General features: G+C 43.3%; 2 long non-coding RNA genes across 2 annotated transcripts; both read left to right on the top strand.

The window, feature by feature from the left end:
- The first annotated feature begins 14,395 nt into the window (after positions 1-14,395).
- On the top strand, positions 14,396-28,442 carry LOC137451275 (uncharacterized). The gene is made up of 3 exons (XR_010989755.1): positions 14,396-14,483; positions 16,133-16,195; positions 28,279-28,442. It is a non-coding gene; the product is annotated as an uncharacterized lncRNA (long non-coding RNA).
- A 13,912-nt stretch (positions 28,443-42,354) lies between these two features.
- Positions 42,355-59,590, top strand: LOC137451274 (uncharacterized). The gene is made up of 3 exons (XR_010989754.1): positions 42,355-42,606; positions 48,684-48,784; positions 59,512-59,590. It is a non-coding gene; the product is annotated as an uncharacterized lncRNA (long non-coding RNA).
- The last annotated feature ends 12,499 nt before the right edge of the window (positions 59,591-72,089 follow it).

Raw genomic sequence — 72,089 nt, 5'->3', positions numbered from 1 at the left:
CCCTAACCCTTAGAGAATTATGAAACTGTTTTCATCATGTTCACACACAGCAAAATAATTATGAGATGCCATATGGAAAAGCCATCATGTGGTATATGTATTTCTGAATGTATACTTCTTCTTTTTTTTCTCCTTGAAATGGTTCCCACAGATAAATCATATAGCTAATTTACAAAGAGGAGGTGGGTAGTAGTTCTTAAGTATGCAGTTTAAGTTTAAAATGGTTTCAGGCTGGGTGAATTTACAGTGGTGATGACATGCAGTAATTGCACTGATCACAGCACGTATATCACAGAAAATGTCGATCGCCCCATTAAGATGTGCTGCACAAAATGGAGCAGGGAGATTCTGCTGGTGGCTTTCCACCTCTCCACTGTTGCAATGTGTCACCCCCCCCCCCCAGGCCTCTGCAGATCCTGCATGATCCTGAGTTCCTTTTGTAAGCTGGAGTATACCTGAATGCTCTGCTGGAGATGCCCTTCTATCATCAGTCTCAGTTTCTGGTTCGCACCTGAAAACCTCTAGGATGACACCTAAAAGAAGGGCATACTCTCCCCCTATACATTTATTTTGAGTAAAACCCACAAAAGAACATTTCTGGCATTGCTCTCCCTCACTGCCCATCTCCTGAAGGTTTTCCAGAAGGCTTTATTCCTAATCTCATCTGTCGTCACCAGCGTTTGTGATGCATCTGTGCGATATATCTCTGCGTTTTGATGCATGTAGAATTTTGCCGGGCACTCCTTGGTCTTTTGCCAGGAGTAATTGTGGTAGATGGTGAGGCATCTGAGGTTCTCTTCCTGATAGCTAAGAAGTTTTGAAGGTGCACTTTGAATAAGGAACTCTTATTAACATTTCTAGAAATCTGGCTGGAGATCAGGCTTTCTTGACAGACTTCTGCTAGTTCTCGTTTCCAGATGGATGGAAGAAAAATAGGAGAATAGCTTATTACACCCTTTCTGTTTCATGTCCGATTTGAAACCTGCAAGTGGGGGAAACAGAAAGAAATCTTACTCTATCCACTCCATTCCCTTCTCTTATTTCTAAGCTTGCTTCAAAACAAGGGTTTGCCGAGTTGGTAGTCAGAAATAGAACTCACTCCATCCGGTCCATTCCCGTTATTTCTAAAGACCCTTGGAAACAAGGGTTAGTTCTGATCTGAGCAGTTGGGATTAGCCTCTGGTTTTGTCTGAATTAGTCCCCTTTTGCAATCATTTCTGTGATGATGGCTGAAACATTGTAATGATCTGGGATAGACAAAGGAACGCAGCCCCAGCCCTCTGTTTTGCAAGAGCTATCGACGCACGGTGCAGCTGCATTGTTTACCGCCCCCCACATCCCCCCAGTAATGACATCATTACCCTGCATTACCACTCTAGGTAATGTATTTGTCACCAGCCAGGAACTGATGAGCAGAAGGGAAATATTTACCCAACTTCTGGGCTGTGGCATTACCCCAGCAAGGCCATTTCAGGAAGACCACTCTGCATTTGAGATGTGTGCTACAGAAACTGAGAAAGCCTTGGCATTTCTGTACGTGTAACACCAGTCCTCAAATAGCCACCTTTTACAGACAGTAATTACAGTAATCCTGCCTTGCAAGGGAAGCCAAAAAAGAATAATAAAAGGTGGCCAAAAGTGCTGTTCCCTGCAAATATCTGAAGGTGGGAGCCTTCAGATACTCTCACTGCATGCGGAGCACCAGGGACATCCATATTTGATGACTCCCTAATCTTCCCAGGAGTAACCACATGTGCTAATATTTACTCACTCTATACAGATACAGTATCTGAGCTCTGCTGGTGCATAAACCTGCAAGCATTTAAACTCAGCTTTCCTGCTGCGTGGCATCCCTGGGAAGCACCAGCACTGGAGAGAGGTAGCTTTGGTGTTTTCCTCCTCTCTCTGTCACCCCTGCTTTTGGATGAGAAATGTGATGATTTCTCTGCCTTTCTAATGTTGCGCAGACATTTCCCCTTTTAGCAACTTCCAGTCATTTGTTTTTATGCTCACTGAAGGTGTATCACATTTTGGTGCTATTAAAGCGCCCGAAACCAAAAGTCACATTTCTTTTCCCTGCGAGCTACAGTAGATTATTATTTCACTACAGTATCTGAAAGCATGAAATAGAGATTTATGATACTCTGGTGTTTTCCACTTCAGTTCATGTAATGTAGGGAAGGTAAAGTGTCTCTGGCTGCACAGTATCCCTTTTCCCTTTTTTTTTCCCCCTCTTTGGAGCAGTGTGTGCTGCGTGATTAGAGGATAGTGAGAAGGTCACTGACCAAACTTTATCTTCCACACAGTTTCCCACAGCCTGTATTCCTCCTAGGGAACATTTTCTCAGCTCAGGTTATTTCCAGACATGTTCTCAAACCATAAGAACAGTCCTTGCAGTAAAACATTTCATTCCCACTTTTTATCCTTTATCTAGCAGCTCAGCGTTGACAGCATTTATGTTTCTTCTATCGACTGGGCCAAGAACAACAGATTAATGAGGTTGTCTCTTCATGAGTGCATTATATTTTTATTTTTTTTTCCCCCTCTGACCTTTCAAACATGGGAATCTTCTATTTGCAATATTTCTTAAGGAAGGAAAGCCCTATCTTGCTGAAGCTCATTTGGACGGGTGTCGTCTGGGTGGGATTCCAGGCTCCTGGTGTGAGGAGCTGCAGAGTGTGGGCATCCTCCAGGCCGCTCACTGATGTGCAGGCTGAAAGGAAAGTGTGAAAGAGCAAAGGAAGGAATAGCTTTGTTTCCTCCTTTTATTTTTGTTTTAAAAAGGTTTGGCTAGGGGATGTGGGGTATTTTAAGGACTTTCTCAAGCTCTGAAACTCTGATTATAAATCTTTACATAGTTTTATAGTTTCATTCAGGGTTGGAAGGGACCACAAGGATCATCTAGTTCCAACCCCCCTGCCATGGGCAGGGACACCCTACACTAGATCAGGCTGACCAGAGCCTCATCCAGCCTGCTCTTAAACACCCCAGGGACGGGGCCTCGACCACCTCCCTGGACACCACATTCCAGGGTTTCACCACTCTCATGGTGAAGAACCTCCTCCTCACATCTAGCCTGAATCTCCCCACCTCCAGCTTCATTCCATTCCCCCTAGTCCTATCACTACCTGATATCCTGAGAAGTCCTTCCCCAGCCTTCCTGTAGGCCCCCTTCAGATACTGGAAGGCCACAATTAGGTCACCTCGGAGCCTTCTCTTCTGCAGACTGAACAGCCCCAACTCCTTCAGTCTGTCCTCCCAGGAGAGGTGCTCCAGCCCTCTGATCATCCCTGTGGCCCTTCTCTAGACACGTTCCAGCACCTCCATATCCCTCTTGTAATAGGGGCTCCAGAACTGGACACAGTACTGCAGGTGGGGTCTCACCAGGGCTGAGTAGAGGGGGAGGATCACCTCCCTCGACCTGCTAGCCACACTTCTCCTGACAGCTGCCTATGGAACAGTGTAGGAACTGCTCAGGGCAGGAGCGGACACTACTCTGCCTTTTATTTTTTTCTCCCTCAATTATTTCATTTTTTTTTGGTGAAGGATTGCATATGTTTAGGCTGGACAAGCAGAGAAAGGAGGAGCTTCTGGAATTACAGCCATCCACAGAACACTCTTTGCACTTTATCTTTCCTATTCCTGATTATTTTTGACACTGGGTAACTGGAACGCAATCAAGATAGGATCATTTCTAAGTGCAGCAGGACGGAGAACGTGAAGAATTTTCCCAAGGATGGGAGCACAAATATCTTTAAACACAACAAATAGCTTTGCACATATGACATCTTTTAACCAACCTCTTCAAAATACATCAATTAGATAAGCTGAAAGTAATTAAAGTTTTGCATAAGATCACTAAGGGTAACTTATTCCCATTTTTCATCTGGGGAAACAGAGGGACAGAAACCTGGAAACACTCCTAGTAACCCAAAAGTTGTCTACACAAGCAGGTCTCTAAGCCTATTAAATTCCCTACTAAGATATTTGTTTCTCCTCTTGGTGGAGAAAGAAGCACCAGGAACTTGTGCATCCACATCTTGTATCTTATGGGGCAGTAAACCCTTTTATAGTGGAAAAGATACTTTAGTGTCAGTCCTTTGACCTGCTCCTTGAACCCACAGTAAGCAGTGGAGAAATCTGCCTGATGTTTTAGGGGAGCGGGGAGTAGAAGATGTACTACATCTAAGTACATAAAGGGGTGTGTGTGTGTGTGTATAGAGAGAGACAAATTTCATCTAAAAATAACTCGAAAGAAGTGCAAACATAAAGGATTGCCACACTTGCAGATTATCACAGTATCACTAAGGTTGGAAAGGACCTCGAGGATCATCGAGTCCAACCTATCAACACAAACCCCATGACTAGACCATGGCACCAAGTGCCACATCCAATCCCCTCTTGAACGCCTCCAGAGATGGTGACTCAACCACCTCCCTGGGCAGCCCGTTTCAATGACGAATGACTCGCTCGGTGAAGAACTTCCTCCTCACCTCGAGTCTAAACCTCCCCTGGTGCAGCTTGAGACTGTGTCCCCTTGTTCTGGTGCTGGTTGCCTGGGAGCAGAGACCAACCCCTTCCCGGCTACAACCACCTTTTGGGTAGTTGTAGAGGGCAATGAGGTCTCCTCTGAGCCTCCTCTTCTCCAGGCTAAACAATCCCAGCTCCCTCAGCCTCTCCCCATAGGGCTTGTGTTCAAGGCCTCCCCCCAGCCTTGTTGCCCTTCTCTGGACATGTTCAAGTGTTTTGATGTCCTTCTTAAACTGAGGGGCTTTCCATAGGTGTGTACTTCAGGTGCGGGGAAGAAATTCCTTTGCCATGTAGGAAAAAGAGCTCTTACCTGATGACTTGAGGGGAAAATACAGCATCCAGGGGACTGCCTTGCTGAGTATTCCAGTGTTGGCTTCACTTCATGTCCATGGAGGCCAGGATGCTGGGTTGAGCTCTGGGCAGGGATCCAGGAGGGCCAGAGCTCAAGCACCATGCTTAGACTTTAAACAAGCTCGAGACCTCTGTGTGTGGATTCAAGTCACTCTGGGACTTTGAGAGTGAGCTGAACTAGATGTGTGGACATAGCCAAATTCATCCGTGTCAGCCCTAGGAAGAGAACAGAAACAAATATTCCTGGCTCCTTGCTTTAACGATTTAAATAATCCCATGTATTAGCTCTGGAAACAGGACTTGTACAGTGCTTTAGGTTGAAGGGGGGAATTGTCAGAGAAGATAATTTTGAACAAGTATTCAGAGTAATATTTCATGAGATTCTAAAATATCCACCCCCCCTCCCCAACATATTAATACTTATATGTAAAGAAGATCATTCTGCTGTGTACTGTCCACAGGTCATGGCAATGGTCACTACTTGCACGTACCAAGATGCAGTTACTAAGTGTTAAGCATGAATATATTCTCACTTAAATTTGAGTTTCTTTGGTTTCAGAGCCCTGGAGTTTGTTGCTTGAACTCTTATTTCTTCCTTGTAGGGTATTTTTTAATTGTAGCTGAACTTAAATAGATGTAGCAGGCACTGAATGAGTCTTTATTTGTCAGCATTTGAGGCAGCCCAACATAATTATGATAGACAAAGTCTTTTTCTTTTTACTTTTCTCTTCCAAGAATGCATGGGGGGACACACACACCTAAATCTGCTGTTTTACTGTTGTGTAGCAGGAATGACTTGGATCAACCTAAAGAACCTGCAGTTTGTTTGCTGTTCCTTTAAGCAACTGAGCTCCCTGTCGCACACTACTAAGATATTCTTATAAAACCCCATGTGGAAAATCGTTTTTGGGTTGTAACCCTCCAGACTTTTAAGATTTCAAAACCCTGACACTTCAAGATTATACAAAGCACACCCCCTCCGCCCTGCATCTATCACTGAAGGTTTGTGCAGTTTGCCTTATTTGCATTTGTTGGTAATTAATTAAAAAACATGAGTTTAATTAAACTCGGAGTTAGGGGATTCATTAAAATAAAAACAAAAAGCATTTCGGTTAAAAATGTAAAGTAACTCGTTCAGTTGAGTTTCCTGGTGCAGCTTTAAGGATTTGCAGAGAAATGTTGACAGCAGTAAAACTTCAGGGACTATCACACTCCACACAGGGAGAGAAGTTACTGAACAAGGGGAGTGGGTGTAATGTCTTTGTCAGCAGATAAATTCTGCTTTGTAGATACTCCTATTGAAATAGCAACATTTGTCCTCGGATTCTTTCTGTGTCTAGGAAACAATGAAATCCACAGAAGTGCAGAGGAAAGGATCAGAGTATAACTGGAGGTAAGGTTTCTAAAATAAGCAAAAAGAGAGGATGAAAACAAAAACTAAAAGCTTAAAGGCAAGAGATAGCACTCATGTAAAACTTGAGAGTAAATTACACTCACCTGTTCATAGTGTCATGGTAAATTCTCTTTTTGATCTCTTTTACTTACAACTTAGTCACAGTCAGTAGCAATTTCTGTAATCTGTTGTTTGGTTTTGTTTTGTTTCTCCTTTGAGAAGAAAGGGTTTGCTGTTTAGGAAAAGTTATATTGATGTTGATTGGTTTGTTGTTTTTTTCCTATTATTCCTTTCAACAGCTCACTAACATAAGAGAGATGTGGAGGTGCTGGAGCCAGGGCAGAGGAGGGCAAGGAAGCTGTGAAGGGCCTGGAGAATAAATCTTATGAAGAGCAACTGAAGGAGGTGGGGATGGTTGGTTTAGAAAAGAGGAGGCTGAGGGAAGACCTCATTGCTCTCTACAACTACCTGAAAAAACACTGTACAGAGGCTGGTGCTGGCCTTTTCTCACAGGTAATTAGTGATAGAACAAGGGGGAATGGCCTCAAGCTGTGACTGGGTAGGTTTACACTGGACATTAGGAAAATCTTTTTCCCAGCAAGAGTGGTCAGGCATTGGAATGTGCTGCCCAGGCTGGTGGTGGAGTCACCAAACCTTGGATGTTTTTGAAGGTGGTTTGGATGTGGTGCTTAGCGATCTGGTTTAGGGGTGACTTTTGTAGAGTAAGATTCTGGGTTGAACTTGGTGAACCTCAGAGTCTTTTCCAACCTGAATGTTTCTGTGATTCTGTGAACCAACCAAACAGAAAATAAAACCAACAGAACAAAAACCAATTACTAATTAGGCTTGATGTTTAATAAATATTTTTCTGCAGCCAGCTCTCTTTCATTCTGCTGGCGGTATTTTGTTTGGTTGGTTGGTTCTGTTTTGTTCCATTTGTTTGGGGTTTTTTGGGGATTGGTTGTTGTTGTTTTTTGGGGGCTTTTTTTTTTTTTCAGGGTCAAATTTTTCCCACCAGCAGAAGAGAACCAACAGCAGAAATCTCAATAGTATCTATTTGGCCCTACCTGTGCTGCTGCTCACCAGGTACAGCAGCTTGGGAGAGGCATGGGAGCTAATGTCACTGCCACTTCTGTAAGGTGTTGTGCTCTTAGGGTTGGAAGGCTACCGAGAAAACCATTGACTTTCACCAAGCTGTCTCAAAATTAAGACTTTCTGCCTTATTATTGCCCAAAAATATTTAATCTGGGGAGGAAACAATTACAGCTACGAAATGTAAAACCTCAGAGTTGTATTCATCAGACTTATTTTCCTATGAAGTTAGTGTAATGTATAGAATCATAGAATGTTTTAGGTTGGAAGGGACTTTGAGGTCATATAGTGATCAGGGACACCTCCAGCTAGAGCAGGTTACTCAGAGCTCCATCGGATCTGACCTGGAATGATTCCAGGGATGGGGCATCTGCCATCTACCACTTTTCTGGGCAACCTATGGCAGTGTTTCATCACCCTCACTAGAAAAAAGTTTCCTCCTTCTATGTAGTCTGAATCTCTTGTCCTAATTTAAACCTATCAGCCCTTGTCCTCTCATAACAGGTTCTGCTAGAAAATCTGTCTATAGCCTCCTTGAAGTACTGAAAGGCCACAGTAAGGTCTTCTCTTCTCCTGCCTGACCAACCTCAGCTCTCTCAGTCTGTCCTCACAGCAGAGGGATTCCAGCCCTCTGATCTCTTTTGCAATGCTCTTCTGGTCCTGCTTCAACATATTCATGTCTTTCCTGGCTGAGGACTCCAGCTTCCCAGTCATGAATGTGAAACGGATGCAAGCACTGCTACATTAATTGTCCTAGAGGTGTATTTAGAGGTTGGCTTAACACCTGTGTAGAGCATTGGTGGGCAACTTGGGTATATGCAAAGGACTAGATCAAAAAATACAAGGACAGAAAAGTATTTTGCATCTTTGGAATGAGAAACAATTTGTGGGTGTCCTTTTTTTATGATGGTGTTCCCATCATAGAAAGGACACTGCTGTTGGAGTGAGTCTGGAGGAGGGTCACAAAGATGATCCAAGGTCTGAAGCACCTCTGCTATGAGGATAGCTTGAGGGAGCTGTGGTTGTTGAGGTTAGAGAAGAAAAGACTCTGGGGCACATTAGAGCTGCCTCCCAGTATCTGAAGGAATCCTACAGCAAGGCAAGGAGGACTTTCCATAAGGGTGTCTAGAGATAGGACAAGGGGAAATAGTTTTAAGCTGAGGAAGAGTAGGTTTAGACTGGATCTTAGGACAAAGTTCTTCAGTAGGAGGGTGATGAGACTCTGCAGCAGGTTGCCTCCTCCCTGGGAGTGTTCAAGGCCTTGTGTTTAGTTGAGAGGTATCCCTGTCCATGGTGGGGAGGTTGGAGGAGATGATCTCTAGGGTCCCTTCCAACCTAAGCCATTCTATATCCTGCACTGCTGGACAGAAGGACCCCACATGAGCCCAAGACCTGCATCAACCTCAGGACCAGGGAAAGTGATCCTGAAGCCTTTCAAAGGAGACAACTTTAGAGTTCCCAGCCTTGTGGGATAACTGAGCAGCACATAAATAATCTTTAAATGGAGCATTGTCTACTTGAGAAAAAAAAGGAAAGGAAAGGAAAATGAAGTGGGGTTTTGTGTGTGAGTAAAGTAAATAGAGTTAGAAATACATGACTTGTTAAGAGCTTTGTGAGGACCCCACACTCCCAAAACCTTTTAGGTCATGTGTTTGCTTTCTGAAACATTTGGTAAGTAACAAGTGCCAAGGGACTGCATGCACTCCATCTGGGATTCGCAGATTCCTCTTTGTTCGATTGTTCCTAAATTTGGAACCAGCCAACTTGCTTAAAAGTATTTTGCTTTCCTTTTAAATAAATATGGGAAACAAACACAGCCCAGGACCTTCAGAGGTACATTATTAGTCTCCTCCCTGGCTCCAGGAGCCATGCAAGTCTTAAAGGAGCATGTGCTAGTTTTGCTGCTTGCTGGTGGTTTATGGTAACGATTTGGTGGGGGTGGCCCATGGCTTTTGTTTCCTCTTAATAAATAGTATCAAAGAAATCAGAGATGGAAAAAAGAGCTGTTAGGTCATTGAATCCACTCCACTGCCAGTGCAGTCTCGTTCCCTGCAGTGTATTTTTTCCACTCCTCTGTCCAGGTTGCAGTTGGAATTTCGTTTAAGAGCCTGTAGGTCTGATGAGAGGTACAAGAGCAAGTGGAAGTCTCACACTTTCCTTCTCTTCTTACCCCACAAGTATCTCATTTTCATTCCCACCTTCCCTACAAAAGGAAACAGCCTGTCAAAAGATCAAGTATATGTTTCCTCTTTGCAGGTGTTGTAGATTACTACCTCATCTTTGTAAAAATTTAATTTTTGCTTGGGGAAAGCAAAAAACAACCAAGAGGAAAGCAATACTGATCTTCCCTGATGTCCTATAACACCAAAGTGTGAGTCTGAGACCAAAACACCTGCTTGTCCAGTAGGTTTGTGAAAAGAGACTGCTTTTTTCCTTGAAGACCTTTAAAAAACTTCTTTAGAGAAAGGTTATTTGAAAATAATAGAATAGAATTAGCCAAGTTGGAAAAGACCTTTGAGATCATCGAGTCCAACCTATCATCCAACACCATCTAATCAACTCAACCATAGCACCAAGTGCCTCATCTAGTTTCCTCTTAAACACCTCCAGTAATGGTGACTCCACCACCTCCCTGGGCAGCACATTCCAATGGCAAATCTCTCTTGCTGGAAAGAATTTCTTCCTAACATCCAGCCTAAACCTCCCCTGGCACAGCCTGAGACTGTGTCCTCTTGTTCTATTGCTGGTTACCTGGGAGAAGAGACCAACCCCCAGCTGGCTACAGCCTCCCTTCAGGTAGTTGTAGAGAGCAAGAAGGTCTCCCCTGAGCCTCCTCTTCTCCAGGCTAAGCAACCCCAGCTCCCTCAGCCTCTCCTCACAGGGCTGAGCTCTAGACCCCTCCCCAGCTTTGTTGCCCTTCTCTGGACACCTTCCAGCATCTCAACATCTTTCTTAAACTGAGAGGCCCAGAACTGGACACAGGACTCAAGGTGTGGCTTAACCAGTGCTGAGTACAGGGCAGAATGACTTCCCTGCTCCTGCTGGCCACACTATTCCTGCTGCAGGCCAGGATGCCATTGGCCTTCTTGGCCACCTGGGCACACTGCTGGCTCATGTTCAGCCTACTATCAACCAGTACCCCCAGGTCCCTCTCTGACAGACTGCTGCCCAGCCTCTCTGACCCCAGCCTGTAGCACTGCATGGGGTTGTTGTGGCCAGTGTGTAGAACTTGGTGCTTAGATGTGTTAAAGCTTATGCCCTTGGACTGTGTCCATTTGTCCAGCCTGTCCAGAAACACAAAAGTGGATGATCACATTTGTGCAAACACTTGAAAGAATTGAAAAAACACCTTGGGATCACCCAAGATTGCAAGAAATTCATGTTATGGAATTCAGCTGGAGGATCATTTGATCATGATTTCAACAGCAAATCAAAGCTCAGAAAGCTTGTCCAATGTCATTGCATTTGGCATACGAAGACTTATTCAAAGGTGCAGATGTGTAGATTTGGGATCACAGCCTCAGGCTGTGATCCTGAGGTGTTCAGTCCTGCTGATTTTTGGTCTGCTTCCATGGATTTGTGTGGAAAGATGCCTGCTTACAGTGGCTGGGGATGGATGATCCCAATCTTCACTGACTGCAGAGAAAGCTTAGGGAAACTCACTTTCCTAAGCCAGAGCTGGCCTTCCTGAGCTCTGCCTTACCATGCATTACAGAGCAGGATCAAGGTCTTTATCTAGTTCACGGTAGCTCAGAATTTTGTTTCATCCAACATTTGTTCGAAATATAAGCAAACATTTTATTTCTGCTCCAAGCTTTCCTGAGAGTGGAAGTAGTGAAGCAGCAGATACATATTTTCTCCATGGCTACAAGGCCTTTTTACTTGCTCTAGATACACATCTGTAACTGCTTTACTGACTCATGTATTCATATATACTGTAAGTCAAAGGAGCTTAAGTTTTCACTTCTTGCACTGAGTTGCAATCATTCTGATTTGCAGGTTGCTTCCTATGTGTTGTGTTTTCAGCAGCCTAAGGGCATCTCTAAATACTTACTCTGTTGTTGTTTTTGTTTAAAGTAAGAAAGAACTAAAACCATAGTCAAAAGGTGAAACCTAATTATGTCCTAACTTGCATAAGCTTGAGAGGTAGGCTTGCATGAGCATGGTGAGGTTCAAGAGTAAGGTTCTGCACCTGGGTTGGGACAATTATTGTTATCAACACAGGTCAAAGGTTTATGGGATTGAAGTCAGACTTGTGGAAAAGGACATAGGGGTACTAGTGGATAAAAAGCTGGACATGAGCAGTGAATGTACACTTGGATCCCAGAAGCAAAGTGTGGCAAGCAGCTAAAGGGAGGGGATTTTGACCCTCTGCTATGCCAAGACCCTACTTGCAGTATTGGGTCCAGCTCTGGAGTACTCATCACAGGAAAAACATGGACATGTTTGAGTGGGTCCAGAGGAGGCCACAACAATGATGTGGCAGCTGGAACCACTCTGCTGTAAGGCAAGACTGAGAGAGCTGGGGTTGTTCAGCCTGGCAGCAACTGACTTAAGTGGGGGAAAAAAAATGCTGCCCAGGGGGAAGTTTAGGCTTGCTCTTAGAGAGAAGTTCATCCCAGAAAGAGAGATTGTCCTTTGGAATGGGTTGCACAAGTTGGGTCAGCATCCCTGGAGGTGTTTGGGACAAGCCTGGATGAGGCACTCAGTGCCATGGTCTGGTTGATTGGATAGGGTTGGGTGATCAGTTGGACTTGGTGATCTTGGAGATCTCTTCCAACCTGGCTGATTCTGTGATTTACCTCACCTTAAGATTCTAGCAGGACCTTATTGTGGCCTTAAAAGGAGCAAGTGAGAAAAATGAGGAGAGACTTTTGAGCAGGGCCTCTTTTGACAGGACAAGGGGTGATGATTTTAAACTGCAAGAGGGAAATTTAGACTATGTGAGAGGAAGAAATCTTTTACACTGATGGTGGTGAAATACTGGCCCAGGCTGTCCAGAGAGGTGGTAGATGCCTCATCCCTGGAACCATGGCAAGTTAGGCTGCCTAGGGCAGATGTCCCTGCTGGCTATGAGAGGGTTGGACTAGATGACTTTCAAAAGTCCCTTCCAACTCAAACCATTCTGTGATAATCTCTTCTATATCTTTTCATATTCCAACCAATCCCTGTTCTTAAGATCAAACCTTTATTTCCTCTGTGTCCTTGGAGCAGGTGCTTGGTGTGAGTAAGTATCACCATCACTCAGCAGATCCATTGAAGAGACCAATGTCTGGACTTGACCCATGCCAGTCCTGATTCTTCCTTTTCAAATCTAAGCCTGTGAGTAGGAGTTCAGGAGCTGCATCAAAGCTTCAGAGATTTTGACTTAAATTTAATTCTTTGTTTAATTCTTATTTCAATTCTTGAAGCAAGTGAGCTCTCTAATTTAAGGAATATAATACCATGGGCTAGTGACTGTAGTGAATATTTGTAATTCTATGCGAAGTATCAGTGTAACTGATGATAGGAAACCTCCCCTGACACAGCTTCAGACTGTGTCCTCTTGTTCTGGTGCTGGTTGCCTGGGAGAAGAGACCAACCCCCACCTGGCTACAACCTCCCTTCAGGTAGTTGTAGACAGCAAGAAGGTCTCCCCTGAGCCTCCTCCTCTCCAGGTTAAGCAATCCCAGCTCCCTCAGCCTCTCCTCACAGGGCTTGTGATTGATACCTCTCCCCAGCCTCCTTCCCCTTCTCTGGGCACGTTCAAGTGTCTCAATGTCCTTCCTAAATAGAGGACCCCAGAACTGGTGGAGCCTAGAGAGCAAGCAGCGATGCTGGATGGGAGGTGAAGCAAATCTAAACTTTAAAACAAAACAAAAGGTTATCAAAGTTTTACTCTGCTGGACTGGGGTTGCATTTAAAGGGCTTGAAGGCAAAGCCGTTTTGTCAGGTCAGGTTATGGCATTGTGCTATGCTTAGAACCACTGACTGGTTCTGTGCTGTTGTTTGTTGAGATGACTAAGTTGTCATTTTTAATTAGCTTTATGCTCTTCTCAAAGGCTAATTACTTTACTTTTTATCAAGATTACTTGATTGGTAATGACAAGGGTGCCATGGTTACGTATTTTTAGTGAATTCCCCAACCTGCACAATTACATGATTTGCTGTTCCCCCTGGATTCTTTGTGCAGTTAAGCCTTCAATAATAATAACAGTTAAGAAATAAATATTTACTGTTGATATCAGCAGAAGAAAGTATCTCTTGGTTGTTTTATTATTTGTTGTTGCTGGCAGGAAGGCCACTGCTAATGCATTTAGTCAGTGTAGAAAAAAGACAACCACAACCATTACACTTAGTTTACCTCCCTGTCAGTGACACTAGTGCTGCTCTGTTACCTTGGCTGAAGTTTCCTCAGGCAAACTGAGTTTGAGACCTCTCTTTTTTTCCTTCATCTGCAGGCATGCATCTCCCCGTGTCATCATGGAAAAAACCTGCCTGTTTATTTCACAGTGCACAAATTACACAAGCAGACACTGACTTTTGGAGAGAGTTTGCTACCCTGTTTACCAGGAATTGGATGAGCAGCCCTTGAGGTGAGTCTGAGAGGTGCGGTCACAGGTGAAATCTTTTCTTTCGCCACCTATAGATGACTGTATTTCATTCTCGTTTGAAACAGCAGCAGCCCAAAAAGTGATGCTTCTGTGAAGGCTCCCTCGAGGGAGGAGGCAGTGATGGGAGACATAAATACTCCTCTGACATTTTTTTTTACCCAGAGAATCGCTACTTTACTCCTGTTCTGCAACACATAAATACACGTCAGATGCGTGGTAAACCAAATCCTCCGAGGAGCTTGTCCTGAAAGAGGAAAAGACACAATGATTTAGCGTCTACATCTGCAGCTCTTGCAGCTGCTTCGGTCCCTGTTGCTGGCAGAGAATTCCCTGCATCAACAGCCTCCTGACGCAGGGGCACAGAGCAGTTCCCCAAGCTAAAGCTTAGAGAAGCTCCTGAGGGAACACGACGCTGCTGCTAACCCATTGGAAACACAAGGAGAGAACAGCCACCCTGCAGCTTCAAGGGAAGAGGTGGCATCTGCCATCAGATGCCCCATCTTTGTCACCTCTACTGCTGCTTTGTAAGTAGAATAGCTCACCCTGATGATTGTGACTCTTGTTGCATTCTCCAAAACCAGCTGAAAGCAGGGTAAGAGTAGGTAGATTCCTAGATTAAAGGGAAGGTCAGCATGGTGGAGTGCTGGCATGTCACACCTTTGTAGGCAAGCTTGCAGGAGGAGCTGATGAAGGATGTGGTTAGCAGTGAGGGCCTATTGGAATGTCTGCTTGATAGGTTGGAATTGATGATCTCAAAAGGTCTTTTCCAACCTGGTTATTTCTGCATTCTGTCTTCAGTTGTAAGAAACAGACAGGTGTGTGTGTGTGTGCAGGAAATCTCTGGACATCATTGAGTACAACCCCATTGCTAAACCAGGGCCACCCAGAGAAGGTTGCACAGGATTCCATCCAGGTGGGTTTGAATCTCTCCAGAGAAGGAGACTCCACAATCTCTCTAGGCAGCCTGCTCTTCTCACTATCTCCATAGTCTCTACTATACTCTATCCAACAGTTTTTCTCTCTTCAACTGGGGAGACCAGAACTGGAGCCAGTACTCCAGATGTGGCTTCACTAGGGCAGAGTAGAGAGGGAGAAGAACCTCCCTGTACCTGCCGGTCACACTCTTCTTAATGCACTCCAGGAGACCATTGGCCTTCTTGGTCACAAGAGCACATTGCTGGCTCATGGTGAACTTGTCCACCAGGACTCTCAATTCCTTCTCCACAGAGTTGCATCTTGGGAGGGTCAACCCCTAAGCTATACTGATACAAAGGGTTTTTCCTCCCTAGGTGCAGGGTTCTATGCTTGCCCATTTGTACTTCATCAGGTTCCTCTCAAATCGTCAGCCTGTCTGGCTCTTGCTGAAGGGCAGCAGAGCCTTAGGATGTATCAGCCACTACTCCAACTTCTGTACCATCAGTAAACTTGCTGAGGCTACACTCCATCCCTTCCTCCAGGTCAATGAGCAAGACTGGACCCAGTACTGATTACTGTGCAATAAGACAGCTGAAGATGTGAGGATGTTCTGGAGCAAAGGCTTGCACCACCTCTGTGTTTTGACATTATTCCTCTGGCGATAGACTGGGAATATAGCAGCTCCAGCTCCTGCAGCAGTGCAGTGTGATTCCTTGCAGTCTACGTGTAAAAGACACCTTCTTAGTAAGCATCTTGTCTCCTTAATGAGCTAGTAACACATCTATGACTTCAGTAATTAAAATAAAGGTTTGATTGCTTTTTACTTATGTTAGCACTGAAGAGCAAGCAGAGAGACAAGTAAGACAGGCTGGCAGCTACAGGAAGTCTGGGAAAGAGGTATTCAGCAACCTGCCCCCACTGCTGCAAGGAAAATAGACAGGACTGGATCCCAAAGGTATTAAACATCTAAATCCTTTGGAATTCAGTGTAAATGGGTGGGGATCTGGGCTTAATCTCCCTACACCTTAGCTCTTAATCTGCCCTGTAAGTATAAATCTTCCCTACTCATAATAAAGTCTAATAATAAAGATATTAAGGAAAACAAGGTGCCCAGCTACTGCTATCTCTGTGAAACAAATCTAAGCAACACAGCACAGTTCTTTTTTTTTTTTTTTATGAGTCTCAATGATGTTGTAGTTCTCAGTTCTCCAAAGAAGTGTTTCCCTGCTTGGTATTAATTGATGGTTGTATTCCCCAGCTCTAATCAGGACACAGACTCCTCCTCACCAGAAGTTCACTAACAGCAAGGATCAACAAGAAGGTAAGGACACAGCTCAACTTTTAGAAATCAGACTAAAAATATATATGTATGCATTTTCTTCTCTCTTCTCAATGCAAATCTGAGCCTTTCCCACTTTCAGGCTAACTTTCAGCATCTCTGCTTTTCTACGTGGAGCCTTGCTTCCAGTATAAATAAATGATCCCACATTCCGTCATGATAACATATGCTCATGCAGAGCTCAAAATTAGAAGGAATATGAAGTGTTCTATTAATTGCATGAATGTTGATTGTTAAAATCATGTGCTAATTGGTAATATCTGTGTGCAGTAGGTTCCTGCAATATGTGTTAGATTACATTAGCTGTGCTTGTGACTCACATATCAGGCATTATGCGGCTTTGGAGCAGGAGTTTTTTAAAAGCAACTTTGTGCAATTAGGTTCTATAGATCATCACTGGGGAAAAAAAATTACCAGTAGAAGATTCTGTAAAGGGCACGTGAAGTTAGAGGCAGGGGGAAAAATGAACTCTAAAGATGCATCTGCTCCTCTTTCCCATGGTGTGCTTTTCCCTCACATACTCTCCAAAGCAACTCTCACCGGTTTTTGTCCTGAGGTAATTCCCTGGGAATCAAATATGAGCTCTTGCCTCACTGTCCTGGTGATTACAATACACACTTGAAAGTTATGATTTTTAGCTTTTGTTTTGGTTTGGAGTAGACATACTCACTTTTCAGTCTTTTCCTTTGCATCCCTTAGGCTTTGATCCAGGAAGCGTTCAGGTAGATTACAGATTATCACTGCGCTCACCTATCAGTGGGGAAGTCGAGCATACTTAGCAACACGACTCTCCGGTACCAGATGTGCTTCCGCTCTGTTTCTAGTCCCAGGGGAAAATTTCATATGGATCTGTTTTCTTCATTGATGTTTTAATTTTATTGAGTGCCATGAGTATTTATTAACATAGGCAAGGTAGATGGAACTAAAGCTTGGAGATAAATATGGTAAGTTGTGAGTGATTGCTAAGAAATGCAATGCTTATTTCCAACCTCAATTCAATCCCAGCACTAGGACCAAGATGATCCTAGGTGCTGCAGCTGCCTTCACAGTGCATCCTCCTCAGCCATTACAGCAAATGTACTCAGCACTGGTGATGGCTGAAACGAGCTTTTTCCAATCCAAGTCTCAGTTTGAGCTTGTTTCTTATGTTACTGAGGTGAAATGAGCTTCCTGAGTTAGGAATGGGTGTTGGAGCTCTCAATTCACTGAGATCTTTTTCATCAAACTTCCATGGTGACTTCTGATGAATATTATCTGGTGAACAGGTTGAGTTGGAGAGACTTTTAGAAATCATAGGATCATTTTGGTTGGAAATGACCTTTAAGATCACCAAGTCCAGCCATTATCTAGCCACCAAGTCTGGGGCCAAATTATGTCCCTCAGCAACACATCTTGACATCTTTTAAACACTTCAAGGGATGGGGATTCATCCACCTCCCTGGGGAGCCTGTTTGAGTATGAGAACACCTTCAGCGAAGAAGTTTCTTCTAATACCTAACCTAAACTTTGCCACACTTGGAATACTGTGTCCAGTTTTGGGCTCCCCAGTTCAAGAGAGACAGGGATCTGCTGGAGAGAGTCCAACAGAGAACAACAAGGATGATTTGGGGACTTGAGCATCTCCCCTATGGAGACAGACTGAAAATCTGGAGAAGAGAAGGTTGAGAGGGGATCTGATCAATGTCTATCAATATCTGAGGGGTGGGTGTCAGGATGAAGGTGCCAGGCTCTGCTGGTGGTACCCAGTGACAGGACAAGGAACGATGGGTACAAGCCAGAGCACAGGAGGTTCTATCTCAACATGAGAAGACATTACTGTAAGTGCAACAGAGCACTGGAGCAGGCTGCCCAGAGAAGTTGTGGAATCTTCTCTGGAGACTTTCAAAACCCACCTGGATGTGTTCCTGTGTGGTCTGCCCTAGGTGACCCTGCTTTGGTAGGGTTTTGGACAAGATAATCCCTAGAAGTCCCTTCCAACCTGTAACACTTTATGATTCTGTGATTTCCTCTCATCTTCATGAAATAATCATGTCCCTAAAAAATCCCCAATATTTTGTGGGGCTCATGCAGATTTTGAGGGCAGCTCTGTAACATGAGTGGATGTCATGTGCCCACCCACTGCAGAGTGGGCTGGTGGGAAAGAGTGAGAGCAAAGCTCTTTGAGCATCCTAGGGAGCATGAGCTGTAACCTGGCAGATGCTGATTTGAGATGATCTATCAATTCTTTGAATTAGCACTTTTCTCACAGTGATTATGTTTTGAGGGACTAATTTAATTAAGGGAGGGTCCAAACCAGCAGCCCTTGGCCTGGCAAATGTGTTGCCGGAGCCCTTTCCTGGTTAACACCTACTGTTACTTTGGGAGTGCTAGCACTTTAACTCATCCAAGTTTATGTATCCTCCCAGAGAAAAAACTGAAAATAACAATGATTCAATATTTATTTGTGTGTGTGTGTAGAAAGACCAGACAGACTTTTGTGTTGTTACAAAAAGAAAAGAAAACAAAACCCAACCAAACCAACAAAAGACAAAACCAAAACAAGCCAAACAAACCAACCCTGAAAAAAACCCAAACAAAAAAACCCTCAAACAAACAAACCCCCCTAAACAAACAAGAGAAACACCCCAAAACCAAACAAACCCCCCCAGAACAAAACAACAAAACCCAACCCAAAACAACCCCCCCCCCAAAAAAAGCCACCACCCCAAAGAAACATTTCAAATGTTTCCTGGGTTGCCTTGAGGAAAACATTTAGAATGGAACTGCTAACTAGCATAATTTTAATTCATTTTACAGTGGACCAACTTGGTAATGATGCAATGAATTAAACCAGGTTGTCTAGGAGGAAAAATGGATGCAGTTGTGGTAAAGAGAGCATTTCCAGGAGGGCCAGAAGTCTTGGGTCTTCTCAAGGCTATTACTCTAATATCTCTTGATTTACTGATCTTGAAACGAGAGCAAACCTCAGGGGTTCAGGAGCTTAATGTTAAGGCACACTCCATCAGTTGTCCTGAGAAATGCAACAGAGTTAAGAGGAAATGGGTTTTAGCCCCCATACAAAATGTTGACACCGAATCAAACAGAGCATGAACTATATTCCGAGTTTTAATTAAAGGAAAACCTGACAAATTGCTAACATTCCAGTGTTCAGGAGATGGTTATCTGTTACAGAAATATTTTTTTCCTAATGTACATGCTCTCATACATGAAATAGTTTCCAGATTAATTCCATTATAATTGTAAATATGGCACAAATACTTAATCTTACCTACTTAAATAATGCTTTCCAATTCCTTAGCAACTCTTCCTCCTACTCTCCTCAGTCTCCCCCCCCACCCCACCCCCCCCTCCAATTCACAAAGTGATGCTTTGAAAAGGATGTACAAATCAAGTAGATGAGATGACCACTAGAATTGCATGGAAAAAAAAAATAAATTAACAATGAAACCCAAAATTAACCAGCAGGAAATTGCTTACTAATTTGTGAGGTCCAAAAGTTAATCTAAAATGACTACCAGCCTTCAAAAGGTTAACTGTCAAATTAAATAAGAAGGACATACAGTGGTCACCGGCTACCTGGGGGAATAAGCTGCTAAATTACTTACTTCAGTCCACATAATTTACAAAGAGATTAGCTCCTTGTGTCTCTGTGGAAAGTTTGCATATTCCAGAGAAGGTCTGGTTCCCCCTGAGCCCAGGAGAGCCCAGCCACTGGTGGAAGCATCTGGAATAAGTGATGTATGTTTCCGAGGAGGTCAAAGTAAATTGGGGAACAGGGCAAGCTGTCACACTGTGGGGAAGAATAAAAACCAGGTTGCTCTAGTTTTCCTTCAGACAGCTAAATATCTACAGGTCATGATGTCCTTAGTCTTCTAGGAGTGTATCCTCACTCCTCACCAAAGCCCCTGGGTCAAAAGGAGTGGGAAGGGAACAAGGGACAGGCAGGTGGCAGGGTGTTTTTCCCATGCAGGCTTGATCCTGGAGTTGCAAAGTTGATTGTGTAGCAGGGGGCAGAGATGAAAAGTGTCGTGAGCTGCTTGCCAGGCAGGGTTCAGCGTTGCTGGGCTCCACACAGAGGAGGTAAGAGAGGTTTGGTGCACCCAGGAGTGAAGGACATTACCGATTTTAATGAAGCCAAAAGGAATCCAGGACAATGCTGGATGCATTATCGTGGAGTGTTCTTTTCCTGTTATTCTTTGTTCTATTGTTTCAAACTTGGAGCTGGCAGCCTGGGAGGAGATGCCACCACATGGCTTGTTGTCCTCGAGAGCTACTCTAGAGGATGGCTCAGGTCCATGGAGAGGCTGTGGTGGCCCTAAACTGTCTGATGTCTAGCCCTAAAACCAGGCAATGACTGCAGTGAGGAAGGCAGGCTTACACTGATGGCATGAATGAGGGGCTGCTGCCAGTTGGCTTATTGAGGCTTCAAGTGGTGGGAGAGGAGCAGATGTCTGAGTGCAGAAACAACATCTCCTCAAAGCCGTCTGCACAAGGTGCTGCTCTCGCCAGATCTCAGGGCTGTGCCTTCCAAAGATATCCCAGGAAAATTCTCAGACACCAGTGCAGCTACACCAGTGCCTGTAGGGCTAGAACTGGTCCCTAGGGTCACTTCTTGCTCCCTTTGGTGGGCTGTGTATCCTTGATATGAGCATTGGAGTAGGAGGCTGATCCTACCTGGCTGTGCAGTGAGTTACTCAGGTCATTTAAGAACAATTTCTTGCTACCTCTTAGGCCACTGGACTGGTAGAAATTATTTCTGCCCTCCCATTAAGGGTAATAGTTTCCTGCTACTAATCCAAACTACAACAAAATCTTAAATATGCTCTGTGAAAAATGTTATACCCACTTAAGCAAGACAGTTGCCATAAAGCAGCCTGAAATGTTTGTTGTCTGTCCCCCAGTGGCAGTTTTACCTCTTTTTGGTGCTTTTCCTTTGTGTCTATGAGATTTCCTTTGCACTGAAAGATTCAAAAGTTTTTCTTTTCTCCCCTTTCCTTGCAAACACTGCGATGATTTGCATGGCAGATCCTCCTCTTGATGTAGGTATGTACAAGCATTTTTTTCCCCCCTAAACCTCCAGTTTCCCAAACATTTTTTTTCTGGGAAAATGTAATAATTAAAAAATTATCCTTTAAGTCAATAGGAAGCCTTGATATAACAGGCTTTACAAGGCACACTGCTTTTTAAAGGGGCAGGTAATGCTGCACAGTATCTCTTTTGTAAAGGCTGAAATAGGAAATGGGGGAAAGGAAGGGAAAGCAAAAAAATATAAAGGAAGGGAAGGAAAAAAAGAAAGGAAAGCAAAGCAAATAAAAAAGAAAGGAAAGGAAAAATAAAAGAAAGGAAAGGAAAAAGAAGGAAAGGAAAAATAAAGGAAAACAACAAAAAGAAAGGAAATGAAAAATAAAGGAAAGGAAAGTGGGAAAAAAAGAAAAGGAAGGAAAAAAAAGGAAAGGAAAGAAAAAAAAGAAAGGAAAGGGGGGGAAAAAAGAGAGGAAAGGAAAGAAAAAAAAAAAGGAAAGGGGGGAAAAAGAGAGGAAAGGAATGCAAATAACTGAAAGGAAAGCAAAAAAAATAAAGGGAAGCAAAAATAAGGGTGAGAGGAAAGGAGAAAGGAAGAAAAAAGGAGGAAAAAAGGGAAATGGGGGAAAAGAAAAAGAAAGGGAAAAGGAAAAAAAAAAGGAAATGGAACAGGATAGAAAAGAAAGAAAGGAAAGGGAAAAGGAAAGACAAAAAAGGGGAAAAAAAAGGAATGAAGGAAAGAAAAAGAGAAGAGAAGAAAAGAAAGAAAGGGTAAACAAAGAAAAGAGGGGGGAAAAGGAAAGGGGGGGGGGGGGGGGGGGAAGGAAAGAAAAGAAGGAAAGAATAAAAACCAAACCCCAAGCAACAACTAGCCAAGGTTAAGGGTGGTAAAGATGTTGCTGCTGGATCTAGCTCCAGAGACACAATGTGTATTTCATTGCCACAAATAAACTGTATCCAGGGAACAAGCAAATGAAAAAGTGAGGACAGGAGATATCTTATTTTTGTTGTTTGTTTCCAAAGAGTCCACCCCCACATAGGTCACTTGGAATTCATTTGTCTACATCCTGGACTGCACGTAGGGGAAAAAAAAAAATGCCTGGGATCTGAGAAAGAGGAATGCGATAGGGCATGGGAATCACAGCGTCACGGTGGTCACCAGAGCATAGCTTGGCTCGTCTTAAAACAAGCAAGCACCGTTGGACCTCTGCAGCGCTCGCAAATCGGCCCTGCTATCAGGCTACCTATCAGAGCCTGAATGCTTGAGAAAAAGTGTGTGGGTTTGGAGACGGAGCCTGGGGCGTTGGAGGGCTCTCGGAGCTGCTGCTTTCCTCTTGACATCCAGTACTACTCGGTGACCTCGGCAACAATCCAGTGTACTGTTACAGTTCATTTCAATAATTAAACAGTTCAGGGGATGGCAGAGCTTTCTTGTTGTCAATAGAAAATCAGGGCTGCAGTTTGCTTGCTGCTTTATATATTTATTTCTTTTTTTTTCCTCCCTCCTTTCCCTCTGCTGAAATCAGAAGTGTTTGTTTTTAATTATATTAGCTAGAGACAATTAATTTCACAATCCGAACCAAAGGAGGGGGGGGAGGAAAAAAAGAAAAGGAAAAAGAATGTTTTGAGAGGAGGACTGGCAACTGGTAAATGCAATTATTATTGTAGCACATTTTCAAAGGAAGAGATCCCAGCTCCAACAAAGTCATATGTATAAAATTTCAGTCATATAATATAGTCTCAAACAGCAGATTTACTCTGCAAAAGATGGGAACTGCTCGCCCATCTGGAGCTATGTTCTGTTCATGCCACGTGGACCCATTTGATACCCGCTCTGCAAAGAAAACCCCACCAGCCAGCAACACAGACCACTGCCCATCAGCTGCTCAGGAGAGGAAAAGGGGGGTGATGTACCCCTTTAAAGTTGGCTTACATGGAGATGATTAATGCCAGCCCCCTTTTAAGTGCAGACTTGCAAAGATGGCTTACAAAAAAAAAAGCCAAACCCTAACCTCTTTTTTAATGTGCAGTGTTTACATCTCTGCTCCGACAGCATAAAATAATTCAGTAATAAACAAAAAATTGAAATAATTCCACTTTATGTTAGGGAGGGTTTGCAAAGTTTCCAGCAATTAAAAAACTATTTAGTTGTTGTTGTTGTTGAGGGGCTGGCTGTGCCCCTTTCATTGCCCATCTGGCTCCCTCCCAGCTGCTCCCTGGCTGACTCTGTGTTATTCTGCTACCAGTGTGGCAGGAGCTGCTGCGAGCTGGTATTGCCCTCTCTTTCTCTCAGCGTTGGTCTGCAGGATTGCTAGGGTCGCAGCCTGGCCTCACTTACACTGATTTGCTTTTATGGGATTCAGTCAAAATGCTATGGATTTATACCGCTGAGGCAAAGAGCAAAATTTAACTCGTCGAGTTGGGAGCGCTGGAAGCGCTTCAGGTCTGTAGGGAGGGCTTCCTGCCAGGCCCAGTGACAGCCATGCTGGACGCTGTGCTGCTACGAAGCCAGCGCCTACTGACACACTCCTCTTTGCCCCTTGTGCATGCCTCACAGACTTCTTACCTTTTCCCATTTCCTACCAGTGTCACTGGTGGCCAGCCACTAGTGGCGTGGGCAGCCTGTTCCAGTGTCTCAACACCCTCATGGGGAAGAACTTCTTCCTAACATCCAATCTGAATCTACCCATTTCTAGTTCTGCTCCATTCCCCCTAGTCTTATCCCTCCCTGACACCCTAAAAAGTCCCTCCCCAGTTTTCTTGTAGGCCCCCTTCAGATACTGGAAGCCCACAATAAACAAAGCTCCTGAAACCTAACCAGGAAAATACTTTTATTCAGCAGCTAAAGCATCCCTATGGAGGAAACCGCCTCTCTTTGGCAGTGTTGTGGGTATCCTTTTCATATTGGTTCCACCTGGGCAGGATTCTCTGGTCTTGTGCCCTACAGCATCTTCACACTGGGCAGCACCTTCACTGTGTAAGTACCATCCCAGCTGAGGAGAAATCTGGCTTCAGTGTTGTGATTTTCCTGAAGGGGCACAAGCCTACAGATGTTTTGTTTTCATGCAGAGAAAGGGAAGTGCTCACTTACGTGGATGTAGTCAAAGCTTCGCTGAAGTAGCTTCGGACCCAGAGGAAAAGCAGCTGCAAGGGAAATGTTACTTGCCAAGGTGTGAGTGGGTAACCACTCTGATGGGGTGTGGGTGATGGTAGTTTCTCTTTTTGTGGCTGTGCACTTGAACAGTTATGTAGATATCCAGCAAAATTTTGGGAGATACCTGCTAATCTTTCAAGCCAACAAAAAGTTATCTGTGGACTGCAAGCACCACACAACAGCTGTATGAGGATTATTTTGTGTATCAAAGGTGTAAACCAGGAGTTTAACACAGCTCTGGCTTTAAGGCAGTAGGCTGCAGGTAAGGTTATCAGCTTGGCCTTTAGAGTTCCTGCTTCCACGTCAAAGTACAAAGAACTTCTCTCACAGCAACAGACCTTAGGTGGAAGAGCGGGTTAAAATACCCCCCATGCAATTCACAGAGGGAGGAGAGACAGCTATGCGCAAAAACACTCAGGTGTAATGAAGCTGTTCTGGCTTTCAAGGAAAACTCCCCATAAGCTTGTTGAGTCATGCTGATCTCTCCCAACATTAAAGAGGGCCAGTCTTGCCCTTTCACTCTCTCCGATTCCACTGATAGCTGCTTTTTGGTGGGGAGGTAAGGAGGAGAAAACCTTGCAAAGCTGAAATGAAATATTAAGTGTCTCATTCTTTCCAGGTAAATGCATGCAAGCCAAATTTCACATTGATGTTGGCAGGCTCCCAAAGTTGCAAAAAAATACAGAAAACATTGAGTTTAGGACTTGGTGCCTATTTTAGCAGCATTCCTTGGGAGTGCAATTAAAGCTGCCACTGATTTGACCTCAGGAAACATGGCAAGTATAGAATCATAGAATTGTTGGGGTTGGAAGGGACCTCAAGGAACATCCAGTTCCAACCCCCCTGCCATGGGCAGGGACATCTCACACTAGATCAGGTTGCTCAGAGCCACATCCAGACTGGCTTCCAAAACCTCCAGGGATGAGGCTTCTACCACCTCCCTGGGCAACCTGCTCTCACCTCCCTCATGGGGAAGAACTTCTTCCTAACATCCAGTCTGAATCTACCTCTTTACAGTTTGGTTTTTTTTTTCCACTCCCCCCAGTCCCATCACTCCCTGACACCCTAAAAAGTCCCTCCCCAGCTTTCTTGTAGGCTCCCTTCAGATACTGGAAGGCCACAATTAGGTCTCCTTGGAGCCTTCTCTTCTGCAGACTGAACAGCCCCAACTCCCTCAGTCTGTCCTCATAGGAAAGCTGCTTCAGACTTCTAATCATCCTTGGCCCTTCTCTGGACACTTTCCAGCACATCTAGATAGGTGGGGTCTCATCAGAGCAGAGTAGAGATGCATCTGACAGCTTCAAACCAACAATCTTATTCCTGAAAAAGAAAATAGTAATCATGTAGGGGCTGTGGGAATTCTAGTTTGCACATCCACATTAGGTCAGTGCTGGCCAGCCCAACATGAGATATGGTGCTCATGCTGAAGAGTAGCTTTAAGCATCTTATTTTGCTGCATGATACTGATTTAATCTGTTGGCATGTTACTTGACATTTGTCATGGCTTTTACCCACGTGTTTACCTCCTGGGAGGTTGCCTTCCTGGAGCTTGCATGTAGTTGGCCCAGGCATGCCTTACCACAAGAGACACCATAAGCTTGCCTGCAGGACAGGACAATACAATGTCTGAGAGGGCATAAAGGTAGTTTAAGGACACTTAAGTCTTGCTGCCACTTGCTATTACCATTATTGATGAATGTTGCTATTGCAGGGAAAGGCCTCTCAGTGTGAAAGCATTTTTGTTATGCTTTGGTCTCCACTATCATATTTTTTGCTCATGACAGATACAACTTTCCTGGCTCCAGAGGTAGTGAAAACAAAACATAACATATTGCAAAACCTTATGAAAACAAAACAACTGGAATTCCCTATTCCAGCTGAAATAGGCTGAAACCAATCTTTTTGAGCTCTTACCCTTAAGGATATTTCGCAGTAAGGTCCAAAGTCTTAGAGTGAAGTTTAGGAAGCAGTCTGACACTGGGAGTCACTATGGTGACCTTATAAAGACATGCAGAAAAAATATGTCAGTGATTTATTGTTCAAATTCCTTTCCACCTATAGGACAAAGGACAAAACTTTCCCTGTCCTCCCCACAATGTTTTTTAGGACACAAAAGAAAATACCAGAAACATAGAGCCCCTCTGATGGTATCAGCTTAAATGTTGCTGGTACATAGAATTATTGAGTGCCTTGGGTTAGAAGGAGCCTTTATAGATCATCTAGACCAGCCCACCTGCAATGAAGAGGGACATCTTCAACTAGGTTGTACTGTTCAGAGCCCTGTCCAGCCTGACCTGGAATGTCCAGGGACAGGACTTCTTACCACCCACATCAGTCCTGCCCGCAATGGTTTTGGTTTGGTTTTATTTTTGCTACCACAGCTCATTAGAAAGATCTGAGCTGCTTAAATGTCTGTGAGAAATTGCAGTGCTCAGAGGAAAATCGGTCTCCTTTGGACACATCATGGACGAGGAGACTTAAACCCATTGCCATTGGTTTCAGTGGTAGGCTCAGACCTATTGAACTCTGGTTGTCACCCTCAAAGTGACACAGACTAAATAGACTGGGAAACCAAAAGGTTATAGTTAGATGGAGCCAGGAATTGCAATCCTAATGACATGATTACAGCTGAAAAAATGATCTAAGGTAATAAAACAGAGGATATTTACCTTGAGGACAGTTGTGTTTTGGTGTGTATTTCAGAGAAATAGTATGTTTGGCTAAGATACTTTTAACACATGGGGATTTTGGGGGAGGTTTTTGGGTTTTTTTTTGTGTAGATATATAAAGGTTTCTGAACAGAGTGACTCATAAGAGCAATGCTCCAATTCCTGTTTCTTTAGTAGATGTGCATTGAGCCTCTGAGAAGAAAGAAAACTCTGCAAGCTTCAGAATAGTTGTTAACCAGAAACTTTACATTTTTGGTGCTTAAGATTTATCAACTCCCCCTCCCCTCCCCCCCTGCTTTTCTGGTTGTGGCAAGTTTTGTGTCAATGAGCAGAAGTTTATTCCTGCTTGACTGCTAGTAAGTGGGCAGTGTATTTATCAGGGATGGGGGAAACTGGCTGGGTAGGGACAAAGGTATAAGGCTGGAGAACTTCTGATCTTCACGTCTTTATACCTGCTGCTGCACTTCACTTAGTCACTTTTGATATCTTAACTATCTACATCTTGAAATGAGTTAGTTTTACTGACTCCTCCATTCCCACAGTGAGGATGTACCACAGTCTCTGTCCTTTGCTGTTTGAAGACCACCTCCTACTTTGAATTGCAAGTATGTATAGAACTAGTTTATATCCACTTGCTTTTGGTTTTTTTTTCTCCTTTTTCCTCCCCACACAGCATAATAATTTCTCCTCCCTGGTGTTTGTAGACTGATGGGGTCACTAAAGTGAAAGTGTTTTCTGAGTAAACCGAAGCTACACTTCAGTTAAACTTCACCATTCACTTTTATTTCACAGTAAGATTTACCAGCCCTCTCTGCCATGACATTTGCACTTCATTCTGGAAATAATTCACCTGATGGGCCCTGAGATCATGCTGCCTTTTTTACAAGGTTACATTAATGGCTAAAAATTATCAGCTAATAAACTGAAATGTGCATTCTCTTTGTTGACTCCTGCTTCTGTTGAGTAGAGTGAAATGCAACAAGTTTATGATAGATCACAGGTCATAAAAGCTTTCCTAAGTTTTCATGCATCTCTGGCTTTCCTGTTTCTAGCTGGAATCAGGGGCAAGACATTCTTACCTTTGAGCCTAATTTTAGATTCAGATGAAATGGTCACTCATGTCAAATGACTGTAATGGAGACAGTCAACAAAGATGTCTGCTAACTTCTCTTGTTAGAAGATGAAGAATGGTTTTCTTCTTTGCTGTGCATGTCCCACAGGAATAGAATAGAATAGACCAGACCAGACCAGACCAGATTGGAAGAGACCTTCAAGATCATCGTGTCCAACCTATCATCCAGCACCACCTAATCAACTAAACCATGCAACCAAGCACCCTATCAAGTCTCCTCCTGAACACCTCCAGTGATGGTGACTTCACCACCTCCCCGGGCAGCTCATTCCAATGGGCAATCACTCTCTCTGTGTAAAACTTCCTCCTAACCTCCAGCCTAAATCTCCCTTGGCGCAGCGTGAGACTGTGTGAAAGGAGCATTTCTCTTGCTTCTGCAGGTGTGGCACTTCTCCCATTCCCTTCACTTAAGCTGAGTTAATGCATTGTTATGCTTCCCTGCTGTGCTGCTATCCCCCTTAATGTCTCTGTATACAGAGGCCAAGGAAAACATCAAAGATAGAAGCAAGGTTGAGACTTGGGATTCTCTGTTTTAAATGAAAAACCTCTGCCAGCTGTAGAGGGACAGCAAATTCGTTTCTCTTCTCCATCATTAAGAACTTGCACATTTTTCCTTTCTTTAGATTGAAGAAACCACGGAAGAAGCCATGGAAGAGGCTAAACAGGGCCTTGAGGACAGACTGCAGAAACCAATTTAGGGTAAGTCCAGTAAACCCAAAAGAGGAAATGGAATTTAATAAGGGAGTTTTATCTCTGTATTATATTTCCTAGATTCCAGAGCTTCAGATGAAAATTTGTTCCTCTGTTTGCTTTGGTCGAAATGAGAAAATGTCTTCTAAACCATGGTCATGGTGGCAGAGTCCTGCAGAAGTTCCTCACGTGCTAAATTCAAACTGTGTTAGCACATGGACTGCGCAAACATCCCTCCTCTCAGAGGCTCACTTTGGTGCATTGGAATGCTGACTCTACAAGAGTTAGGGCTATTAACTCTGAAAATTAATTAATAGGGGAAAAAAAAATAGTTTTAAGTAAAAACAGCAGTAAAAGATAAAATTACAGTGAAACAAAGGGGGGAAAAAAAAGGACATTAAAATAGCAGTGAGTATTTGAAGTAGGAAACAAGGAAAGAGACTAGAAGTGAATGTTGGTTGACATAACTCAGTGGAAGAATGCTTGGATGTAGTGTGGATAGAGTTTTTGTAGCTGCAGTGAGCCCTTCCAAGGGAGCTGTGTCTCTGGTGCCACACTGGTGATTCTTTCCTGGCACAGTGGATTTCCAAATCTGTGGCACTAATACTAGCTAAGGACATCCTGGAGGGACTCTGTCACCTGTTATTATGAGCCAGAGATCTCTTTTTGTCCTATGTAGAGGTGAAAAAATAAAAAGAAAGCTTAAATTTGTTCCAGAAAATGAATGAATGAACAAAATGAAAAAGCTCCTATGAGTGCTACCCTCAGACCAGGTGAACTGCAGAGGGCTTGGGTGCTCACTGGCTTCTGTTCTCATCTCATCGAGTATTTCACTTTGGAGAGCGAACACAAATATGTGGGAAGCAGAGGAGGGGAGATCCATGACCAGAAAACTTTGTTCTAACCTTGCACTGGTTTTATTTTGTGTTGATTCATTAGGCATGCTAGGACTGAGATTGACTGGATTGTACAAGATGAGCATCTCTTCCCTGACATGGGATGGGAATTGGCAGTGATAGGATCAGCTGATAAACTTCCTGCAATGCTGGCAGAAAATTCCTGATGCAGGACTAGTGTTCCTTTGCTATCGCTTAGGTGCTTTTTAATTGATATTTGAGATGAATAATGCTATTCAGCACAGGACTCACATATTACCACTGTCAAGTGTTTACTCTCAGCTCACCTTCAGTCTCTCACTCATTAAGGAAAACACAAAACATCACCTTGCTGGGCTCTTGTGTTACCATCTTAGTATTCAGTCACTGCATGGGAAATGGTTACTGCTAAAGAGTTTCAGTAGTTTTGGTTGTCTGTATTTTTCCAGCAGGTCACATCTTTGATGTAACTTGTAGATGTTGTGGCACTCAGGATACTGCCTGTGGGATGTGACCTTCAGCTGCCCTGGTATGTCACCTCTAGCACACTCACATGTCAGCAGTTTAGTACCAAGGAGGTTAAACCTGACTTTCAGGACCCATAATTTGCTATCTACTGGTTTGTCTTTCATTTATAATCACCTTTTGGAAAGAGCTACAGTCAATGCCTTTTGAGTTACTTTAAATACAGTTGAAGAAAGCTGGCTTCTCATCACTGGTCTGGTGAATAATTCCAGGAGAAGGGCAGACCCGCTGCCATCCTGTGTCCTACCTTCCCTGGTGGTAGACAGGATGCAAGTCCATGCTTTCGAAGGGAGGCACCTACAGTTATGGAAAAAATGCATTATTTCATATTAATTAAATTAATTTGGGGCATTGTGGTATCTCATCTTCCCCCTTAAGGAAGATCCAGCTGTGGATTTCAGTGTGTTAGCAGACTGCTGAAGCTAGATCACCTTCACTTAAACCTTAACAAGATCTTGTAACACCCTTGCAATCTTCATCACCTTAGCTTTCATTTGCTTCCATGACACTGTGACTGTCACCAGCCTGAGCATATTGTGGTAGTTTTAAGCTATGTCTTTAAAGTTTCATTTGCTTCCAGCTGAGCTGGTCTGGCAAAGTTAATGTTGGGGGGGTGTGTGGGGGGATGAATTTCAACCCTCCACATGTACCATACAGTCACAGTATCACAGTATCACTTAGGTTGGAAAGGACCTCGAGGATCATCGAGTCCAACCTATCAATGCAGACCCCATGACTGAACCATGGCACCAAGTGCCACGTCCAATCTCCCCTTAAACGCCTCCAGGGTCGATGACTCAACCACCTCCCTGGGCAACCCGTTCCAATGCCGAATGACTCGCTCGGTGAAGAACTTCCTCCTCACCTCGAGTCTAAACCTCCCCTGGTGCAGCTTGAGACTGTGTCCCCTTGTTCTGGTGCTGGTTGCCTGGGAGAAGAGGCCAACCCCTTCCTGGCTACAACCACCCTTCAGGTAGTTGTAGAGGGCAATGAGGTCACCCCTGAGCCTCCTCTTCTCCAGGCTAAACAATCCCAGCTCCCTCAGCCTCTCCTCATAGGGCTTGTGTTCAAGGCCTCTCCCCAGCCTTGTTGCCCTTCTCTGGACACGCTCTAGTGTTTTGATGTCCTTCTTAAACTGAGGGGCCCAGAACTGGACACAGGATTCAAGGTGCAATCAGTCAGTACTCAGTATACAGCTCTGCAGGAAAAGGTTCTGTCCACGTTTTGGGGAGCAGCACAATTGATATACTTCTCTGCTTTTGGAAGTTAATTTTTCAGTTTCAAAGGCTGTTATCTAATAAGGCTGACTGTAGTTCTGGAAATTAATTTGGGCAGTAACTAATATCTGGTTCATATCCTTGAGGATTAATAGAGATTGAGTTACTTACAAATAGGTAAGTAAGGATTAATATAGATTGAGGATTAATATAGATTGAGTTACTGACAAATAGGTATTCCCTACTGTTATATAACAATTGTTTTAAAACACTGGAAACCACAGACTTAACAGATGTATTCCAATTCTCTCACCTTGCTGATTCTTTCTAAGCTTCACAAAGTTTTGTCCCAATTTGCACAACAAAAAGCTCCAACCAAACAAAAAAAAGCAAAAACCCAATAACCAACCAACCAACCAAAGAAAAAAACCCAAGCAAACAAAAAACCCAAGCAAAACAAAACCCAAAACAAAAAGCCCACTAAAACCTGTAACTAAACCAAACCAAACCCAAACAAATAAAAATTAAGACAAACAGAAAACTCAAACCAAAACTCAACAGCTGCAACTCTAGAGCAAAACATGAAATTGTCTGACTTGTGCAAGATATAATAGAAAATATCTGTGCATTACCATGTAGTGCCTGATCACTGCAGGGAGGTTGGACTAGATGACCTTTAAAGGTCTCTTCCAACTCAAAAACCATTCCATGATTCCATCAAAATCATCTTATCCCTTCTGATATGCAATCTGTGAATCTAGACATTTTTTTGGCTGACTCAACAGAGCCCCTGAATGAAACTGGCTGTGGACAGATATATTAAGCAGAGCTAAGCCATTTTTTACGTTGACACAGAGGCAGGGGAGATGTCTGCATTAGTTGTTGGTAACATTACTGAAGATGCTGCAATAAAGTTCAGCAAACTTTTTCCCTTCCATAACTGTGGGCTTACCTGGGTCAGAAGCCATTAGCCATGGATATTCATTACAAACTGCAAGCTCATAAAAGACAGCATATGGCAGTGCTGGATTTCTTGCTATATAAAGTTAAATTCATAGTAATAACATCTGGGCAGAATTTAGAGCCCCCAACAATTAAAGTGAGGTCAATGTACTGAGGCAAAGATTGATGGCCTACTGCAAATCTTAAAGGACAAGTTAAATAGGCATAAAACAAACAACTAACTTTATTTCTTCTTAAAGATCAGACAACTGGGGTGTGAATGCTAAGTGCTCAGTAATGGGGGCCAAGAGGAGTAGTGTAATGTTAACTGGTTGTGTTAACTGGGTTGTAAATTGAGAGTGAGGACTCTTGCCTGCTTTTTGATACAGAATACAGAATTAACCAGGTTGGAAAAGACTTTCAAGATCATTAAGTCCAACGTACCACCCAACACCCCCCTGCCAGAGCAGGACCATAGAACCCAGCACAGGTCATACAGGAACACATCCAGGTGGGGCTTGAAAGTCTCCAGAGAAGGAGACTCCACCAACCTCTCTGGACAGCCTGTTCCAGTGCTCTGTGACCCTCTCAGTGAAAAAGTTCTTCCTCATGTTGAGGTGGAACCTCTTGTGCTGTAGTTTATATCCATTGCCCCTTGTCCTATCAGAGGATGCAAGTGAGAAGAGCCTGTCCCCTCCTTCCTGATGCCCAGCCTATGTCTGAACCCTTTATGGCTTGGATCCTTCTAGTGTTATGTGACCCTTGGGTCATCACCTGTGGAGATTTGACTGCTGTGTGTTCTAACTCTGACATGCTGCTCCAACAAGAAGAAAAAGACTAACAGCTTCCCCAGAGCAAGGATATCAGCAAGGTAATGTGTGTTGCTCTTCCACCTGCTTATTCTTTCCATCCTCACAGTTGAGGTTTCTGCTCATGGTTTTTCACTGTGCTGCACATGAATATATCAACAATTCCAGATCTGCAATAGGGTAGAAAGAATGGGTTTAAGCTCAGTTGTTAGATTGAGACAAGAAAACTTTTGTTTATTTGTCTGTTTGTTTTTTTTTTTTTCCCCATGAAGTGAAGGAAACATGCAAATGAAGTGTGAAGCAGAAATTGTTCTGAAAACAGAGAAGAATGGCATCAGTGACAGAACGGGGCCAACAAAGGAAAGTCCCAGTCCAGGGCATAACTGAGAGAGATCCCAGGAATCTGGGAATAGCAGCACCATGTCAGTGGGGAAGGGTAAGGTTTCAAAGGGAATAATCACTGAAAAATAGATATTTGGCAATTTACTTTATTGTATAAAGATAATTTGGAACAGGATGGATGAAGAAAGCCATCACAGAAACTGAAAAAGAATAGAATAGAATAGAATAGAATAGACCAGACCAGACCAGACCAGACCAGGTTGGAAAAGATCTTTGACACCATCCAGTCCAACCTATCACCCAATACCATCTAATCAACTAAACCATGGCACCAAGTGCCTCATCCAGTCTCTTCCTAAACACCTCCAGTGATGGTGACTCCACCACCTCCCAGGACAGCACATCCCAATGGGCAATCACTCTCTCTATGAAGAATTTCTTCCTAACATCCAGCCTAAAGTTCCCCTGGCACAGCTTGAGACTGTGTCCTCTTGTGTGTCTGGTGTGGCTCTTGTGTGCCTGGTGCATCACAACAACAAAGGTCATTGCATGTGTACTCATGCTTTAGTCACATTCTCTTTCCAAAGCAGGAAAAAAGACTGAAGTACCTCTTTGGAAGGCTAAGCTGGGCAAGGAAAATATATTCTGCTGACCAAAAAATACAACCATGTGTGAACTATGGAAGTGTTGTATTGATTACCTTTAAACCAATGTATTTATCAGCATCATTTTTCACTGAGGTTATCCTGGCAAGCTCTTTGTTGCCATCAAGGAAACTCATGGCTGGCAGCTTTGTGCAGTGGTCATTCGCTTAGCAATGAGAATTTAGTATCTTCTGGCATTGAATCAATCCCCATAAAACTTGAGAAGAACCTCCTATATAAAAAATGCCTCAAACTTTGGAACAAGTACATTTCTTAGCTTCAGGCATGAGCCTGATCTTTTTTTTCCCCCTCTTGTAAAGAATAACAATGTCTGATTTTGAAGAACCTGTGATGTTTCTGGCCTGCACTCGTGGTGTCTTGTAGAGCTAAAGCACTGGATTTTAGTAGTAAGGAGAGAGACTTTTCTTAGCTTGGGAGTCATCCAGGGAAAAATAGGTATGCCATGGAAGTATGCAGGAAAAACAATAGGTGGTGATGTTCTTTGAGAGCACTTCCTGGCCAAGGTTGTATCATATTTCTTGGATCCTGAGGAACTTGGAACAGAGGCATTATCTGATGGATTTACAATTTGGATGTGTTTTACCTCAAATCCTAGTGTGCCAAGAGAAAGTAGTTTAAAGGAAATGCCTTTGTTTTTAGAAAGATTCTGCTGGAAGTGACTGGACTCAGACCCTGGAGAGCTCAGACACCCGCACTGGTTGCTAATGGGGACTTACTCGGGACATGGCCCCAAATCCAACTGGGTTTTGGGTTCTCCTTCTTGGACAAGGATCTCTTGGCTACAGAGCTCCCAACATGGCTAATTCCTACAGCACTTTTGGTGCTAGAACTACCTAAGAGCTGGAAAACCAGATAGACCTGGAAAATGTTGGGAGGAATGGGGATCACATCTGACATTCTTTGTGCTATCCCCATCACTCTTATTAGTCACAACTTGTGCAGGGGCAGTGGTGAGCTCATGGGCAGCTGCTGCCAGGCCCCAGAGAGCTTCTTGCAGTGAACAGCTCGTGCTCTTTGTTGTTTCCAAACACAGATTTTCAGCCTTCTATATTTTAGGAGAAATTCTCATTTTCAACAATGAAAAATAAACAGCTTTCAAAGAATCATAGGGTCACAGGATGTTAGGGACCTGCCAAGATCATCAAGTCTAACCCCCCTGACAGAGCAGGACCGTAGAACCTTGCAGAGGTCACACAGGAACACATCCAGATGGATCTCCAGAGACCTTCTGCACAACCCCACTGGGCAGCCTGTTTCAGTGCTCTGTGACCCTCACAGTGAAGAAGTTCCTCCTCGTGCTGAGGTGTAACCTCCTGTGCTGGAGTTTATATCCTTTGCTCTTTGTCCTATCACAGGGTGCAACGGTGAATGGTTTGGGTGGAAGGGCCCATGTAGGTTATCTAGTACAACCCCTCTGCAGTGAGCAAGGGCATCTTCAACTAGAGCAGGTTGCTCAGAGGCTAGTCTAACCTGACCTTGAATGTTTCCAGGGATGGGGAATCTACCACCTCTCTGAGAAACCTGGGCCAGTATCTCGCCACCCTTGCTGGAAAAACAGTTCCTCCTTGTATCTAGTCTAAATCTTCCTCCTTTTGGTTTAAAACCACCACTCTGTCTAAATGTAATTGTCAGGATGTAACGTTTATGCTCAGAAAAGAGACAGAGACCTTTAGTCGGTTAGAGGTGTTGCATGTGTGTGCACAGAACAGGCAGATAGGGACCTGGGGATACTGGTTGACATCCAACTGAACACAAGCCATCAGTGTGCCCAGGTGGCCAAGACGACCAATGGCAACCTGGCCTGGATCAGGAATAGTGTGGCCAACAGGAGCAGGGAGGACATTCTGCCCCGGTACACTGCACTGGTTAGGCCACATCTTGAGTAGTATGTCCAGTTCTGGGCCCCTCAGTTTAAGAACCATGTTGAGCTGCTGGAATGTGTCCAGAGAAGGGCGACAAATCTGGGGAGGGGTCTGGAGCACAGCCCTGGGAGGAGAGGCTGAGGGAGCTGGGGTTGCTTAGCCTGGAGAAGAGGAGGCTCAGGGGAGACCTTCTTGCTCTCTACTAATACCTGAAGGGAGGTTGTAGCCAGGAGGGGGTTGGTCTCTTCTCCCAGGCAAGCAGCACCAGAACAAGAGGACACAGTCTCAAGCTGTGCCAGGGGAGGTTTAGGATGGAGGTTAGGAAGAAATTCTTCCCAGAAAGGGAGATTGGCCATTGGAATATGCTGCCCAGGGAGGTGGTGGAGTCACCATCAATGGAAGTGTTTAAAAAGAGACTGGCTGGGTCACTTGGTGCCATGGTTTAGTTGACTAGATGGTGTTGGGTGATAGCATGGACTCAATGATCTCGAAGGTCTTTTCCAACCTGGTTAATTCTGTATTCTGTAACACAGTGATATCTATCCTCAGTTTCATTCTGCTGTCATGCACTTTCTCTGAGCTATTGGTTAAATATTGGTTCCATCCCACAGGCAGTGATGTTTCTGTAGATGGTAAAGCCTGTGTTGTGTGCATGTGTTGAGTATTAGTTAGTTATTACTCATAAGGATGTTCTTCCAGAAGAGACAGTTTGGCTGTGGCTAGTAGAGATGTACTCAAGGTGGTTTTTGAACCAGCAGACTCTAATGCCAATAACGTCACATGAAGCATGTGCCAAGACTTACATTTTTATCTATTTTCAGAGGTGTCTGTACTCTGACAGCCACATACCATGAGCTGAGAGGAGTCTAGCCAGAGCCATACAGGATCAGAAATAGAAATCCTGACCTTAGCCAGCAGTGACTGGAAGACTTTGGACGGGATGCTGCAGAACAAGATTTGTGTACTCACAGGTTTGTGGTAGAAAAGTTTGCCAAGGAAAAGAGGAAAAAAGAAGGAAAAAAGAAAAGAAAAGCTTAAAAAAAAAAAAAGCTGTCATTGACTTCTTTTGGGGGTATTTTTGCTTGTTGCTTTTTGGTGGTGTGAGGTTTTTCTGTTTGGTTTCTTTTGGTTGTTGTTGCTTCTTTGTCATTCTTGAAAACAAACCAAACAAAACACACACACACCCCAAAAGAAAAAGGAAATTAAGAACTACCAGATTATTAATAATCTTTTTAATGCTTCTGAATGAATGCAGACAGGAAAGAGAGTGGTTTAGATATTCTTGGAAGAGTTAAGCCAGAATCAAAACCCTGCCTTCTCTTCAAACCTCTTCGTAGCAGAAGTACCCAGTCTTGCTAAAGGGCTGTCACGTGGTGTTTGGATAGTGAGAGGCAGAGGTTCTCTGGGGTTTTGCCACCTTCAGACGAGATAAATGTTCTAGACCTGTGACTGACTTATTACAGAGGCACACAAAATTGCTAACATGGTGGAACCATGTTAGTTGAGGAGAAAGTTCTTCATGGAGAGAGTCATTCTTCATTGGAATAGGCTGACCAGGGATGTGGAGTCACCATCCATGGAGGAGTTCAAGAGGGGATTGGATGTGGCAATTGGCGCCATGGTCTAGTCATGAGGTCTGTGGTGACAGGCTGGACTCGATGATCCTCGAGGTCTCTTCCAACCTTAGTTATACTGTGATACTGTGAACAAGAGGACACAGTCTGAAGCTGCACCAGGGGAGGTTTGGGCTGGAAAGAGTGATTGGCTACTTGGATGGGCTGCCCAGGGAGGTGGTGAAGTCACCATCACTGCAAGTGTTTAGGAAGAGCCTGGATGTGGCACTTGGTGCCATGGTTTAGTTGATCAGATGGTGTTGGGTGACAGGTTGGACTGGATGATCTCTGAGGTCTTTTCCAACCTGGTTGATTCTGTGATTTTAATGTATAATGTAGCATATATTTTTCTTTCATACATGCATACAGAGTATTATTTTATATATACTTAGATGTCATTGCATCACAGTGTCCTATTCAGGAGATGTGTTCCTGGCTTCCATGTTATTTGCAATGAGTTCAACCTGTGTGGCCTTGAGCAGAATGGCAGACAGACAGGCATTTATTTTTATTTTTATGGTTTTTTTATTGCTTATTCCAACTCTCATAAATTCTTAACTTGCTTAAAAATTGCCAGATTAAATGAAAAGTTACTGTAATTAGGGATTTATTAAAACAAGAATCCTTGACCCCGCTAGAACACAACAACTCATTTGTTTCAAATAAGACCTATTTAATTGTTCCATCACTGGCCTGAAGTGTTCTGTGCTCAGGCTTGGAGTCCAATCAGCACGGTGTACATAGGATGGTAGACTTGTTTGGGTTGGAAGAGACCTCTAGGATCATTACATCATTTGTCTTCTGCAACTCCACTTGCAAAACTCTCTGTGAAATTTTTGATCCCCGCTCCACTCTATAGGCAGAAGCCCCCAAACCAAAATGGTGTTGCTGTAATTAAAAATTCAAGTGCTGAAAGACCTTATTCTTCTACACCACAGAGCAAAGGCTATTAAATGACTATTTTTACACATGAGGCTCTATTTCAATTTTGGGTTGTGTTTTGGTTGGGTTTTTTTTGTAAGCAACCTTCCCACTCCTTATCTTCAAAGACAATAGCTATTGATTTACAATCTTATAAATGAGACTGTAGAGTCTTGCAACACGGAGCTAGAAATAGATACTTAAATAAAAAATATTAAAAAAAAAAAAAAAGAAAGAAAATGACTCCCAAATCAGGTCCATATATGGCTCTAGCCAGCAGAGAGCCATTTTGCAGAGGCATATGAGCTGCAGAACATAATTCCTATGGAAATCTGCAACTACGCACCGCCACAAACAATGCAGCCATCGTTCAGGAATTACCCATTCCTCCTCCCCATCCTTAAAAGAATCCTTCTCTTCCTTTTTATTTATATATCTATATTTTTTTTCTAATTGGCTGGATGGAGAAAGCAGATTGCTATATTTGGGTTCTGTTTCCCTAGTATAAGAATAGTCCTACAAGGAATTCCCAGTAAAAGAGTGTTACAGTTCTACAGTGTATTAAAAAAGCAATAGCGGAGGAAAGTGTTATCCAATGGGCAGATGTTAACTTAAAGTGCACATTGTTTGGAAAAGGAGTTAATTAACAACTTATTAATTGGATAGAAAGTCTGAAACTGTTGTACTTCTAGCAAATACATAATTTTCTTCAAGTATTATTAAAGCGTTTTTGTTGTACCTATTAAAGATTCTTGTCTCTAAGTTAATTTCATTATGCTAATAAGCTATCATCGTTACAGAACCTAAGCTTTGATCCATGTTAATTGTCGTGATCTTCAAAGACAAAGTCACCACTTACTTTAAATGAATTTTACATCTTTTTAAAGAATCACACGGAAATTAGGGGAAGTAATTAATTTTTTATTATGTGTCTCAATATTTTTAAGGGAGGAAGTCAATGGCATTGGCTAGAATTCATTTTAACATTTAACTAGGGAAAACAGCATGAGGCAAAAAAACGTTCAGATGCGAAAGATTAAAGAAAATTTGAAACTGGGACCTAATTTGTCTTGATAAACTTTGGTGTTTAATATGCTTCTTTTGTTCTCAGTGTGAAACTGCAGGGTTTTGATTTGTAAAAACTTTCTGAAGAATTAATTCTTTCTCATTTCTATTCCTTTCTTTGCTTTCCCTTTACTGGAAGGCAGCAGAGTTGACCTTCAAACTGTAACACTTTTAAATATCTATGAACACGCAAGGTTAAATCTATTAGTGGTCTGAGAGTGGCTGTGAGACACTTGCAAAGTGCCTACCTTCTGCAGCAAATTCTAGCTTTCAGTGAATGAGAGCAAGCTTGAATGATAACAAGCTTCATATCAACCCTACAAGTTTTAAGCAAATAATAGAATATGTGTAGTAAGTGATCTGTTTGCTTTTTTTTCTTCTTTTCTGAAAGTGTTGGTTATTTTAACTCTTTGACATGGTGTAAATCTTCATCCTGAGTCAGCAACGAGTTTGGGGCTTTTTTCCTGTTTGAGATCAGCATCTCGATGTTGGCATTGTCAACACTGCTGTGACTGCCAGTTTGCAGCTTCCACAAACTCTCTTTTCTCCTTTTTCAGAGTTCTCCTGTAAAGACTGCAATATGAATGCCTTGCAAATAAGAGGAAAAAAAAAAAAAAAGGGAGGAAAAGGAAAGAAAAGGAAAACAAAAAGGAGAATAATAGTAAGGGGGGTGGGGGGGAGGGTGTGAAGAGGAGAAGAGAGAAGAAAAGAAAAAAGAGGAAAAAAAAGAAGAAAAGGAAAGAAGAAAAGAATAAAAGAAGAGGAAAAGAAGAAAATGAAAGAAGAAAAGGAAAAAGAGAGAAAAAGAAGAAAAGGAAAAAGAGAGAAAAAGAAGAAAAGGAAAAAGAGAGAAAAAGAAGAAAAGGAAAAAGAGAGAAAAAGAAGAAAAGGAAAGAAGGAAAAAGAGAGAAAAGAAAAAATGAGGAAAAGGAAAGAGGAAAAGGAAACAAAAAGGAAAAATAAAAGAGAAAAATATGGAAGGAAAAGAAGAAAAGGAAAAAGGAAAAAGAAAGAAGAAAAACTAAGTAAAAGAAAGAAGAAAAGGAAAAAGATAAAAGGAATGAATAAAACAGAAACTTTAAAAAAGGAAGAAAAAGAAGTAAAATAATGAAGAAAAAGAAAAGGAAACAGGGAAAAAAAAAGGAAGGAGAAAAAAGAAAAGGAAAAATGAAAGGAAAACAAAAATTAAAAAAAAAGACAAATAAAAAAGGAAAAAAAGAAAAAATAAGAGAAGAAAGAAACAGCAGGGAAAGGGGAAAAAGAAGAAAAAGGGGAGAAAGAAATAAGAAAAAAGGAAAGAGGAAAAAGAAAGGAGAAGAAAAGGGGAAAATGACAAAAAGGAAAGAGAAAAGTCCTGCTCTTTCCCTGATGAGGTTCACACTGTTGAGGTACTTGCAAAGCACAAACATCCTGTTGCACTTGCAATGAAAAATGGTGCTCGCTTTAAAGACAAGAGCCAAAAGCAATTTAAGGATAATAGCAGCGATTGGAATCAAAAGCCAGATTGCTTGTTCCGTTCTCCTGAGCTAGCAACATGGAAGTGTTGCAGGGATGCAAGCTAACCCCAAGTTTGAACTGCCCCTCCGCTGGTCGGATTTCTGCAGCAGACAGGTGGTGAGCTCATTGCAAGGATTTTTCAGCATTAATGCTGTACTCATTTAGACTAACACCAGGCTTGAGTGACCCTCATCTGGGTTTAACCTCTGACCTGTCAATCCAGAGGCATACTTTCAGACTGCACCATCAGTTTTGCTGGGGTTTGTTTTGTTAGTTGTTTATTTTGTTTTCCTTCCTTCCCCCCCCCCCCCCCCCGCCCCGACTTCCCCCCCCCCCCCCCCCCCCCCCTTTTTTTACAGCATAGATGACTTTAATCATTAAGCAGCTTTCATAGCTTGAACCTCTACATGTGCTGTTCAGTGCTCTTGGATTTGTAATCTAGGTTTCTGCCCATATAATTCCCTGCATCAAAGTGAACTCAACTCGAACTCAAAATTCTTTGGGCATCTAGTAGTGATTGAGCAAAGGGTTGCACTTCTCTTCTGTGTGACTTCTCACCTGTGGCAGGGTTTTAAGTGTGCAAAAAGGTCTGCAGATGGGATTTAAAATGATTATTATTACCACTATCATTGCTATCATCATTATTATTATTATTATTCTCATTCTTTCTTCATTTTTTTTCTTCATTTTTTCTTCCCCTTTCTTTTCTCCCTTTTTTTTCTCCCTTTTTCCTTTTCTCCCTTTTCCCTTTTCTCCCTTTTTCCTTTTCTCCCTTTTTCCTTTTCTCCCTTTTTCCTTTTCTCCCTTTTTCCTTTTCTCCCTTTTTCCTTTTCTCCCTTTTTCCTTTTCTCCCTTTTTCCTTTTCTCCCTTTTTCCTTTTCTCCCTTTTTCCTTTTCTCCCTTTTTCCTTTTCTCCCTTTTTCCTTTCCTTCTCCTCTCTTCCTCCCCTGTCTTGTTCTTCTCCCTCCCCCTGCCCTTCCTATTATTATTATTAGTATTTATTATATTTTGACATTAGTTTAATATATAGCAGGACATTTTCTGACCAACTAAGATTTTGCTTGATTTATGTGTTTTTTTTCCATGCTTATTTTAATTAAGTTCAAATATCTTTGTGTTACAGTTTTGATGAATCATAAAACACATTGGATTGGAAGGCATCATTAAAATTCATCTTCCATCCAACCCTCCTGCAGTCAGCATGGACATCCCCAGCTATATCAGGTTGCTCAGAGCCCCATCTAAGCCTGACCAGGAATTTCTCCAGGGATGAGGCATCTACCACCTCCCTGAAAATCTCTTCCAGTGTTCCACCACCTTCATAGTACAGAACTTTTCCTTAACAACCAACTCTGAAACAGCACAGACTATGAGTACGGAGCATGACATGAAGGTATGAACAACCCTCTTGTAAAGAAGTAAGCCTGGATAAATCCAAAGATGGTAGCAGCTCCCAAAGTGGCCTCCCTTCCTCTGGGCAAATGAATTCTCACAATTCTCCTTATCACATCTTTCCTTATTAATAACAGCAACAGGCCATAATGTAAATGCACAACCCCAAAGTGCTCATCCCGGCAGCACTGTGCTTGTCAAGAGAGTAATTTTTTTTCACCTGGCAGGATGATGTTGTAGGGCTCAGTTGTCTCAACTAATCCTGGCTAAAGCACAAAATTCTGTTTTGTAAGAAAATTTCTGGCCAGCTCTAATCTTAACCTCTTGCGTTGTCTCTAGCTTCTAAATCGGTGTCACAGTTGTAATAGCTTTGAAAGCCCATATGTTTGTAAACTAAATAAACCTTGATATTCAAAGGAGATGAAGACAAGAATTACATCTCTTGGCAGTGGTGCTCTGAGCTCAGTTTCAGCTCATGTTGGCTCCTCATTTTTATGCCCATACACTACGCCAAATCTGCCTTATCTATGCAAACATATTAACACTGACTGTTTGCTAAGGCTGTGATGCATCAGCTTCTTATCTTCAGCTTTGACCCTAGTCTTACATAATAACTTTGAATACTTTAAAAGTATTCATTTCTTGATAGTTCACTGGGATTGCCTTTGGTTTCCCAATTCTACACCAGGAGCTGCCTCTCCTACCCACTGACTGAATTAGCTTCTCACTGCTCTCAGCCAGCTAAGGCAGAAAGGCTGCCAAATAGTTTCCTGCTCCAAGATCTTTGTTTCCCTTCTGTGTCATGGGCCATAACCCTGCAGTTCCAGCATATTTTCCCAGGTTTATTTTCCCCATTATATTAAACTTACATCATTTGGCTCTAGTGATGCAACCCCAGAGCTTTCCGAAGTTGCCCCAAACTTCTCATCCTGTTTCCCAGTCTGCTATTATGTATGCTTTAGCTTCTTAAAACAGAAGTGTGTTGTATGAACAGGTGAAAAGTTCTGCACTGAACATAGTCAAAATTGGGACAGCAAGAGGGCAGATGATCTCCTGGGGTGCATTACGAAGAGTCTGGCCAGCAGGTCAAGGGAGGTTCTCTCTACTCTCCCCTGGTGAGACCACATCTCAACTATTGTGTCCATTTCTTTGTTCCACAGTCCAAAAGGGACAGGGATATACTAGAGAGAGTCCAATGGAGGCCCCAAGAATGATTAAGGGACTGGAACACCTATCTAAAGAGGAAAGGCTGAGAGACCTGGAGCTGTCTAGTGTGGAAAAAAAGAAGACAGAGAAAAATCTCATTAATGTTTTTGACTGTTTGAATGGTGGGTGTCTAAAAGAAGGTGCCAGCTTCTTTTTGGCTGTGTCATGTGGTAGGACAAGGGGCAATGGAACACAGGAATTTCCACCTCAACATGAGGAAAACCTTCTTTATGGTGAGTGTGATGCAGCACTGGAACAGGCTGCACGGAGAGGCTGTAGAGTCTCCTTCTCTAGAGATTTTCAAGACCCGTGTGGATGTGTTCCTGTGTGACCTGCTCTAAGTGATCCTGCATTGGCAGAAGGGTTGGACTTGTCGTTCCCCAGAGGTACCTTCCAACCCCTACCATCCTATGATTCTATGGGAATGGCACCTTAAATATGATACATAAATACTGCTAAGTGTTTTCAGTATTGCCTACTAGGACTATTAATGCATAAAGAAGAAAATAAGTATTTGTCATCAGTTCTATCTGGCCCAAAGTCTTCCTTCAGGAATAGCATAGCATTTTCCTTTACAGTACATAATTGCCTTAATTATTTTTTGGCCTACCCTCAAAAGCACAGCTCCATCTCTCTCCCCATAGCGTCTGAAGAACAAGCAAATTCTGCTCATTCCAGATCTCAAAGTAAAAAGCCTGAAAAGACTCTCCTTTAGCTATTTAGGAAAGGCACAGAGAACTTTTCCTAAGTGTGGCTGTTTTGTATGCCAAGAACTTTCTTATTCATGGAAGATGTCCTCAAGCTCTTTGCTATTGTTCTGTTTTCCCCTCACCCAGGCTGGTTTCTCAGCATTCCTACAACAGCTTTGTCCCTCATGATGCCCAAGAAGTCAGCATCCCCTATCCCATCAAATCACTGAATCATTTTAGTTGGAAAAGATCATCAGCTCCAATCATTATCTAGGTCTAGCAAGTCTTGTGTTAAACCACATCCCTCAAAACTACATCTTTGCCTCTTTTAGGCACCTCCAGGGATGCAGATTCAACTCCTTCCCTGGAGAGCCTTTTCCAGTGTTCAAGAACCCTTTCAATGAAGAAGTTTCTTCTAATGTCCAATCCAAATCTCTCCTGGTACAACTTGAGGCCATTTCCTCTCCTCCCATCATTTGTCACTAGGGAGAAGAGACCCACACCCACCTTGCTGCAACCTCCTTTCAAGTACTTGTAGAGAGCCTGAAGCCTGCAAACACAGAAAATGTGGTATTTAGGATTGGTCTCTACTGCAAAATGTTCACACTGCAGCTTTTCAATTCCTCCCCTTTTTGTCCTCCCCAGCTAATACAAATTCCACTTCTAATGTGAAGCAGAGCTGGTGTTCTGTGACCACCCTATGAGCAGAGGGATCTGTAACTCAGAGAAAATAATTCCCTTCAAACCAGATACCGAGAACATGATCCAAAACAACATTTCCAGTATTCCATGATCTAGATGACAAAACAAAAAAAATTACCCGATTTTGCAAGATATTAGTGAGAGAATCTAAGTTGAATGGAGTCAAAGAGAAGATTCAGACACTTCCCTTTGGATGTGGAGGTGTTCTGCCTGGCTAGATGCAGATCCATTCAGCTTGGTCTGAAATGTAGGCTGTGGAGGATGTCTATAAGGATAGCACATCCCAGTCACCTTCAAAGCTGCACATCCAAAAGACCTGGCACTTGTGAGTAAGGTCCAACCCTGGACAGATTCTTACCTCTTTCCAGCATCTAGAGCTTAACATTTTTTGTCTGTGGCTGTCTAATCACCTAATGGGCTCCTGCCTCCTTTTTATAACTCTCAGCAAAGTAATGACATTCTGAGAAACTCTCTTCGATGTTCCTGTTGTCCCCAGCAGTTTCTTATGAAAAAGAGGTTGGACTCAAGACTTGTGGGAATGTTATTCAAGCCCTGGTTAAGTGCCAGAATGTGTTGGGAAGCAAGACTTTCCAGAAAAAAATATCACCCTGATTAAAACCTGATTTGACCGAGTTTTCTTTATGCAAAGGGTGACCAGAATAGCAAGTCAGATTTTCCTTCCCTTACTTGATCATTACCAGTGATGCTTTTATTTGCTGTTAGTCGAATGATTATTGTTACAACCCTTCAGAGAGCTTCTTAGGTACTGCTCTGCTCTAGTCTCACTTCCTACATGCTATGTTCAGTGTCCTGTTGATGCTTCTCCTTGTTTGGCTGTTTTCCCACACTACTCTTTTATTCGTTGCAGCAAATTAAATTGGATATAGGGGGAAAAGATGCCAAAGGGTTATTTTTCTCCCTGTGTTGTGTTCTTCCTGAAGTCTTCATTGAAACTAGCATTACAAACCAGTCCTTATTATGCTAAAGAACAAAATTAATGAGCAAAGAGCAGAAGACAATAGGAAAAAAACCAAAACTATTTTGATAATATCAGGGAGAATTACTGGTTGGATTCAATAATCTTCAGAGAACCATAGAGCTGCTGTGGTTGGAAGAGGTCTTTGAGATTGTCAACTCCAAGTGCTAAAGGTTGGACTCTTGAAAGTCTTTTCCAACCACAGTGATTCTGTGATTTTTCTTCCAGGGCCATTTGTAAAAGTTGTAGATTGGTTCTTCTCAACAGAGAAGTGAGACTGGTAAGAGGTTTGGAGGGTAGTATGTGTCTCAGTCTCAGGCTGCGCCAGGGGAGGTTCAGGTTGGATGTTAGGAAGAAGTTCTATACAGAAAGAGTGATTGCGCTATGGAATGGGCTGCCCGGGGAGGTGGTGGAGTCGCCGTCATTGAAGGTGTTCAGGAGGAGACTTGATGGGGTGCTTGGTGCCATGGGTTAGCTGTTTGGGTGGGTTGGATTGGTTGATGGGTTGGACACGATGATCTTGAAGGTCGCTTCCAACCTGGTTTGGTTTATTCTAATAAAGGTTTATTCTAATGTGAGGGGTGGCTGAGGCAGCTAGAGCTGTTTAGTCTGGAGAAGAGAAGGCTGAGGGAAGATCTTATTGATCTCTACAACTACCTGAATGGAGGCTGGAGTGAGGCTGTTGTATCACAGTATCAGTATCACAGTATAACTTAGGTTGGAAAGGACCTCGAGGATCATCGAGTCCAACCTATCAACACAGACCCCATGACTAGACCATGGCACCAAGTGCCACGTCCAATCTCCTCTTGAATGCCTTGGTTGGTCTCCTCTCCCAAGTAACCAGTGATAGGATGAAAGGAAATGGGTTTAGGTTGTTCTGGGGGAGGTATAGATTGGATATTAAGACAAAACTTCTATACTGAGAAAGTAGTGAGGTGTTGGAACAGGCTGCTCAGGGAAGTGTTGAAGTCACCATCCCTGGAGATGTTCAAGAAGCCGTAGATGTGGTGCTTCAGGATATGGTTTAGTGCCCATGGTAGTTGGGTTACAGTTACAGGCCTTTGCCTTTTCCAGCTTTAGTGATTCTACGATTCCCTGAAAAGATAAAACTATGAGCAAATCATATTTGACACCAGTTTAGTAAGATCTTCAAAAATAGCCTTGGGTTGACTGCTTTCTAAATTTTGGACTAAACAAATACCCACCAGAGGGTTTCTGTGAAACATGCTTTGGTTTTCATCGTAGCCCTGGAGATGATTAAACACCTTACTGTATTCTGCGAGTGCTCTACTACTCCTGGTAGGAGATCATAAGATGTTGGGGTTAACTGTCAGATGCTTTACTCTTCTAAAGACCATTGCCTTTTAACTAAATGCTTGCTTATCTTTCTAATTTAACATAGCCTCACATTCTTTTTGTAGTAATTTTGGACTATCTGATAACATATAATGGAAAACATGTTTATGTCTTCCACTAGTTCTTGTTGCATATTTCAAATGCTTAGAACAACAATTTTCAGAAGCTTTCATTAAGGTTAATTTAAAAACTACATTAAATACAAACAGATTTTCTCACAAACAAAATGCAATGTGTACTTAACAGACTTCTGTATGTTATATTTGATAAACTACCTCATATAAATGCAAATTCTGACTCTCTGCCAGAACCAGGTGGTACGGCAAATATTTCTATTAAACAAATAATGCTGGGAGAACAAACTTCAAGTTATGCTAGGGTACACTGAGAAAGAGGATGTTTTTGTTGTGTTGGTCTTCACTGAGGTCAGATGGATGTTTGTGCTTCTGCTTCTGCACTAAAGATGGTGTAGGGCAGATCAATATGAAAGGCAGGTTGTATGTATTCATAGAATCATAGAATGGTTTGGGTTGGGAGGAACCTGTAAAACCATCTAGTCCAAACACTTCTGCAGTAAGCAGGGACATCCTCCACTAGATCAGGTTGCCCAGAGCCTTGTTGAGCCTGAATTTGTGTATCTCCAGGGATGGGACTTCAACCGCCTCCCTGGGCTACTCATTATAGTGTTCCACCACTCTCATAGTAAAGAACCTGTTCCTAACATCCAATCTAAATCTACTCTTCCCTAGTTTGGAACCATTGCCCCCCATCCTGTTACTGCAGGCCTTTGGAAACAGTCCCTCTGCAGCCACCTTGTGGGCCCCCTTCAGGTCCTGGAAGGTTGCTATTAGGTCTCTCCAGAGCTTTCTCCATGCTGAACAACCCCAGATCCCTCAGCTTGTTGTCACAGGAGAGGTGCTCCAACCTCCTGACCATTTTCACGGCCCTCCTCTGGACTTATTCCATCAGGTCCATGTCCTTCCTGTATTGAGGGCTCCAGAGCTGGACACAGTAGCCTAGGTGAGGTCCTCCCAGAGCAGAGCAAAGTGGCAGAATCGCCTCTCTGCATAGGATAAATATTATTTTTTAATCAGTTTGGGGTTTTAATGTTATATATGGCTATGGCTGACTCCTTTTGCTTTACAGAACAAGCAGTACAGGAAGATGCCATGCTCTGAAGTGAACTCTGAAATGGAGCCAGAAGGGTCAAGAGGAAGAGGAGAAAGCCTCAAACCGGGAATCATTAGGTACAATCTGAAAAAGGAGCTTCATATGCTTTTTACTGGGTGCCAACTCATCTTGCTGCAGTTGGATGATGTTCATTTGGAAAAGGAGCATGAAAATTAAAGCTGCCAGAGGCGACTCTAAAGAGCATATGATGAAAACAAATTGAGTCACCACCAATGTGGCTAACATTGTTGGTGGAAACTGGGACACCCGCATGAGCCATTGTTCACTGCACCTCGTCTGGTTTATGTAGCTCACTGAGTTGAAAGCTGGATCTGCATTAACCTTGTGATTTGAGGGGGATTCAGGCAATGTGGTTTCAATTGTCTAGGGATGCCAGTAATGATCAGTCCTACTGGTCTCCCACATTCATGGTGTTGTCTCAGCTCATCCTGATGAAGCCGTGGTGAGGTCTGTTTCCTGATGTGGTCACTTTTAGTGGGCTGCTGCTCTGCAAGTTTGCTAGGGAAGGGGTTTTGATTCACTCTTCCTTCTGCCCCAATAGCAGCTGCTGCATAGAAATTTTCCCCAAATACATTTTGCTGTTGTTTTCCAGGCTGGTTTCTCTCCTGACTTGGTCTGAGGCTGCCTTTAGTGCTATTGTGGAAATATTTGAGGCTGCGATTTGTTCTCTTGAGCTCTGCTCGTTTGAAGGTTGCAGAGAATGAGGCTTTTTCCATCTTTTCAACCTCCTCCCATCCTACTGGTGTACACAGCTCTTGTCTGTGAGCATTTTTCTGTGGGCATGGGGCTGATGAGACCTACTAAAATAGTGAGAGATCACTTCAACCACCACCAAATTACAGCCATGCCCGAGGCAAACTACAACAGCTTTCTGACACTGTCACCATGCTATCTTTGTGACAGAGATGGAGATAATGAGAATTAATTAATCAGTCTTTGATTAGGAAGAAAAAAAAAAAAGAGGAGGGGGAAATACTTCTGCTGTGATCCCACTACAAAACACATGAAACTGGTGAGGTTTTTGTTTGATGTTACTTCTCAAATATAGGGCAGGCATTTGTAATGCAGTGATCAGGACTGCATGGTTATCTTTAGCCTTCCAAACCATCTGCTGCTGGACCACAGGGCCGAGAGGTCCTCATGTTGTGGATAAATATACCTTAAACACTAGCACCATGAGGCTTATGCAGGTGCTCTCATTCTCACATTGAGAAAACTCCCACTTATTGAGAGGATCTTGAATGAAGTCCCAGGTATGCTCCAGCTTAGGAGAAGCAAATCTACTTTCTTTGCAGTATTTGGGGTGAAGTTTTGTGTTGCCCTCTTTAGAATGAGGGCTAAACGTTAGAAGTTTGTCTCTTAGGATAGAACATGAACTAGGTGGTGCCAGCATCTGACTGGAATTACAATTATCTAAGTAGATTCATTTGTATCCCTTTCCTAGCAGCTTTTCTCTGGGCACAGGCTTTTTTCTTTTCTGTGGGACATGGGAAGAACAAAATTAATCTTATAAAGAGGAAGGGGTTTACACTAAAATCAATAGTTACAGAATTAACTGGGTAAATTACTTTGTCTTAATTCTTTCTCTTCTCAGAAGATGCAGTTTTGATGGGTACACAAGTCCAGTGGCTGCCAAAAAAAACCCTGATATCAGAGGAAATATTTCATCTCAGCTGTGCTGAGCTAGTTCACAGGCTGACAGGATGTTAGGGGTTGGAAGAGACCTGTGAAGGTCATTGAGTCCACCCCCCCTGCCAGAGCAGGACCATAGAATCCAGCACAGGTCACACAGGAGCACATCCAGATGGGGCTTGAAAGTCTCCGGAGAAGGAGACTCCACAACTTCCCTGGGCAGCCTGCTCCAGCACTCTATGACCCTCACAGTGACAAGTTCTTCCCCATGTTCAGGTGGAACCTCCTGAGCCCCTTGTCCTATCACAAGGTGCAATGGAGAAGAGTCTGTCCCTTCTCTCTTGACACCCAGCCCCCAGATATTTATAAACATTTATTAAATCTCCTCTCCAGACTAAACAGCCCCAGGGCTCTCAGCCTCTCCTCATAGGGCAGTGCTCCAGTCCCTTCAGCATCCTGGTAGCTCTCCATTGGACTCTCTCCAGCAGATCCCTGTTTCTCGATAGGATAGGATAGGATAGGATAGGATAGGATAGGATAGGATTGGATTAACCAGGTTGCAAAAGAACTTTGAGATCATCGAGTCTAACCCATAACCCAACACCATCTAATCAACTAAACCATGGCACCAAGTGCCTCATCCAGTCTCTTCTTAAACACCTCTCATGATGGTGACTCCAACACCTCCTTGGGCAGCACATTCCAGTAGTTAATCTCTCTTTCTTGAACTGGGAAGCCCAGGATTGGATGCAATATTCCAGGTGAGGTCTCACCAGAGGAGAGAAGAGGGCGAGGAGAACCTCCCTTGACCTTCTGGACATTCTCCTCCAAATGTACCTCAGGATCCCACTGGCCCTCTTGGATCCCACTGGCCTACTAGTTAAGACTTTAGCATCAGTGAAAACTAGCAGTGTCAAAGGTGTCAGTCTTGAAGGTAAAAAAGCACCTTATTTGGGCTGTTAAAAATGGGTAAGTTAAAGGATAACAATGTAATTATGTCTTAAAAGAAGTTCTTATCACTTTTAGAAAGAGCAGCATGGATCTCCTGGGCAATTTTTACATATGAGCCAAATGTGTAATTTTATAGCTTGGAGTTAGATAATGCACAAAGAGAGGGTGTTTGCATTATTTCAGAGAATCAGTGTTGGATTGTACAGGCACAAGAAGCAGGTCTGCCACATTGCGGAGGTATTTGATGCAGTCACTGTGGCTGGATTGAACTGAGAACCCCAGGGCTCAATTCACAAGCCAAGTTCATTTCCCTTTGTGTACCTTCTGTGCTCAGACCTCTCGGATTTTCACTTTCAGCCAGGCAGAGGCAATCCTATCATTCCTTCCTACCACCATACTTTCAGCTTAGCTTCAGCTGCTCTCTGGCTGTGCTTAAGGGATGCAACCCAAAAGATGCTGCAGCACCAAGGCAAGAGTTCCCAGCCCAGCCATAGCACTTACCTGCAACGACAGTGGTAAAGTCTTCTCACATGTAGTTCACTGAAATGAATTGTACCAGGAGCATCTAAAAAGCTACAGCATCTCTTTAAAGATAGCATAATGACATAATTTTCCAGTGAGCATCTTTTCTAAAGGCAAATGATCACTTTTGATATTAATGATCTGTAAGTTATTGGACTGAATCTTTTCCCTGCATTCAGGTTTCAGAAAAGGTTAGGAGCAGAACCTTGAAAATGTTTATGGGGATGCTGCAGCTTGCATCATGTGGTGTGTCTTCTCATGGCAAATATTGCAGGCAATATAGTGTCTGACAAAATATCATAGTATCATTTTGGTTGTAAGAGATCTTCAAGATCACCAAGTTCAACCATTAATCCTGGGGACTATCAGGATTTCCCCTTTACTCCCCCCAACACCCCCTTCACACAGAACTGGGTTGTAAGGCACCTTTGACGATCATCTAATCTAACCCCTCTGCAGTAAGCAGGGACATCCTCAACTAGGTCAGGCTGCTCAGACCACCATCAAGCCTGGCCTGGCATATCTCTAGGAATGGGACCTCCACCACCTTCTTGGGCCACCTGTTCCTGCATTCCACCACTATCATAGTAAAGAACTTCTTCCTAACATCCAATCTAAGTCTGTGCTTCCCTAGTTTAAAACCATTGCCCAGGGTCAGGGGAACAGCGCTAGTAGCTAGTTGTCTTGGCTTTCTAAAGCCACGTTTTTAGGTACAAGGGCTTCAAGAAACAGACAGTTACTATTCTCTCCATTTCTGAGTGCAAAAATAGCTAACTATTCACCCATGACTCTAGAAATCTGACTGGTCCTCTAAAGCCATTTGATATTCTACAAGCTCCTCAAACTCCTCTTTCCTGGGCACAAACTCTAGCAGCATCAGCTCCTGGTATACCCTATCTGCAGTGAACAATTTATATGCCAAACCCAGTGCCACCACTACAGTGCCCTTTCTTTAAGTGATATTAAACACAATATTTCAAAGACAGGATAGATGTATGCTGCCTTGATCAGGAAATGTTTCATCTTTATGTTAATGCAAGATATAGGTTGCCAACCGAGCTGCTATGCATCAGGTGACAGCAGATGGATTTCATTATGCTGCAGATAATGTTTGTGGCCTAGAAATTTTGGCAAAGGACCTCTGTCTTTCTCTGTGAAGGGTAATACAGGTAATGGGAATGAAAGCCTGCCTTCATAAGCTGAAGCAAACCCTTTAGTACTGTTCTTTTTGTTGGTAACACATGTATTTTGTTGAAGTCCATTTATTCCATGGACTTAAAGAATGACAGAAAATTACATTAAAAATACATATATCTGTGTATATGTATAGATACATGCATATAGATGTGCATGTGTGTTTGTGTCCTCACGTCTGATATCAACCCATTCAGTTCTATACCTTGTACAAAACTAAAACATGTTGAGTTTCATACACTACACATTAAATCCCAGCAGGAGTGATGTTCTGCTGAATGGAATACAGATGTGGCATCAACACCTGGGTTATCACTGACTTTTCTGGCAGGTACGTGGACTTACATCTGAGGGACATGTAGGCCACATGGCTTTGTTCAGCTCCAGCCGTTGCCACTTTCCTTTAGATGCTTCTCATTACCAATGTGTCCTGCTTTTTGCATTCACAGAATGCTAGGGGCTGGAAAGGACCTCAAAAGATCATCCAGTCCTGCCAGAGCAGGATCACCTGCACCTGAATTACACAGGAATGCATCCAGATTGGCTTTGAACATCTCCAGAGACTTCTCAGGATCTCAGGTAGTGATAGGACTAGGGGGAACGGAATGAAGCTGGAGGTGGGGAGATTGAGGCTGGAGGTGAGGAGGAAGTTCTTCACCATGAGAGTGGTGAAACCCTGGAATGGGTTGTCCAGGGAGGTGGTCGAGGCCCCATCCCTGGAGGTGTTTAAGAGCAGGCTGGACAAGGCTGTGGCCAGGCTGATCTAGTGTGGGGTGTCCCTGCCCATGGCAGGGGGGTTGGAACTAGATGTTCCTTGTGGTCCCTTCCAACCCTGACTGATACTGTGATACTATGACTCCACAACCTGCCCTGGGCAGCATCTTTGGGAACCTTCTTCTGGATTTCTCTACTTGTGGACACGGGAATTTCAGACCATGGCATCTAAATTCCAGGTCAGTGATAGGAATCTCAATTCCAGGCTGTTCCTCTGCTCTGTTTACTTGCAAGGACCAGGTCACGATGACTGTAAATTCTTTTTAATTTACATGTTTCCTAGAAGTAATCAAAATCAGAGTCTTGAAAGCCAAAGATTATTTTATCAGGAGGCTGGATGTTTCTCTCTGATTTATTATTGGCTTTTACCAATTAGTAGCAAACTCCTTGTGTCAGATACAGCCTGTATTCACCTCGTGATGGTACTGGAGAGCCTTCAGCAGCTAGAAGAGCTAAGGCCAGGTTTTGAATATATGACTTGCTTTATGTTCCCTGATAGCAGCTTCCAAAAATTTGGAATATTTAAATGCCTTTAAATATTTTCAGGTAGTTATGGGATACTTGGATATGTCCAGAGGAGGGCAATGAAGCTGGTGAGAGGTCTGGAGCACAGCCCTATGAGGAGAGGCTGAGGGAGCTGGGGTTGCTTAGCCTGGAGAAGAGGAGGCTCAGGGGCAGACCTCACTGGTCTCTACAACTACCTGAAAGGAGGTTGTAGCCAGGTGGGGGTTGGTCTCTTCTCCCAGGTAACCAGCACCAGAACAAGAGGGCAGTCTCAAGCTGTGCCAAGGGAAGTTTAGGCTCGAGGTGAGGAGAAAGTTCTTCAAAGAAAGAGTAATTTGCCATTGGAATGTGCTGCCCAGGGAGGTGGTGGAGTCACCATCCCTGGAGGTGTTCAGAAAAGGCTTGGATGTGGCACTTGGAGCCACGGTTTAGTTGTCATGAGGTGTTAGGTAATAGGTTGGATTTGATGATCTCTGCAGTTTCTTCCCACCTGGTTGATTCTATGATTTCATGATAAATCTTTACTTTTAATATATTCTGGCCTCTTCAGTCTTTCTATTTGATACAAATTCTCATCCCAAATCAAAGTTTTGTTTGTTCTTGTTAAAAATAAGATTCTCCTTTTGATGGCCCTGTTCTGTAGAAATGAATTGATGTGTAGTCCTTGCTACGATTTAGGGTATTTATGAATGGCTCTACATAAAAAGAATGAAAATAACCAATTACAATAATACCACTAAATGCCATGGTTGTCTAGAAAGTGGAAATCCCTTCCCATTACACATTTTCTGTTTTTAGAAGAGAAATAAGTCCAAGGCTTGGATGAAAACTGAAAACCACAGCATTCTTCATACAAAAGGATTTCCAAAAAAAGATGATTTTTTTTTTTAAAGAGATTCACTAAGATTTTTCAAGTTGCTGATAAAAATGAAATTGATTCAAACTTTTTAGCTGATGAAGCAGAAGTCTGTTATTTTGGTAACGCAGAAAAGTCCTCAAACCAACTCCTGTTTTCCCAACAACCTTTTCCTGGAAAGGATATTTTCTGGTAGAAAAGCAATTTCAGCAGAAAGAATTCTGATATGGTCTGTTAATTAGAGCATCTGGTGCACCCAGCTGGCCTAAGGTAAGATCAACTATGAGTATGTAGCAGCAGATATTTGCCCAACTCACTGTTTCAAATCATATGCAGGAGAGCCATCAGTGTCTCCAAGATATTCCAGTGCCTGCCTCAAATGTCCTTGCCTTGAGCCAGGCTCTGTCCTTGCTCAGTCTGTGGCAAAACAGAGGACTGGGACTTTCCTTTTGGCAGGCATCTATGGATGAGAAAACAACACATTTACTGTTGACTAGAGAGACGCCAGATCTTAAGTCATTAGGATTTAGCAAGAGGTGACACCAAGGATGTTAGGAAGAAATTCTTCCCAGCAAGAGAGATTGGCCATTGGAATGTGCTGCCCAGGGAGGTGGTGGAATCGCCATCACTGGAGGTGTTTAAGAATAGACTGGATGAGGCACTTAGTGTCATGGTTTAGTTGATTAGATGGTGTTGGGTGATAGGTTGGACTTGATGATCTCAAAGTTGTTTTCCAACCTGGTTAATTTTGCATTCTGTATTGTGTATTCAGAGTAACCCAAGCATGCCCTTGTTTCTCCAGAGGAGGTCAGCCGCTCTCAGTGAGGCATAAATGTCCAAGTCCCTTACAGATGCCCTGACTTGAGCCTCTAGAAAGAAATGCAAGAGAGAGTTTTCTGCTGCAAAAATACTTCATAACAATCAAAATGTTTGGGGGGAATATTTTGATGGGCAAAGGTCGGGTGTTTTTTTGCAGACATGACACTTTAAGACATGGTTTAATGGGCGTGGTGGTGTTAGTTCGATGGGTTGACTCAATAATCTTAGTGGTCTTTTCCAGCTGAAACAATTCTATGATTCTATTCTATGGTTCTATAATTTCATCACTTTCAGTAAACTTTTGTCTTTTGTTTTAATTCTAAGTGTTACAAATTTACAGATCTGTAGTCCCATTAAAATATTTTATATTAACAAAATGGGATTGGCAGGGAGCCTCTAAGTGCTGGGTTTCACTTCCACATCCCATAATCCCATATGTGAATTGACCAAGCTCCATCTTAAACAGCTTCTGGGGTTGTTTTCTGCCCTTCCCAGTCCACATTTCCCTGTGGGATGGCTGCTGGAGAGTTTACAGCACCAGGTCCCTTCATCAAGCTTCTCCCAGAGCTCAGAGCTGCCAGATGATGTCCACTCACACTTGTGTTAACAGTGAAATTTCTCCCCATTTCTTTTAACCCCATAGGTTTATTTCTTTAGAAATTCCATCTCAGTCTTTGTTTTACTGGGCTGAGCCTGCCTAGCTATTTTGATCTCCTCTGGAAATACAAGCTCTTCTTTGCTCACCTACAAGTCTTTGCAGATGTTCTCATCTGAATTAATCTGAGCTGATACCAGGCAAAGAAAGGGTAAACCCATACATGGTACCTTTAAGAAACCCATATGGCAACGTAGCTCATTTGGTGTTTACTTCTACATTCATAGTTATTTCTTCTTTCTGTTCTGATGCCCAATCTGAAACACCATTTAAGCACCAAATGGATCTGAATTTTCTTAAATAAATCCTTTTTTATCTTTCTTAAATCTACTTCTATAAACCCTCACAGGAAATGCCACATGGTGAATAAACCCTTGCAGGAAATGCCACATGGTGACTTGTAGCTTACTCCATTTCCTATACTTCAAATTTCACATAGTTTCTACTCCAAGAGCATAAAGAATTAATTTCTTACAAATAGACAAATACACATGAGAAAGCACACATGCATACACCTCACATATGTAAATATATGAATATCTAAAATATAGAATCCTAAAACCATTTAGTTAGAAGAGACCTTCAAGGTCAACAAGTCCAACCATTAACTGAGTACAGCCAGGCCACCAATATACCATGTCCCTAAGTGCTGCCATCTACACATCTTTGAAATCCTTCCTGGGATGAAGACTCTAGAAGTTAGAATAAACCAGGTTGGAAGAGGCCTTCAAGATCATAGTGTCCAACCTATCATCCAACACCACCTAATCAACTAAACCACACAGCCAAGCACCCTATCAAATCTTCTCCTGAACACCTCCAGTGATGGTGACTCCACCACCTCCTCGGGCAGCCCATTCCAATGGGCATTCAGCCTGTTCCAGGGGTTGATAACCCTTTCAGTGAAAAACCTTTCTTAATGTCCCTCTTAGACCTCCCCTGGTGCAGCAGGAGGCCATTTCCTCTTGTCTTACTGCTTTTTACTTGGAGGAAGATATAAACTTCCACCTTACTACAACCTCATTTTAGATAGTTGTGGAGAGCAAGAAGGTCTCCTCTCAGCCTCCTTTTCTCCAGGCTGAACAATCGCAGGTTCCTCAGCTGCTCCTCATAAGGCTTGTGCTCTAGACCCTGATATACATATTTATGAATGGGATAGATTTATAGACAGATATAACAAAAATAGAAGTGAATGTATCAGGGGACAAAGTTGTCATAATTGCTGGGTCAAACTTGAGACATAATGCCACAAGACCAGAAGGAGAAACTGTGGGTCAGACTTCTCATTATAAATAAACAGGAACAAATGGTAAAAAACCCAGAGTTAATAGGCCTTGGAATTTGCTTCTATCCACTGAAATGAAAATACTGTTTTGAGTCACAATTCTTGCACCTACTCCTCACACTTTTGCTTGCTTAAGACTTGCAGTCCAACAGTAATGGCTTTTCTAAAGCCACTTTTGGCATTGTTAAGCAAACACACTTTTAATTTGAGAAAATAGCAATCAAAGCTCAATAAACATTGGTAGGTACAGCCATGTTCTTTAGGCCCATAAATTCTTTTTAATGTACTACTCTGATTCAACATGTAAAAAAATAATTCAGAATTAACTTGCTAGACTCAGACCCCCTAAATGCACGCACAGTTTCCATGGAAGTCAGGATGTTGTAGGGCAGAATTTAGTCTGTGTGTTTAATTCATCTTAATCACTATTATTAATTCATAACTCCTGTTGCCAGAAATGTATTCAGTTAGTTTTACATTAGTCAAAATCAATTGTGTGTGATTTATTTTGATCATCCAAGATTACAATTTTGATGTATCTCCTCTCATCCTGGATGTCAAGTCAGGCACTGCTAAAAGAAGAGTCACCTTCTATAACTTCAAATTATTTTTTTTTATCAGGGATTCACATGTTCTTTGGGGCAAACCTAGCTCTGCTGGGCTCTCACAGAATGGGATGATGCAGTGAGTAAGGAAATGACAGTGAGATGTCCAGTTAGACCTGGATAAACAATGTGGTGGTCATGTCTGGTAATGGCTGTAAGCAATACAGATCTATGGACTTGATGATTGCAGAGGTCTTTCCCAGCATGGAACAGAAGTCTTGATGATTGGACTTGATGATCTCAGAGGTCTTTTCCAACCCAAACAATTCTCTGATTCTGTTCTGTTGCTAGAGACAAATATAGGAGAGTTGCCCCAAAATTTGGCTTAGCATCATCCTGCTCCATCCAAACCAGTGGCTTTCTGGAGACCGATTTCAAATAAAAGGTTTAGCTACTTCTGGACCCTCATCAATTTATGTGCTGCAAGAAACTCGATACCCTTGCACAAAGCAGGGATTTTGGACAGGTCTGTGATTCTTCTGACATGGGAATTCACTTGGGACCTGAGCCCAACAGCACTACTGTTTCTTGTGATTTTGGAGTGAGCACATGGCATTGAGCACTTTTCCAAGTGGGGCCAGGCAAAAGAGCAGTACGTGCTGCTGCAAGGGAGACATCCTCATCTCTGCCACAGTCGATAATGCTCTGCACATCAATTTGCTTTTGATTGTAGTTTGTGTGGTTTTCCAGTTCACCAAATGCTGCCCTAGATATCCACCCTAGAGCAGCAGTGATGGTGGGTGCTTGGGTGTGCAGTCTGAGAGCCGGCACAAAAATTAAGTGCTTCAAGGTGCAACACTTTCACATGGGAACTGGAAATTAACAGAGACATAGACAGCTTTGCCTGGGTGTTCCCTTCCAGTTTTGGACTCAGACATAACTTTGTTGCTCTCTGCAAGATCTTATTGCTCTCTACAGATCTTATTGCTCTATATAATTACCTTAAAGGAGGCTGTAGATAGGTGGGGGTTGGTCTCTTCTTCCAGGCAATCAGCAGCAGAACAAGAGGACAAAGTCTCAAGCTGTGCCAGAGGAAGTATGGAATGGAATGGAATGGAATGGAATGGAATGGAATGGAATGGAATGGAATGGAATGGAATGGACCAGAAGAGACCTTCAAGATCACTGTGTCCAACCTATCATCCAGCACCACCCAATCAACTAAACCCTGCAACCAAGCACCCTATCAAGTCTCCTCCTGAACACCTCCAGTGATGGCTCAAGGTGAGGAGAAAGTTCTTCCCAGAAAAAGCAATTTGCCATTGGAATGTGCTGCCCAGGGAGGTGGTGGAGTCACCATCCCTGGAGATGTTCAAAAAAGGATTGGACATGGCACTTGAAGGCATGGTTTAGATCTCATAAGGTGTTAGGTAATAGGTTGGACTTGATGGTTTCTGAGGTCTTTTCCAACCTGGTTAGATTCTGTGATTCTATATCTAGGTGTGTTGCTTGTAGGAACAGTGACTATAACCAGGTCTTCTACCATCATCTTTGCTGGAGATTTGTGTCTGAATAACATGCAGAATCAGAACCTTGGTTTATAAATACAAGTGGTGACTTCAGGTCAGCGCAGTGAATAAGGGTTTTATTTGGCTGCGTTTCTTTATCATTACATTGAGCCCCACTCATGCTATGTCTCCAGTTTGCACTTACTTTGCTTGTTGCCAGCTGGAAACACCACTAACGAATAACACTGGATGTTAAAGTCCATTCAAATTCCTACCATGATTATATGCCTTCTGAAGACACTCATTAGCTTCCCCGCATATCTTTGTCTTTCTCCCAGTTTTTCCAGTTAAGTATTACCACTTTGGGGGAACTCCCATTTTTGCCTCTTTAATGGCATCTCCAACAAGAGACAACTCTACAGAGTGAAGAGAGAAAACAAATAACTACAACTCAGGATCACAAACCCCTGGTCATTAAACCTGAGAGGAACCTCCCTTGCTTTGCATGGCGCAGGGCTGCTGTACAGTGAGCTCGGTTAAGCTGAATCCAGAATGCTTTTGTGGAATTAAAACAGCATGCTCTGTACCAAGATGCCTTCACTTCCTGTGCCTTAATGTTAAATCATATAGCACCGTGGATCTTATAAATGATTGAGTTATTTTTAAACCACTGGATGTCTTCCAGTCACTCTGTTTCACACTGGATTAATTATGTAAGAATACTGACTTGTTCGTCACTAATGTTACAACTTTTAAAAACAACATGCTGTTTAAATTCAAGCTTGGCAACTCTTGCCTGAATCCCCTCAAATTTATGGCACCACACCCATAGCATAATAAAATCTTTAGTGGTCCTTTGTCTTTTAGCTCGCCTTCTATTTTTTCTCAAGGGTGTTTTATGCTGGAAGATGCATACAAAAGTTGTCCAGATGTTATTTGTATCAGAGCAGGGATTTCAGTCCAGCTATCTGTGGTTGCAAATGTTTATTTTAATGGGTTATTGTGCAATCCTCGCTGTGTGGACCTCAGTGGCCTTATATGTACGTTCTCAGCCATGCCAGCACATTGTTTTGAGATATATTATTTTAGTTGCTGGTCACTGGGGGGAGTGAAAAAATGTAACACCTGTAGGAGCAACAGACGCTCCTCTCGCCAAGGTCCAGGCAGCGGCTGGGCGCGAGGTGACAGGGCCAGCGGGATGGTGTGTGGGAGCGGGGCACCGTTCCACGTGCTGAGACAAAGAGCTCTGCTCGGTCACGGTGGTGTGTGCTCAGAGTTTGTTTTACCAGAGCTGTTGCAACAAACAGAGGGGTGGATTTATCGTATGGAGCGGGGAGTCTAGTAAAATCCTGACCGATGTTTCCCTGATACTGGAGTAAATTGTTTATCTCGTAACTAAAAACACACATTGTGTACACCAATTAGGACCGCGGGTTTCAGCTCATTTAAAACCAATTCAAAAATGCAAGTTTCATTATGTTCTCTAAAGGCTATGAACAATTGCTGGAGGAAAATATCTGCCGAGCTTAGAGCCTCCCATCGAGCCTGTAAGCTGAGTCAGGCAGTGTCTAGTATTGAAGAGCCATCTGCAAAGGCTCTGCTCTACCTGCATGGGTCATGTCGTGACCAAGATTTTTCACAGCATCTAGTTTAAAGCTAAATTGGTGTGATAAAAGTGTCCACACCTGCATTTTCAACAAATATGAGGCAAGCAAGATGATGGTAGTTAATGCAATGCAATGACATTCATTAAAGAATCAAGCCCATTTCATAGAATCATAAAATTGTCAGGGCTGGAAGGGACCTCAAGGATCATCTGGTTCCAAGCCCCCTGCCATGGGCAGCACACCTCACACCAGATCAGTTTGCTGAGAGTCACATCCATCCTGGCCTTAAAAACCTCCAGGGATGGGATATTTAACATTTAAGAGAAAACAGTTATTATGTCTTAATGTTGGCTTATGTATTAACAGTCACATATTATTTTAATGTGCTTAATTAATATAGATAAGCTTAAGCCATTCTAATGTCATTCCTTCTTGTAGGAATTTGTCGTTTACACTGTTGCATTCGGTTCCCATCATTCCAAAATCATGCTTTAAGTAATTAGATTAAAAAAACTACAGTTGGAATTGTTCTTTGTCTTTCCCTTTTTTCTCTTAGCCTCCAACCTCACGTTTTCAGCTTCTTGATAATAAGGACCAGGGGCTGGTTTTTAACAGCGGAAGTTGATGGTTTTAAAGCATCAGATGAATCCAGGAGCTTGTGCTTTGGTTAGATGGCACTAGGGAAATGGACACCAACAGCAAGGTAGAACTGGTTTGTAATTCTGGCCAGCCCCACTTGTTACCAACATTATTTAATTGCACAGGACTTTTCCATGAGCAAGTGAGTCTAAATAACTAACTATCTTATTCTCAGATTGCAGGTATCATGTCAGTCGTGAGTGGCATCAATCCTGCCATGGAGATAGCTTAATTGGGAACCAGTGAAAGCAGTTAACAGATGGCCATTTATAAATCTGGGGCTGGGCTGGATGTTAAATATTTGTGTTCATGAGATTATAGAGTTGGAAGAATATGCCACATGGCTTTTGTGACAAGACTCCATGTGCCCAGTGCACGATGCATGCCCTGGAGATGCACATGGAGGTCCCAGTGCATCCTCTCCTGTGCCAGTTCCCAGAACAAAAGGGTCATGTATTTAGTCTTGGAGCTCCTCCATGCCAGGGAAAGCCTGACTGTAACAGAGACCAAATCCTTCCTGTAGAGCCTGAGGCAGTTTGTGTCGATGAGATCCAGCTCTTCTTTGGTGGTGGGGTGAGAGCCACAGAGCCCAGAGCTCCAGGGGTCTTTCCACCTGTGGGTTCACAGTGCTTGAAACCTTGCAGCAACACCTGGGAAAAAACTAAATCTCTATCTCAGGTCTTGGCAGCCAGCTAGGAAATTGATTGCTTCTCATTTATGTCCTGTAGAACGTAAATGTATTTGTAAATTTGAAAGCAGCTGCTGATGCTCAGCAGTAAACTGATTTTGTTTTACACAACCTTTGCTGTTTGGTCTTAAGCTAGTGAAGCTTGCCTGTATCCAGCACTTCTCTTTGCATTTCAGGGAAGATTTTGTCTAGCTGCCTCTGTGACATATGGTAATGCTTAGTGTGTGCTGTATGGCCTGGAGCCATACCACTGCAGCCTGTATGAGCCTCAGATCTCCCAGGCTAAGGGAATCGGGAAAAGTCAGTGTTTGAATGCGAGGGACCTCCTAGAAAAAGTCAGAGTACAGCGGATTGTGCTGGTACAAGGACAAGATGTTCCTCTCTCAGGGCTGAAGCAATTCCCCACGTGGGGCTAAGGTGACTCTGCTCTCCTCGTTGCCTTTTGGATTGCAAACTAGACCACTAACGCACCGTAAATGATCTCACAGATCTTAGCCATGGGAAAACAGCAAACAATCCTGCTTCCCAAGGTAACCTAGAGGGAAGTGGTGGTGTGGAGGAAAGTTTCACAAGACCTTTTCTCTCTTTTTTTTTTTTTTTTTTTGGGGGGGGGGAGGGTGGGAGGAAGTCATTCTCATTGCCACCTTCCTTTACAGGATGCAGCTCACTCTGCCTAAATACCAGTGTGTTTTTTTCTCACACAGACTGCTCCCAGCCTCCCTGAGAAGCTGAGAGAGCTTCAGCAGTATCCTCTGCGTAGCCTGGTGGGCACAGAATCCCACCCATGTCTGTGTGTCAGGGTGGGAGAAGAGGGGAGGAGTGTGGCTATGGATTTGGCTTTGCAGCCTCTTCTTGGCGATGTTATTAATTCGTTCTGGGACCTTGGGAGACTTGTTTAACCTCTCTTTGTCTCAGATTCAAACCTCTACAAGCAGTTATTATAACATTTGGCTGCATCATGGCATTGTTGAAAGGCTTAATTAAATTAAGTGTTCTGAGATCTTTGAATGAAAGGTGCTATCCAAGTGAAAGCTTGTTGATGATGATGACTCAAAATTATGAGGCCAAGTCTCTCACAAGTTGTACACAGCCCTTGGTTAGACAAAGCTATTTTTAAACATTGTATTTAGTGTAGCATTAAAAGTGTTTTGGGAGTGCCATGTGTTATGGACACAACATCTGACCACAGTGGGAGTGATTTGTCAATGCAGGGTTGTAATGGTAGGAACCAACCACACATCTTTCACATGTAGGCCAACATGTGCTGGTCACCCCCCCAAAAAAATTATTTACTTATTAAAGTTTATTTCAAATCTTCATTGTGAAGGATGCTCAGGACACTTTATTATGTTTTCTCAGATGGGAAGTGAGAAGGAACTTCTTGAGGAAACTAGTTTGCAGGCATCATGGCCGAAAGATGCACAAATGGAGATCTTCTGTCTTCAAGTCTGTGAGTACCTCATGGGGAGGACAGCATGCAGAGTATGTTGGGACATTCTCAAGTTGATATCTTGCTCTCAGCAAGGAGGGAAAACTCCATACTCCTCTTTTAATTTGTATTCCTTTGTTACTTATGCAATACCTCCTGTGCTCTGGCGGGAGGGCTGTGGCCCTAAAATTCCTCTCACTATCATAGTATCATAGAGTGGAAAGGACTTGTGAAGACCATCTAGGCCAACCCCTAAGCTTCACCTGTTTCTTCACAACTTTGCCTTTTCCAGCATCCCTGACATGATCATGCTCAGCACTCTTTTCATTTGGCAGCTTTTCATCTAAATTTTTCAGGACATTAATTTTCTAACGGCTTGTATTGGGAAGTGTCATCTTCCAGTATTATCCCAGTAACCCCAGTGAGCCATTTCCCCCTATCTCTATGGCCATCTTCAGCTAGCTATCAGTCCTTCTGCACTTTTCTCTCCCAGCTTCTTTGGTTTTTTTTCTAGTGTCCTTCTATTGCACAAAACCTACCTTACCAAAGTCACTAGAAAAGTAAGTGTAAAGGCTATGTCAGGATATCTTAAATAGACTAATTTTGTTTGGTTTGGGTTTTTTTGTGGTGGGTATCACAGACATAAGACCAGGTCTAGTAGTGGAGTCTGAGCTTGTTAAAGGTCTGCTTTACGAGCTATTCTATCACAAGTGGGAGCCTTTCAATAGACAGGAAGGATGGTATTTTGGTTAAAGCCTTCAGGAGATCAGGATTCAGCTCCTAGCTCTGCGTGCTTCCTGTGTGGTTTTGGGAAAGACACTTTGTGCCATAATTCCCCATCTGCAAACTAAAGATGATATTACATCCTGTTTCTCACCTTCTCCCTGCAAGCTCTGTAAAGCTGCAGAGGCTGTGAGCTCTGTGAGGCAAATACTGTCACTTTTATATGCAGCTCTCTCCACAATAGCCTTCCACTCTCAGCTGAAGACTAATGACTCTTGTAGTGCCAATAATAGATAATAATTGTAATCGTACATAATACTTCTAGCTTTACTTGCACTTAAGGTTGATTCTTCCAGACTTCCTGGAAGTTTATCTTGGGACCAGCCTGAGCAAAGAATAATCATATCAAACTGTGCTAAATAAGGTGGATTTCGATTCTCTCATCTTCTCCCTCTGTTTACTGAAGGAGAACGAACAGCAGACTTAAGACCATCAAACTCATTTCACCTTTGTTATATTTAAACTAATTAGTCTCAGAGATGAAAAATGCATTTCTCAGATTCCAGATAATCTTAAACAAAACACTTCATGCTGATTTTATTCTGCTTCTATCTGTGCAAAGATTAAACAAACCCCACAGTTGGTTTCATCTGCCAGGCTTCAAAAAAACAACCCAAAACAAAACCAAAGACAACAAAACCCCAAAACAACAAAAGAAACCTAAATAAAAATTATGCCACAGAAAGAGAAGGGGGAAAATAAATCCAAGGCAAGGTTTTCAGTGCTATGAGTCTGCTCATCCCTAGTTTATCTTCTGCAAATGAGCATGTATAAAACAGTCCACCTACTGTTCTAGTTGCTACGATATAATGCAGTTCCACTGAATGATCCTGTTAACCTAACCTTCAATTTGCTGGGATTTGAACTCTGAATTACAGCTTACTAACATAGTTTAACAGCTGGTACAAGGGCTTCTTTTGAATTTTTAATCACATGAATTAAAGATTGCTGGAGATGCTTTTCAGACCTCCACTAGCAGTGATCCAATGTACAGAAAGACAAGTATAGGTAGCCCCGTGAGGATTAAGAGCACAAAGGTACTATGGCTTGTGAAGCTAGGCTGCACTCCTCGCTTGCCAAATTAGGGATAGTCGTGCAAATTATTCATACAAAGATAAGTTCACATTATGGCTCCAAATAGACCCTGAGACATACAGCTTGATTTTCAAAATCCTCTTTTCAGCTTGCATTTGCGTACCCAGCGTGCACCACACAGGTTTGGGAGATAAAGCTGAGTTTAGCAAAAGTGTTTCTGGTGTTCTGTGTGTTAAAGAGTGCATAGACACACACAGAAGAGAAAGGGAGAAAGAAATACAGAGAGAGTGATTGCAACTGATATCTGGAATGCAATGAAAACAAACATGACCGTCAGTGGATGTTTTGAGGTGGATGTAATCATTTGTTGCCGTCGCACAGCGTGTGGAATGCATGTGTTTAGATTCTGTGTCTTTGCCTCTCTCATTATTTATTCCAAGAAGATCATCCTTATTGAGGATATTTCTCAGGGAAAAAAAAGGGGGGGGGGGGGGGAGGAAAGAAGTCCAAAATATAGCTCAACTGGAAATGTCTCTATCCTAACCCGCCAGCTGATGAGTGCTGTGAGAACCTGGGAAAACAGATCCTGCTTCCCAAGTTCATGAGCCCTGCAAGCCTGAAGATCAGCAAAATAAAGCTGATGGAGTTGTTTAAACAAAGTAAGTTGGGGAGAGGGGGAGCGAGGCGGGGGGGGAGGAAGAAAAAGGGGAAAAAAAGGAAATTAGGGCAGCAGGAACAAGAAAGCATGTTGCTTCTTAATTATGCTGTGCTCTCTCTCTCTAATGGATTGGCCTCCCCACATGCGCTAACTAAAGCAACTGGCATGTGGCATCCTCTGCAGAGAGAGGAGCAGTGGCAAGTGTACAGCTGTTCGTGCTGACACACAGGTGTTGGGTTTTTGGATTCGATAGCTAGACAGATTTTTAAGGGTGTACAGGGGAATCAGCTGCAGTTGTTACACAGAAAGTGAGTTGTCCAAGGATACTGGAGTTAATTATTCTGTAAATCCCACTTTGTAGCCAAGGCTCGGAGCTGGAATCGGAACCCTGCATACCCTGCTCCTTGCCAGCTCTGGGTCACTCACTGATTTCTTTGCTCTACCCTTTTCATTAAGTGTTGCATGTGAGCTGGCGGTGGATGGAGAACTGAGACAGCCAGAAAGCAGGAAGGTCAAGTGGTGATGGCAGGCGGGGATTGATCACTGGCCCCCTCAGAGGGCACAGCATCTCTGGGAAGATAGAATTGGCCAAAGAGATGATGCTGAAGCTACAGGCATGTCCTAGGGGAAAGACTTAAAGTCAGTAGGTGGGGAGAAAGTTTGGGAGGAGTTCTGGCAGCTTGCTGTGGTTGTACAAAAAGTCCAGCACTTAGAACACTTAGAACTGCATTAATGGCACTGAACAACATGGTGGCTTCAAGCACTTGGGGTAGATGGTATTTGAGTGGATACCGAGGATATGACCACCTCCTACAAAGTTTTTTCTGTAGATAGCCAGAAATTTGTCCTTTTTCTTTTGCAAGCCTCCCCCTGCAAGAGGGATGGACCAGATGACCTTTGAGGGTCCCTTGCAATGCATGCATTGATTCTATGATTAATGTAACTGTGCCTCAGTTTCCCCAGCTTACAAATGATATGATTTCATCAAATGACAAATGTTCTCAAAATACAGGGCAGGGTGCTGCATTGCCTGTAAACTGTTAATACTCATAAGTTGTTTTGTTTTGTTTTTTTAATGATCCATTAAGAGCTGTCAAATGAAATACAGGTGATGGAACACTGGAAGAGGCTGCCCAAGGGGGTTGTGGAGTCTCTCTTGCTCTGGAGATATTCAAGACCCACCTGGATGCGTTTCTGTGTGATCTGGTATGGAGGATCCTGCTCTGCAGGGGGGGTTGAACTGGAGGATCTTTTGAGGTCCCTTTCATAGTTTCATTCAGGGTTGGAAGGGACCACACGGATCATCTAGTTCCAACCCCCCTGCCATGGGCAGGGACACCCCACACTAGATCAGGCTGGCCAGAGCCTCATCCAGCCTGCTCTTAAACACCTCCAGGGACGGGGCGTCGACCACCTCCTTTGACAACCCATTCCAGGGTTTCACCACTCTCACGGTGAAGAACCTCCTCCTCACATCTAGCCTGAATCTCCCCACCTCCAGCCCCTAATATTCTGTGATTCAGTGAAGAGTGACTGGAGGGACCTCAACATGAAAGGTTTTGATAGGCTGCAGAGGACATGCCAGATTCTCCTCCCTCTTCCTTTGAGACTCTTTAGATGGATCAGAGGGACTGCGGATGGGTCTGCTTCCACCTGCTCCCCATGCCCCAAGGGACAAAAATGCTAAAAGTTCCAATTTGGTCATTTGTGGACATGCTTTCACATTGTAAGAAATCAAATTTTGTTTTGTATGCTCTGGAACCTCCAGGCTTTGGACTTCTGTCAGTAGCTCCACTGGGCGTCTGTGCCTGCCTGTCTGTCTGCTGCTGTCGTGGCAGGCGCTGACCTCTCAAGGTTGCATTGCTCTGGTGATGGCTGAGCAGCATGGGCAGCCCCAGAAGAGCATCAGGAGCAGCACAGCCAGCCTTAACACTCCCCTGTAATTCAGATTTGAGTGATGAAACCAAAGAATGCAGAGCAGCTGGGAGCGGGTCTCAGAGTGCTGATAGTGGGCAAGCTGGGGAGTATCACATTTCTCTCCTGGGAACAGGCATTTTTCCTCCTAGAGTTAAGTCTTTTGTTTTGTTTGTGTGTTCTGCTCTTAGCTTTGCTCCTTTCCCCATAGCTGACAATGGGAAATAAATCAAATTCATCTCTTCTCTCTTGCAGTTTCCCAGGGAGGAGGAGAGGAGGAACACCTCAGCCCATTCTCCCGTGACTCCCAGCCTTGCTCGCTGATCTCAGGAGTGATGTGCTCCTTTCCCGTGGCAGCCCAGCCACAGTTCCCCAGGTCTGGAATATTCCCATCCATCACAGCAGTTCTGGTTCCAGCGCTTGCTAAACGTCTGAATTTCCTGCTGGCTCAATGAACAGTTTTCAGCTTGTGGTACATTATATAGCTACTGGGTGAATGAGGCTGAGCGTTCCCGTTTGGCTCCGAGCGCCGCGTTCACCTGAGCTGGCTGGCAGGATGAATAGTTCACCGCCGGTCTAGTGCTAACCCCCTTTGTGAACTAGCAGTGAGCCATGTACCTTATTACAAAGGCCGACAGCTCCCTGGAAACTTAAATCCACTCTTTCTCCTTTTCCCGACCGTGGGGAGCTATAAAAGAAAAGGACTTGGTTAGTAGGCATGTAATATAACAAAAACCCCACCACCCCTACCCCTCTGTTGTGGCAAGATCCAGGCTCCCCAGGAACAATGAGGATTATGCTCTCGCATCGAAAATGCAGTTGCTAGTTTTAACTGAAGAACCTTATTATGGATTCCTACAGTGTACATTTATGTCAGGGGCTCAGATGTTTAACTTAAGTCAACTCTGGGTAGAAAAGAGAGCTCAGCACCTTCTGATTTTTTAATATTTGTTTTTGATGCAGAGGGAAAAGATGCAGCTCGTTTAGCGCTACCTTCCCCCAAACCGCTCCTTTAAATAGCCTGACACTGGCACTGGGCAGGAGCTGGCAGAAGAATAGATTTTTTTATCCTTTTTTTTCATCCGATGGCTCGCCAAAGTTGTTTTCAAGAAGGAGAAGTAGAAGAAGGAGGGGAAGAAAAACCACCCTTTTGCATGCCAGTCATTCACTGCCTGCCAATTCCCATGGTTCTCCTATGGATGGTGGCCACATAAGTATTCAAAGTACAGTAAACACTGAAGAAAGTGAAAAGAAACTCATGGGGCAGAGAAGAGCAAAGGAAAAGAGCTGGGTATGAGGTACTTGGTAGCAAGAGTCACTCGGAGATCATTTCAGGATGTCCCATGAAAGCTTACCTCATTCCCAGAACCAGCTGGACCAGAATGCTGTAGGGAGAATCATAGAATTGTCAGGGTTGGAAGGGACTTCAAAGATCATCTAGTTCCAAGCCCCCTGCCATGGGCAGGGACACCTCACACTACAGCAGGTTGCTCAGAGCCACATCCAACCTGACCTTAAAAACCTCCAGGGATGAGGCTTCTACTACCTCCCTGGGCAACCTGTGCCAGTGTCTCATGAAGAGACAACCTTATTTCTGCTGAATGGGGAAAGCAACTGATGACACAGCAGGCCCACCCACTGTGAGGGTAGTGGGGAGAAAGTTTTCTAGAGTGTCAGATGTAAAAAGGTGTCTACAAATGCCCTTCAGACATGTTTGGGAAGACTGTGTATAATCCTTCACATGGACTGGTAGTCCCAGGGGACTTATGTCTTCACACTGCTACCTTCTCTGCTCTTCCAGCCTCCGGTGTAGAGTACATGTGGGGTTTTTTACAATTTTTATTATAATTTTTTGTTTGTTTGTCAGGGAAGGACAGAGAAGAGAGGAGCTGAAGTGTTATGGTTTCCCTCCCACATACCTGATGGGCTGACCAGAATCCACTTTTATTACTTTCAGGATAAATTGGCTTCAGGTAGAGATGCTCTTCCACGAGACCCCTCGGTGCGAGAAAGCTGGGCATTACCTTTGCTGTAGGCAACATAGTTAGCCTCTGTGGGACAAGGGAGGTGGTGTACCAGAGAAAAGATATTTTTCCCATAGAATCAGCCAGGTTGGAAAAGACCTCAGAGATCATCAAGTCCAACTTATTAGCTAATACCTCATGACAACTAAACCATGGCTTCAAGTGCCACATCCAATCCGTTCTTGAACACCTCCAGGGATGGTGACTCCACCACCTCCCTGGGCAGCACATTCCAATGACAAACAACTCGCTCGGTGAAGAACTTTCTCCTCACCTCGAGCCTAAACTTCCCCTGGCACAGCTTGAGACTGTGTCCTCTTGTTTTGTTGCTAGTTGCCTGGGAGAAGAGATCAACCCCCACCTGGCTACAACCTCCTTTCAGGTAGTTGTAGAGCACAATATGGTCTCTCCTGAGCCTCCTCTTCTCCAGGCTAAGCAACCCCAGCTCCTTCAGCCTTTCCTCATAGGGCTTGTTCTTGAGACCTCTCCCGAGCTTTGTTGCCCTTCTCTGGACATGTTCAGGTAGAGCTCAAGTAGAGTAGTAAAGTTTGCTCATTCAGAGCAAACTTTTTATAGTGAGAGAGAGGTTATCAGTATAGATTTCTCTGATATACCCTACTTAGATGGGTCAAAATCTTCCTTTTCTATGAGAGGTGCCATGTATTTTCCATGTTGATTCCCACTTCGTACTTTCTTTAACAAAAAGCTTTCTTCAGTGTGTTCCTTGCAAATATACAGGTTTATTTGTCATTTACATTATTAATTACACCAATAAACCCATTTAGGAGTGGATTTGAAGATATCCTTCCTCTGACTCTGAAATGGCTTATCCTGATTAGAAGATAATGTGAAGTCTCTTCGTCCTGGGACAGATCTGGGATGGCTCATTTCTGTGCTGAGCTCCTTGTGCCTGGGGTTGGTACCTAAGAAAGACACCTGGGTCCTTGCCCTCACCACATCTTTTGCTATTCTCCTCATCCTTTCTAGCGTCATGTGAGGGTCTCCCCTGCATTCCTGTGTGTGACAAACTGTTCCCTGGTTTTGCACTCCTGTGTGTGATTGTGTAGTTGGGGAGAGGACTGGAGCCTCTTGTATGAGGATGGCTGAGAAACCTGGGGCTGATCAGCCTAGAGAAGAGCAGACTGAGAGGGGAGTCTTATAAATCCGTATCAAAATCAAAGGGTTGGGGCCAGAGGGGGGCAACAGGCACAAACTAGAACACAGGAGGTTCCACCCAAACAAGAGGAGAAGATTCTTCACTTTGAGCATGCCAGAGCCCTGGCACAAATTTTTACAGAGAGTTTATGGAGTTGTCTTCTCTGGAGAGACTCCAAACTTG

This window comes from Melanerpes formicivorus, unplaced genomic scaffold, assembly GCF_026170545.1.
Source record: "Melanerpes formicivorus ecotype bairdi unplaced genomic scaffold, bMelFor1.0.p_v2 SCAF_41, whole genome shotgun sequence".
Classification (NCBI taxonomy): domain Eukaryota; kingdom Metazoa; phylum Chordata; class Aves; order Piciformes; family Picidae; genus Melanerpes; species Melanerpes formicivorus.
Note: the sequence above shows the minus strand (reverse complement) of the source record. Positions and strands in the feature narration are given on the sequence as shown.